Here is a 68,140-nt window from a genome sequence, read left to right as displayed (position 1 = left end):
TGTATCAATGAAAGTGCAATCAGGCGATCAAAAAATATAATGTTTCATGCCAAAAACATAACACACAGATTGATTTCTATTTAGTCAAAGAGTGGAAAGTGGTGTGAAAGCTCCTATTTTAGTCCCAAGCAAAGACCAAGCAGCAAACATATTTACTAAAGGCCTCACAAGTGAGCATCATTTGCATTTATATGACAAATGGCACATATTCAGATACGTAGTTTAGCTTGAGAGAGAGCTTTGAATCTAAATAACAAGTGGCATGGTTTCAATGTAGTCCATACATACTTACGTGATGGTGTATTTCATCGGTAGTGGCAGTCCTATAATTAACTTTATGTCAGTATATAAGTTAGTGATTAGGGCCGTAATCTTATTATGAAAGCACAATAAAAACCTCCCTCTTTATGTCAGTATATAAGTTAGTGATTAGGGCCGTAATCTTATTATGAAAGCACAATCTCGAGCGCGAGCGCATCGAAGAGTTCTTACAATAAGATAACAAAAAAGTAAAAAGATATCCATTAATGAATACTTGGTATATGCGTGCAGTGCTTTACAAGCACTTCACAATGTTTCTTATACACTTTAAAAGCACTTCATACATGCATTAGAGTTATGTTTTCTTTTCGTTTTGGATGTGTTTCCTATATGCATTTTAAATGTCCCACGTGCGCTCCAGGTGCATTCTCCTAGCATTTCTATGTGTTCCCCTCACCACTTTCCTATTGTTTCCAAATGCTTCTAACACGCTTCCCAATAAATCACAGTGTTTCTAACGTGATTTCTTATCACTTCCCGGCTCTCGTTTCCCCTTTTCTCCCCGCATTTCCTTGTTGTAATTAAATGATACAGCTTATGGTATATAAATATTAAAGATAGTCAAAATTGAAAGCATGACCTGTATGTCAGGGTACAAAGAGCCTTGCGGGATGGGCTTTTTACTTATTAGTTCTGACAACTGAAAGACCATATATAATTACAAAACATAAATGAATAGTACATTAGGAAAGGGGGAAAATTGCACATTTAAGTAACTCATTCATACCTGGGCTCCTGCAAGCTTGTTATCCCAACTAAACCATGATGGAATTCCCCACTCAGCAAATGCCTTTCCATTTTTTTCAGTGACATAGCTGAGGTATGACTGGTCCCCAGTTGCATGGTAGAGCCAGGCAGCTGCCCATAGGAGCTCATCTGTATATCCGGTAGAGTTATAGTACAGTTGGACTTGGGGAATGCTGATACTGTAAGAGCCTCTATAGATATCAGCAAACGAAAATAGTTGTTGTGAATGCTGAAGAAGTAAATCCGAGTATGTGGAGTTGATGGTCTTGAACACCAAAGAAGCTGATGCCAGAGCCGCTGCAGTTTCTGCTGCAACCTCTGTTCCCGGAGAAGATGAGTTCACCTGTGTTAGAGGCCTCTCCTCAGCCATGGTTTCAGGCCTTTCCCAACATTTGTGGTCGATATCAGGGTCGCCCACCTGCAAATAGAGCAACCCACTTCAATAATGTCGCACACAGAGGATATCTGAAGAAAAATCATCGAATTTGAAACAAACCAAAAGGGAAAAGGCACAAAATGGATGGAACATGTGATCATGTTGTATAAAATTTTAAAAGAAAAAAGGTAAATCCAAACAAAAAAATGACCAAGGAAAAAAAAAGAAAAGGGGAAAATAGTAAATGGAAAAGATTCTTTTCAAGTTGTTTCCTTATAGTGTTGACAATATCTAATAAATTAACACCAAAAAGAAAAGTGAAGAGGAATTTTGAAGCTAAGCAACCCCAAATTGTACGCATTCACATTCCCACCCCATTCTGCAGCAAGGATTGTCTTCGACATTGGTTGTAATTCATTGAAACAAATACTCAATTTTCCTTCACAGTGATAAAAGATAGCGTGTGATCTTGAGTGAACATTTTCATGTATAAATTTTGAAAGCCAAAATTTTTTGCTTAAATAAAATTTTCAATCATTTAAAGATAGAAAATGATAATAACTCAAAAACAAATGTGGTTATCATCAATTGAATTGCAAAAATTCCTGATAATCCAAGAAAGGATGATAACCTCCACCTGATTATGTTGTTGCTACACTTACAACTCTTGTTCAGCAATCTAAACAGGAATTCAATTAAACAGTACCAATGACTTCTTTTCTTTTCTTTTTTGAAAGGTAGTAGTACCAATGACTTAATAATGCTTGTGAAAATGATAGAAAACAATAACAGCTATAATAGCTGAAATAGACTGCCAACAAGCAGTAACAAAAATTCAAACGTACAACATATAAACCAGTGTTTAAAAACTCCTTGACTCGGCAAGGAACTCGCCCGAGTCGACTCTTTTTTACCTCGGCCGCATTCCGCGTTTCACCACATCCGCGTTCCGCGTTTTGCCTTATAGAGTCAATAAACTCCTTTGACTCTCCCGAGTTATGACCTTGTCAACCGTGTTAACCGCATTCTTGGCCGCGTCCGCGCCGAGTCAACAAGGATTTTTCTTGGCCGCGTTCCGCGTCAAATCCGCGTTTTTAAACACTGATATAAACAACTCCCATACGAAATAGAAGCTGTTCTGGTTTTGTTTTTTTTCCCTTCTCCACTAAACTCAGTCCATGCTGACAACGATGTACCTTGGACAAGAGAGGAGAAGAATGGTACTCAACAATAAACTTCGTAGGATTTTCTGTAGTATGCATATCCTTATATATTGAGAGAAAAAGAGAAATGACATGCAAGAGATTTTGTAAGGTTTTCCACATTTACTAGAAGTGTCAGATATGGCTAGATAGCCTACTATCAAGCATCTAAATACGGAGAGAAAACATACCTCAGTTCAGCAATGCATTGCAGGGAGCATAGAATTATTTGCAGTCTAAGAAAAACATAATCATTAAACTGCCGCCATCAGATTAGTTGGTATGAGTTACCTGAATATACAGCACATTATCGGAGGGATGAGCATTTATCAGATAATCCGTGATCCATTTAAGCGAGTCTAGAGCAGGTTTCAGATTCATTGCTGCCTTCATCTGATCTCCATATTCAAGAATGCTCCATGACAAAACTGTTGCTGTGAAAGCCAGTGGCAAACCAAACTTGACGTGGTCTCCCGCATCATACATTCCTTTAGAAAGATCCAAGTTTCTTTCACTTCCATCATCTAGAGCCGAATCACTTCTCCAAGATAGTTTGTTACCAACCAATTTCCCCGCTGAAGAAAACAAAACAAAAGAAGCATTCACTTCAGTTAAGACCTTGTGGGGGCAATAAAAAATGAAAAGGGAAGACATTAACAATTTGACGATCTTCTATTATTAACTGTAGGCCAAGAGGGATTGATATCAGATACTATATGAAAAATAAGAAAAATCTACCATAGTTAGAAAAAAGGCAAAGATCATGTGCATTCACATTTCGAGCAATCAATTGAGAAACGTATAGAGAAGATCTATATAACAAAAAAACAAAAATGCAGATAATTAAATAACACCATCTCCAATGGCTTAAGCTTTTGGAGCAATTTGGTACTTTCACATGGTATCAGAGCAAAGGTCATGGGTTCAAAACTCCTTGGTATTAAAAATCCAAATGTAATGGACAACCCAAAAGAGGGGCCACACGAATTGTTTTAAATTTCGGCCGAAATCCAAAGTTATTCGGTTGGGTCAGAAATCATATACATTTTGGTTTCGGTTCAATTTCAGGCCGAAATTAGGTCATTTTGACCGAAATTGTAATAATTTCATCCAAAATGGCTGAAATTTGCAAAAAAAAAATCGAAACCGAAATTTAAATCTATGGGCACACGTGAGGGGGAGTGTTAAAGTGTAAAAGATTAAATAATACCATCTCCAGCGGCTTAAGCTTTTGGAGTAATTGGTAGTTTCACATAGAGAAGACCTAAAAAAACTAAAATGCAGATAATTTTAGCCACGTTTCAAGTACGAGCTCCGAATCAATTGAGAAAGGTATAGAAAAGACCTATACAACAACAAAAAACCTGAAATGCAGATAATTTTAGCCATTTCTCTAGTACTAGTTCTCGAATCAATTGATAAAGGTATAGAGAATATCTATACAACAACAACTAAAATGCGGATAATTCTAAACATGTTTCAAGTACTAGTTCTTGACAAAGAAAAGATAATTTTTTATGAACAAACAGAAATCATAGACTCACTCCAAAAGAAGATAAATACATACAGATATAAAATGCAGAAAAATTTTAACAAAATATCAAACGTAAGGGATACGGAATCAAAGTACATTTCTGTACATCAAAGAACTGAAGAGCGAGATTCAGAGCATCGCCATATTTCTTCTCGATGGCACCTGGTGGTCCAGGAACAGGAGCCGCCGCAGAATGATGAGATTTACTCCGAACAGTGATCACCGCGGCCATTAGAACGAGCGCTGCCATCCCTAAAACAAGAATCCACGAGATCCAGCCATTGGACTGCTTCTTAACCGCTTCCATTCTATCAAATAAATGGTTTTTCGGTAATTTCTAGAAAAAATGCCAACAAAATGAGGAGATCTCTACATTCTAGGGGTTCGATCCATGCCAAATTGAAGCAAATGAAGAGATTTCTCAAATTAAACAAGTGATTTTTGCATTCTAGGGAATTGATCTATTCTAAATTGAAGCAATTGAAGAGATTTCTCAAATTAAACTAGAGATTTCTGCATCCTAGAGCTTCGATCCATGCCAAATTGAAGCAGTTGAAGAGATTTCTCTAATTAAACAAGTGATTCTTGCATTCTAGTGCTTCGATCTATTCCAAAATGAAGCAAATGAAGAGATTTCTCAAATTAAACTAGAGATTTCCACAATCTAGAGCTTCGATCCATGCCTAATTGAAGCAATTGAAGATATTTCTCAGATTAAACAAGAGATCTCTGCATTCTAGGGCTTCAGTCCATGCCAAATTGAAGCAATAGAAGAGATTTCTCAAATTAAACAAGATATTTATACAGCTTAAGATCTCTCTAAATCCGCACGCATTCAGCAAAACTTAACAGAAATGGAGTTTCCAGAAGCTAAATCGGAGTGTTTTCTGCCGATTTCTAGGGTTTCGATCTCTTTTCTATTTTTCTAGGGTTTCCAGAGCTCCTACACTACTGGCATTGCAAATGTAAAGAAATTTCTAGGGTTTCTTAAACCCTAATGAGGAGAGAGATCTGTGCTCTATACAGGACCGAGCGAGACGCTTTTCGACTAATGGACAAAGGAAGAATATTAAAGGTACGAATCCGAGAGCAGGGAGATTTGCGATTCCATTTCACTTGTCTTTCGTTACTGAAATTATAATGATACCCTTATGTTTTTGAAAATTTCGGAAAGAGACTGGGCGAAATTATAATAATACACTTGTATTTTTTGAAAACTGTGCCGTTATAAAATGAGGTGTAATGGATGAAAAAGGAGTGGCTATATCATTTTCCATAGGCATAGGTCGCCCCACTTTGAGATGTCTTCTTACATGTGGGAGTCGTTGGACCCATCGTACAGTGGGGCCATGATCCAGTGGGTCCATAAAATCACCCATCACCCTGCAAATGCCACTACAAACAAGTTTTTAGGTGACTCCGTTTCTTTCTATGTAAAATGGGGGTAAAACAGATTTTACGCCAATTTTTACACTTAAAAATGAGCATCAAGTTTGTTTTAAGTTAGTAGAAAGGAACGGAGTAAGAACATTTGGAGATATTCAAAGAAAGCCCATAATCAAAGATCAGGATTATTGAATTAAAAGAATTAGCAGATACTTTAGCTGTTTTCTTTTTGTTTTTTGTGTTATCACTGCATATGAGAGCGACATGATGCTGTATTATGAGATATATTTTGGGAGATGATATTTTCACCCCTGCAGTACGCATTCGCCCCCTTATAACATGAATAGTGGGCAACTTCAATGCAATGCTTTTTGACGTCAAATCATGCTAAAAAGGGGGCGAATGAGTACTGCAGGGAGGGGGGTGAAAATATCTTCGCTGATTTTTTAAGATAAACTATTTTGTTAGGTTTGGCTTCTTCTCGGTCTTGGCAATAGATCATTACTAATTTCAATTGTCGTTGGCTTCTTCTCGGTCTCGATTCTAATGTCAAAGAGGTGGACATTTATGTTAAATCAATCTGATTTGATCAAATCATTATAGTGGAGGGACAACTAGGGGTGGACATGGGTCGGGTCCCAAACCCAGAACCGACACCGGAACCGGAACCGAACCATGGTTCCACATAAACGAACCGAACCGGAACCGAACTCGATCAGTTCGATTCGGTACGGTTTGGCTCGGTTATGGGCTTACCTTTTTTTTAATTTGATTTTTGGGTTTAGTGACTACAATTTTAATGGAATCTCCCAAGACAGAGTAGCACACACAGATAAACCTAGATTTTATAAGCAAAAACATGAACTTTTCAAGCTAAAATTTAGATTCTATAAGCCAAAACCTGGATTTTGTGATCCGGGAATGTAAATCTAGGTTTTAGCACACAAAATCTTGGTTTTAGCTTGTAAAATCCAGGAATTTACAATCCTAGATTATAAAATCCACATATCCAAATGGCTATTCATCTTCTAACCAAGAATTCTGGGCTCACAATCGGCTGTAACAATCTTGAGGCCCTGTTCGTTTGAGATTGTAACAACCGATTCTAAGTCCCAAACCGATTAAAGGACTCCAAATTACGTTCAGGTTTGACTCCATTAATCGGTTTGGGCTCACAATATGCTGTCACAATTCCAAACAAACAAGACCTAAATCAGCGTGGCTCACAATCGGTTGGAATCACATTCGATTCTCAAAATCCAAAACAAACAAGGCCCAAGTAATCACAGAATCACAGGCAAGAAAGAAAGAGAAAAAACAGAGCCCAAGTAATCTACCCCTTCATGTGTTTTCATGAGAAAATCAACCCCTTCACGTTTTTCATGAGAAAAAAGCATAGAAGAAAGAGAAAAAGAGAGATCTAGGGTTTTCTTTTTCTTTTTTTAATCTTTTAGCTATTAGCACTTACACTTTAGCAGACAAAGAGAGATCTAGGGTTTCAACTTTTCTCCCCTTAAGACTTGTTATAACGTAAGTCAAAAGTAACTTAAGAATTAAGGGGAGTGATTTTATCTCACTCAAAAGAAAAAACGTTAAGGGGGGTGATTTTATCCATCAGGGAGAGACCATCAGTGCCCTTTTATATTTATTGTTAAATCATAAATGTTAAGTATTTAAAACTTAGAGAACTGTGAATCGGTTCGGTTCGGTTCGGTTCGGTTCTGGGTCTCAGGACCCCAAACCCATAACCGAACCGGCTAATGTCGGTTCCCAAAAACTGGACCCGAAACCGAACTGAACCAAATAGGCCAGTCCAGTTTGGTTCTTTGGGTTAGATCCGGCCCATGTCAACCCCTAGGGCCAACTTTGACACTTTGTACTGAGAAACTACTTTAGTTGAGAACCAAACACTACTTACCAATACCCTACGAGGAGGCTAGTTCACTGCTCTACAAGAACTAGATGCCTGCTGTGTGAATCAGAAAAAGAAACAATTGATCATATTTTCTTCCGATGTGGATTCTCTAGCTAGATTTGGAGATCTATTCTCTGGAGAGCAAACACCAGGAGAAGACCAGCAAACTCTCTACAAGCCGAAATAGAGTAGCTTGTCATTCATTGGGGAGGTATATCTCAGGCAGCTACAACAGTTAAGTTAGCTTTTGATGGGGTCCGAACTCAGCGATGGGGTCCGAACTCAGCAACCAATTGGCTGTTGACACGTGGCCCTCACAGGGACCACTGCAAAGCCAACACCTGTCCCTGCTAGGTATGACACCTGGACCAATCAGGGACTTCCACCTGCCCCTCCTAGGTATGAGACCTGGTCCATACAGGGGCCACCACCTGTCCTGGATAGGTGGCTCTGAACCACCACCTGTCCTGGACAGGTGGCTCAGGATCACACTATAAATAGCCCTCATTTGTGCTAAGGTGAGGGATCTGAAAATCAAAACCCTAAGCTTTCTACTCTGACATTGCTCTGCACTCCTGCTCATACTGACTTAAGTGTCGAAGCGCCCGTCCGGAGCAACACTACGGGTTGGTCTTCTGACCCTTTGTCTTCTTGTATGTGCCCTTGTGCAGTGCAAGACTCCACCAGCCCTTCAGCTGTGGCTTGTCAGATCAGCCCTTCCGACCCTACCATAACCTGTTACCAATTTTAGACCTAACAGATTTGGCGCCATCCGTGGGACCCCGCAACAAAAAGCTGTTCGGAACCTCACTTAAGCAATGGTAGGGAAAAACGGAAAGCATGTGCCAACCTCCCGGACGACCCGGGCTACAGCCCCCCGCGAAGGAAGAAGCGAGCAACTGGCCTCGCAGATAGAGGTCGGGGCGGTAGGAGAGCGAAGTCCGACTCGCTCGGACCGTTCAGACCCTACCCCGACCCCGACCCCGAGGGAGATGCGGGCCCTTTTCCAGGAAATGACTGATGTGATTGCACAGTTCAGGAATCCGGCCCCCGCACTCCAGCAACACCCAGCCGAGGCCTCTCAGCCCACTCAGAGGAGGGGAAGCTCCCGCAGAGAGCACACGCCCCCGCCCCGAGAGCAGACTCGTCACTCTACAAGACGAGATCACCTCTCCCGGGACAAACATGTGCGCCCCGAGCCTCGCCTACATCACCGGTCGCGATCTCCCTCCGTACAAAGGCATGGCAGCAAGAGAGACGCCACCCAAGGAGAGGGATCGCGGCACCGGCGAAGGAGTCCGGCCAGTCAGTCCGGATCGGCTATGAGTCCGCCAGCAAGAAGAGAGAGGCCCGTCCACCGGACGGAGGAAAGAGAGGACCCGGTGTTGCGAAGGATCCAGCAGATCGACCACCGGATCGAAGAGCTCACTAGAGAGCAGGGCCGGCCTACCTCCCGGATCTTCACAAGCGCTCAACCATTTTCGGACAGAGTGCTCAACGCGGAGGCCCCTGCGGGCTGAAAGATGCCGCAGATTCCGCAGTATGACGGGACCACCGACCCCGTGGACCACTTGGAGACTTTCAGGACCACAATGCTCCTCCACGGGGCGTCGGATGGATTCCTTTGCCGGGCATTCCCCACCACGTTGACCGGAGCAGCGCGGGACTGGTACTCGCGGCTTAAACCCAGGTCCGTGGATAATTTTGATGATTTTGGGGATGACCTGGCCCGCCATTTCATGAGCAGCAGAAGACCCAGGAAGACGACGGCTTCGCTGATGGCTCTCAGGCAGGGAGATGATGAGGCCTTGAAAGTGTTCGTTGGTCGCTTTAATAGGGAAGCTCTTCACGTTCCCAACCTGGATCTCTCCGCGGCCACGAACGCCCTTCTGGCTGGCGCCCGATCAACTGACTTCAGGCTAGCAGTGGCCCGGCGCAACCCGCAGTCCCTCGCAGACCTGATGGCCGGGGCGGAGGAGTACATCTCGGTGGAGGAAACTCTCGCCGCCCTGGACTCTGCTAGCAAGAGAAGGCCCGAGGAGAAGAACCCTACCAAGCAGCGTAGGGATGATAAGTCTCAGAAGAAGGAGAGAAGCCCTTCCCGCAGGGATAGAAGCCCTTCCCGCAGGGATAGAAGCCCTTCTCGAAAGGGGAGAAGCCCCCACCCGAGAGAGCATTACACGCGGCTGACCGCGTCCAGAGCACAGATCCTGGCAGCCATTCGGGAAGAGGACTTCATCCGGTGGCCGGAGAGGCAGAACTCGTCGGCAAAAAGAAACATGTCCCAATACTGCAGGTTCCACAAGGACCACGGCCACGACACCAACGCGTGCCTTCATTTAAAGGAGGAGATCGAGCAGTTGATCAGCAGAGGGTACCTCGGAAGGTACTTGAAAAATGATGACAACAAAAGAGAGCGCAAGGACAAGCCGAAGCCCAGAGGCAGAAGCCCCTGGGGCGCTCAACCTCTAGGCGACCACATTCAAGCTCCGGCCCCGGCCAGACCCCTCCTCAGGTACCTCAACCTCAACCTCATGGTGTTATTGGTACCATTTCAGGAGGGCCGACCGCAGGAGGAACCTCTTCATCAGCCCGCAGGACTTATGCCCGGCAGGTCAACGCCGTCCATACCTGCAGCAAGAAGGCCAGGCTAGAGAACGAGATATCCTTTTCAGATGCAGATCTCGACGGCCTGATCCTCCCGCATGATGATGCCCTGGTCATCACCATGCTGGTGGCGAACTGGGAAATGAAGAAGATCTTGGTCGACAACGGGAGCTCCGCATACATCCTCTATTATCACGCCTTCGAGCGGATGCTGATCGGAACCGACCGTCTGAAGCCGGCCAACTCTGATCTGTTCGGGTTCTCCGGAGAAGTTGTCAAAGTTGAAGGGCAGATCGAGCTTCCAGTTCTTATCGGGGAGCCGCCCTGCCAGTCCGTCGCCATGGTGAACTTTTTGGTGGTAAGGGCCAAGTCCGCCTACAATGCTATCCTGGGTCGCCCCGGCCAGAATCTCCTCCGAGCGGTTCCCTCCGCCTATCATCAGAAGATGAAGTTCAGTACACCAGGGGGCGTAGGGGAAGTCAGAGGGGACCAGCCCCAGTCGAGGCAGTGCTATGCAGCGGCACTGAAAGGGAAGAATGCGTCCGAGTCTCTGCCGATCGAGCTGTTTGATCTAAGGGACGAAGCCCAGATCATAGTAAACGAGACGGCCGAGGACCTTATATCTATCCCGTTGTATAGCGATGACGACCAGAGGGTTGTTCAGATCGGCTCTGCCCTGCCAGAGGCCGCGCAGCAGGATCTTGCTCAGTTCCTCAGAGCCAATGCAGATGTCTTTGCCTGGGCTCCTTCAGACATGCCCGGCATCGACCCTGCAATCAGCACCCATGAGCTCGGGGTTGATCAGACCTGCAAGCCCGTGAAACAGAAGAGGAAGCACTTTGCACCAGAGAGGTGAAGGGCTATTAGAGAAGAGGTGGAAAGGCTTCTGAAGGCCGACTTCATCCGCGAGATCCAGTACCCGGACTGGCTCGCGAATGTTGTGATGGTGAAGAAGTCTAATGGGAAGTGGAGGACCTGCATAGATTTTACAGACCTGAATAAGGCCTGCCCGAAGGACAGCTACCCGCTCCCAAAGATCGATCAGCTCATCGACGCTACTGCAGGTCACGAGCTGCTAAGCTTCATGGACGCCTTCTCAAGATACAATCAGATCAGAATGCATGAGTCCGACATTCCGAAGACATCCTTTGTAACCGATCAATGGACTTATTGCTATCGAGTTATGCCTTTTGGACTGAAGAACGCAGGAGCCACCTACCAGCGGCTCGTCAACAGGCTGTTCAAGGAGCAGATCGGCCGTAATATGGAAGTATATGTGGACGATATGCTGGTCAAGAGCAGAGCTGCCTGCAATCATGTTACCGACCTCAAAGAAGCGTTTCAAGTCTTGAGGGAGCACAACATGAAGCTCAATCCGACCAAGTGTACGTTCGGCGTCGGAGCAGGCAAGTTTCTGAGCTTCATGGTAAGCCAGAGAGGGATAGAGGCAAATCCTGAGAAAATCAAGGCGGTGATGGAGCTGACTCCGCCCAGAACTATCAGAGAAGTACAGCGCCTGACCGGATTAGTAGCTGCCCTGGGGCGGTTCATCTCTAAGTCCGCAGAAAGATGCCTTCCGTTCTTCAATGCAGTCAAAGGTATAAAAACCGCGCCCTGGACTTCGGAGTGTCAAGCGGCATTTGAAGAGCTGAAACAGTACTTGTCCTCTCCGCCGTTGCTGTCGAAGCCAGAGCCAGGAGAAGAGCTGATTCTGTATCTCTCAGCGGGACCTTTGGCAGTTGCAGCAGTACTGATCAGAGAGGAGTACCACCAGCAAAAGCCGATCTACTATGTCAGTAAGGTCCTCCATGATGCAGAGACGAGATATCAGCGAGTCGAGAAGCTCGTATACGCCCTCGTTATGGCGGCCAGAAAATTAAGGCCGTATTTCCAAGCGCATACGATCAAGGTCCTGACGGGAGAGCCCCTCAGGCAGATCCTCCACCGTCCAGACACTTCAGGCCGACTTGTGAAGTGGGCCGTGGAGCTCAGCGAGTTTGACATCAAATATCTGCCCAGGCCAGCAATCAAAGCTCAGGTTCTTGCAGACTTCATAGCTGAATGTACCATCCTAGATTCAGACCCCGGGTCAGAAGCAGCGCTTCCTTCAGAAGCAGAACCGGTTATATCCAAGCAGCAGATCGAAGTCGAAGCGGTTCCGCTTCCCGGGCTTGAGAGTGCAGCTCCTCCGACCAGCCCGCTTTCATGTTCTGAAGAGCCGCTCTGGGAGGTATATGTCGACGGGTCTTCAAATAAAAGTGGCAGCGGTGCCGGACTAGTTCTCACAGGACCAGATGACTTTGTCCTGAATTATGCCCTGAGGTTTGGATTCCGTGCGTCAAACAATGAGGCAGAGTACAAAGCGCTCATCGCCGGAATGAACCTCGCCATTCAGGCCCGCGCTCAGAGACTGAAGGCGTACTGCGATTCACAGTTAGTCGTATGTCAGATCCAAGGAGTATATGAGGCCCGAGAAGAGCGAATGATCAAATACCTGCAAAGGGTCCGTAGTCTGGCCAGTAAGTTCGGAAGTTTTGAGGTCATCAGAGTCCCCCGGACTGAAAATACAAAGGCTGATGTGCTCTCAAAGCTAGCAGCATCAGGCTACACCGCTCTCAAAGAAATCCGTATGGAGTTCCTAAAGACCTCCAGTATTGATGGCCAGCCCGTCGTAGTAATGCAGATCGACGATGAGCCGTGCTGGATGGATGAGATCATCAGATATCTGCGCAGCGGAGAGCTCCTCGGGGAGAAAAAAGAGGCTCGTAAAGTCGTACAGCGGGCAGCAAGGTTTTCACTTGACGGCGAGACTCTGTACAAGAGATCTTACACCCTCCCGTACTTGAAGTGTCTCCGACCAACCGATGCCTTTTATGCCCTGCGAGAGACACATGAAGAGATTTGCGGAGAACATCTTGGGGGCAAGGCCCTTGCCATCAAAGTCCTTCTAAGAGGCCTGTACTGGCCTACATTGAGACAAGATGCACTGAGCCTTGTGAAGAAGTGTCAGAAGTGTCAGAAATTTTCTCCCGCCGTTCACCAGCCTGCCGTGCCAATGGCTCCGATCATCAGCCCTCTCCCTTTTGCTATCTGGGGAATGAACATCTTAGATCCTTTTCCGCCGGCCTCCGGAGGCCGCGAGTTCGTCGTTGTCGCCATCGACTACTTTACTAAGTGGGTAGAAGCTGAACCTCTGGCCAAGATCACCGAGCAGAACGTCCAGAACTTTTTCTGGAAATCAGTGGTGTGCAGATTCGGGATACCCCGGATCCTCATAACAGACAATGGCAAACAGTTCGACTCAAAGAACTTCAGAAAGTTTTGTGCAGATCTGAAGATTGAGCAAAGGTTCACTTCCGTGGCACACCCTCAGACGAATGGACAGACCGAAGTGACGAACAGGACTTTGCTGCAGGGGATAAATAAGAGACTGGATGATAAGGCCGGACGCTGGGCTGACGAGCTGTACCATGTGCTCTGGGCGTATCGGACTACCCCACGCACTGCAATGGGTGAGTCGCCTTTCAATCTCTCCTTCGGAACAGAGGCTGTGATTCCGGTTGACATCGGCATTCCTTCCCCAAGAATTGTTAACTTCAATGAACAGCTGAATGGGGATGGGCTCCGTGTCAACCTCGACTTGCTTGAGGAAGTCCGTGAAGAGTCACAGATCAGAGCCGCAGCGTATAAGCAGAATGTGTCTAGATACCATGACACGAAGATCCGACCAAGGGAGTTCCGCACAGGCGACTTAGTTTTGAGGAAAGCGGCCGTCTCCCAATCAAGAAGGGTGGACAAACTCTCCCCGACTTGGGAAGGGCCGTACCGAGTCAAAGAGGTCATCCGTCCAGGAAGCTACCGCCTAGAGACACTTGACGAGCAGCTGCTGCCGCACGCCTGGAATTCCAGAAATCTTCAAATATACTATCAATAGTCTTTTCCTTTGCCTTTGAAGGCCTGTAAAGAATCTCTGTAATTAAATTTCAAAGAGAAATAAAGTGGAGTTGTCTCTGAACTGTGTCCCTCACTTTTGAGTCACTAGTATATGCCAGCTCCCCCATCAAAAGACTCTAACTGTTTGCAGACTTAGCTCTCATTCTAAGTGTTTGCAGACTTAGAGAACGGCAGTGGAGCACTCCGGCGCGTCCAATTTGGTATGGAGATCAGTTCCAACCACGGACCCGCCCTAGTGGAAGACCACCTCAAAGACCTGCCCGGCCTGGCCGTCCATAGCCTAAGCCGGACAGGATATGACGCAATCGCTAGACGCCAAAAGACTCTAAGTGTTTGCAGACTTAGCTCTCATTCTAAGTGTTTGCAGACTTAGAGAACGGCAGTGGAGCACTCCGGCGCGTCCAATTTAGTGTGGAGATCAGTTCGAACCATGGACCCGCCCTAGTGGAAGACCACCTCAAAGACCTGCCCGCACTGGCCGTCCAGAGCCTTAGCCGGACAGGATATGGCGCAATCGCTAAACGCCAAAAGACATGCCCGGCCTGGCCGTCCACAGCCTAAGCTGGACAGGATATGGCGCAATCGCTAGACGCCAAAAGACTCTGAGTGTTTGCAGACTTAGCTCTCATTCTAAGTGTTTGCAGACTTAGAGAACGGCATCGGTGCACTCCGGCGCGTCCAATTTGGTGTGAAGATCAGTTCTGATCAGTTCTAACCACATGGACCCGCCCTAGTGGAGAACCACCTCAAAGACCTGCCCGGCGTGGCCGCCCAGAAGGCTTAGCCGGACAAGATATGGCGCAATCGCTACGCGGCAAAAGACCTGCCCGGCATGGCCGTCCACAGGCTTAGCCGGACAGGATATGGCGCGTTCGCTAAACGCCAAAAGACCTGCCCGGCATGGCCGTCCACAGGCTTAGTCAGACATGATATGACGCGTTCGCTAAACGCCAAAAGACCTGCCCGGCATGGCCGTCCACAGGCTTAGCCGGACAGGATATGGCGCGTTCGCTAAACGCCAAAAGACCTGCCCGGCATGGCCGTCCACAGGCTTAGCCGGACAGGATATGGTGCAATCGCTACGCGACACAGGGTTAGCCGGACAGGATATGACGCGTTCGCTAAATGCCAAAAGACCTGCCCGGCCTGGCCGCCCAGAAGGCTTAGCCGGATAGGATATGGCGCGTTCGCTACGCGACAAAAGACCTGCCCGGCATGGCCGTCCACAGGCTTAGCCGGACAGGATATGACGCGTTCGCTAAATGCCAAAAGACCTGCCCGGCCTGGCCGCCCAGAAGGCTTAGCCGGACAGGATATGGCGCAGTCACTAAACGACAGCGGATCTGCCCGGCCACGACGCCCAGGAGGTTTGGCCGGACAGACTTCTGGTTCAAATTTCGGCCGGACTGGACAGCCCAGAGGCTCCTGCCCGGCTGTGCTCCCTCAGGCCAAGCTCTAAGGCCGGACCAGGCTACCCAGAGGCCCCTGTCCGGCCGCGGTTTCACCTGGCCCATTCTGAGGCCGGCCTCAGCTGCCCAGAGGCCTTAAGGCCGGCCAGATGTTGTTTTACCCTCTTTTTGCTTCCCCTAGCCGCTGTCACAACTCGGAGAACCAGGGGGCAACTGATGGGGTCCGAACTCAGCGATGGGGTCCGAACTCAGCAACCAATTGGCTGTTGACACGTGGCCCTCACAGGGACCACTGGAAAGCCAACACCTGTCCCTGCTAGGTATGACACCTGGACCAATCAGGGACTTCCACCTGCCCCTCCTAGGTATGAGACCTGGTCCATACAGGGGCCACCACCTGTCCTGGACAGGTGGCTCTGAACCACCACCTGTCCTGGACAGGTGGCTCAGGATCACACTATAAATAGCCCTCATTTGTGCTAAGGTGAGGGATCTGAAAATCAAAACCCTAAGCTTTCTGCTCTGACATTGCTCTGCACTCCTGCTCATATTGACTTGAGTGTCGAAGCGCCCGTCCGGAGCAACACTACGGGTTGGTCTTCTGACCCTTTGTCTTCTTGTCTGTGCCCTTGTGCAGCGCAGGACTCCACCAGCCCTTCAGCTGTGGCTTGTCAGATCAGCCCTTCCGGCCCTACCATAACCTGTTACTAATTTTAGACCTAACAGCTTTCAATGCTTCTATATACAGACTATGCAGAGAAAGAAATGAAAGAGTGTTTCAGCTCAAAAAGAAGCACGAGTCTATGGTTCTTAAAGAGATCCTAAGTGACGTCAATATATGAATGAGTGGTCTTCCGAACGCAAATGAAGACTCTTCCATCAACGTTCATAAAATGTCATATATAGGCACATCCAAATTCAGAAATTGTCTCTCTTTTGCAGCTGGATCAAACCGAACCTGGGGGAGATGAAGCTGAATACTGATGCCTCTCTAGGCACTTCAGGAGGGGGAATTGGATGCATCTTTAGAGACAATGATGGAATGCCTCTATCTATCTTCTCCATCAACACTGAAACTGAAGATATTATTGGTCTCGAGATTTCTGCAATTCACTATGGAGTCCTCCTCTGCACTAGAAACTGGGGAATCAGAAGTCTTTGGGTGGAATTTGACTCTCTTTTTGCTGTAAATATGATTGCTGGAAAAGTGGATCCTCCTTGGAAGAAAGCCCACATTGAGAAATTTTATCAACCATCGGCTCGTTCAGTTCATGGAAACTCACTCACACTTGGGGAGAAGCCATTCTTTTATCTCCTCCAGCTCTCCTTTCAATCCTCTAGGCTGATAGGACTGAGATTTTTTTGAGATTGTAGGGATTTTTATTTTTCTGTTTTTTATATTGTAGTCTTCTGTTTCTCCTTCTTCTTTTTAATATATTCCGGTGGGGTCTGCCTAACCCCAGCTTCCTTACAAAAAATAAATAAATAAGGTTCTAATTCACCACTATTCTGTGAGTCAAATGATAGAACCTGTACATATCTAATCACCAATTTGAGGGAGCCATTTGGAATTGGTGGGGGCTTTTTGGTGTTGGGAGGCGAGGCTGCTTCCACCTGTTGCGGAAAGATTGAAAGCAAAGTTCTTGTTCCGGCATCCGCTGCATTCCCAATCTCCTTCTCCCCTTCCCCCATTTTGATTATTCATTTCTTTGTGTTACGGGCCCGAGCGGGGTCGACCTAGGCATGGGACTAGGTGGGACCTAACCTGGTATTCGGAGTAATGATTCTGTACGTAACATTTTGTATCATAGAAGCTACCACGCCCCAGTGTTCAAGTCGCGGAAGGGGAGACATGTAGAGAGGACTACCTGGAAGGGCTACTTGGTAAAAAGCAAGAATGACATTGTTGCAGAAGGGGTGACCCGTGGAAAAGGCTACCTGGAAAAAGGGCCAGAGACCAGAGTGAAAGTCGTCACATAGTGGGCCGCCGAGGATGGCGGATTCGAAAGCGTGATGGTATGTTACGATCTTAAGTGTAGGCCTGTCTAGGTATGGGACTAGGTGGGACCCAGCATGGTATGGGGCATGTTTAAAGGGTCCAGACTAACACATTCTATCAGCTTTGAAGCCTTTGGCATATTGTCTAGGTACCTAACACTTTGTTATCTTTCAGTAGTGTAATAAAGAAGGGAGAAGAAGAACAATGATTTGGGGAAAACTAGGGCTTGCCTCCAATTCTCATGAAGAAGACCAATGTTGAGGGAATTGAAGAGGGATCAATTCATCGGTCACCAGTCAAAATTGAGAATGAAAGCAAATACTCTCTCAATTTAACTGTCTTGTATCTGTTGCAGCTATCAAAACAGAGCCAATCAGGGACCCACCAACTTAAGGAGCAGTTTGGATGCAAGCTTTTGTCTCCATTCACGAGGTGACTGGTCTGACATGCGACAGACCAGCCACAAAATGCCTTTTGCGATGGACGCTAGCAATTCCCTTTTATAATATAGGCATTGGTAAAATTCTAGGCTTTATAAGCTAAAATCTGGATTCTACATTTTCACAATCGTGAAATCCATGTTTTTGCTTATACAACCTTGGTTTTAGCTTACAAAATACATATTTTAGATTGTATAATCCAGGATTTTACAATCCTGAGTAATAAAATCCATGTATCCAGAAGGTCACAAAAGGTCCCACAGGATCAAATGTCGACACAGTTGAAAAATCATTCATTGGACGGTTAGGATCGTCCAGAATTTCCCATCAAACTCAAAATCATTGATTATAGAAACTAGGAAAGATAGCTATCATCGATATAAATCATGACAATCGTTTTATGGGTCCCACACATGATATCATGTGTAACTGAGACTGTTGATCATGTAGAATATCATGAGGCAACAAATCAATGGTTCAGCTTTTCTCGATGGAACATAAATTAGGCTTTGAAAGATTCAATTGCTGATATCATTCAGTCTAGGTGGAATTACCGACATTGGGTCGGACTTGTGATCGTTGATCTGATAATAGACTCGATCCCTATCACATCGGACTTGGGAGGGCCAGAAAGTGGATTTTAGGAAAGAACTTAATAGAAATGATTTTTTAATTTTTTTTAGGGTTTTTCAACCATGGGACACGCAGAATTGGAAAATTATTTAACGACAGACGCAGTGTAATCAAATTAGAATGATAAACAGAAGGGTGCCCTAGCAAAAAACAGCTATAACGGCGCCTCCATTGGCTCCACATCACCAAGCTCATTGATGATGTGATCCAATGGGGGAGCCCTTACGGCTGTTTTTTCCTAGGGTGTCCTTCGTTTTAGCATTCCTCCCAATAAATTAAGTATGGTTTCGAAAGGATTTATATGGTGCAAACCCCTATAGTGAAGTATTTTATACGGTGTAAGCCCGGATTGTCCAGCATTTTTCAAAAAGTGTTGTATGGCCCACTCCATACGACGATCCAAACTGTATATAGGTTGTGCCCCAAAAATCATTTTCACAGGATGATCCTAACCCTCCGATCTACATAGGTTTTGAAGAGTTGGGATTACCATGTGGAAATGATTTCCGGGGCAAGTTTTTACACGGTGAAAGTCCTTATAGTAATGTAAGGACCACACTATAGGATGATCCAAACCGTCCATGTGATGGGCCACAACGTAAATAGGTTGTGCCCAAAAAATCATTTCTATAGGATTATCAAAACCCTCCGATATATAGTGGAACTGCGTATTATGGAAACCCTTAGAGATCAGAATGCTAGGATCTTATGGAAACAATTTTTGGGGCACAACCTATTTACTCTGTGTTCCATCACGGACGGTTCAGAACATTCTATGATGATGTCCGTACATTATAAAGGACTACAAGGGCTTACACCTTAACGAGTTTTTATATGATGATTGGCCTTATAGTCCATTATTATTTTTCAAAAGGTGCAGTACGGCCACACTATAAGATTCCAAACCGTCTCGTACACAGCCTAAATAAGTTGTGCTCCAAAAATCATTTCCCTACGTTGATCAATCTATAGGAAATGATTTTTGGGGCACAAACTCCATCAAATGGACGGTTTGGATCATCTTATGATGTAGGCTTACACCGTATAAAAAGTCGAAGTCCTCGGTTTGACTCCTGACTGGTATATTGATTGCTCTCAATTTCCCTCAACATCGTCTTTCTTCCTGAAAATTGGAGCGGCAAGCCCTAAGTCCATTTTTCTGTCTTCTTCCTTCCTTACTCTACTGAAAGATAACAAAGAAAAGAGAATTCGAAATGGGGGAAGGGAGAGAAGGAGATTGGGAATGTGGTGGATGCCAGAATAGAAACTATGCATTCAGATCCTTCTGCAACAGGTGCAAGCAGCCTCGTCTTCTCGTCGACACCAAAACCCCTGCAGATTCCAAATGGCTCCCTCGAATCGGTGATTGGATCTGCACAGGTTCTATCTTCTTCTTCTTCTTCTCTCTCTCTCTCTCTCTCTCTCTCTCTCTCGTCTCTCTTCGTTTTCTTCTCTTTCCTGTTAGAGATTTTTCATCAGTCTGTATTGTCTGTTTAGGTTGCTTTACGTTTGATTTGTATATTTCGTTAGTTTTTAATTTTGGGAGTGTTTTTCCATGAATTCGATGGTATTTGGTTCTGTAGTTGTGAAGATTTAGGGTTAGGGCATGTGATGAGTTGAGATTGTTTGTGCCTATTATTTAGTTTGTAGATTGGTGGTGTAAGTAGTCAAGAGGGAGGAGACAAGCATTGGATTTATCGGGAACTTACCTTGTAGAATAGTGGTAAGTAGTGTTTGGTTGTCAACCTCGTAGCGTAGTGGTATGGGTGTGATTACCAATATAGAGAGAGAAGAGAGAGGTAGGGGGGGGGGGGAAGAGAGAGAGAGATAAAAATTATCATTCCCAAGAAATTCAAGCAAAAATGCACCTTTTTTGTGGATTTCATGAGGAGGGGACAGGGGTGACACATAACCAGACATCTAATGATTAACCACAAGACATCCCTTAGGCTCTGTTAGGCTGCAGGTAGTTACCCTGTATAGGCTCTGTTAGGCTGCAGGTAGTTACCCTGTAGATTAGTGATATAAGTAGTCAATAGGGTGGAGACAAACATTTGATTTGCCTAGGATTTATCTTGTAGAATAGTGATAAGTAGTGTTTAGTTGCCAGCCTCATTGAGTTGTGGGAGGGGGTGTCATTACTAATATATATATATATATATATATATATATATATATATATATTTATATATATATATATATATATATAGAGAGAGAGAGAGAGAGAGAGAGAGAGAGAGAGAAGCATCATTCTCCAAACCAAGTTCCTCATTTTTTTGAGGAATTTGGCTTGGAAGGTATCAGGAGGGGACATGGATGCCACGTCACCAAACATGAAATAATTACCTATGAAACTTGTGTAGTAGTCTCCAGGGATTTAGATACTACATCGGCAATCAAACAAGAGATTTTGCTGCCAATGGAATCTTCGCAAAGTCGATCATTACGAGCGTGACTATGAATTCGATTGGCAGGTCCAATCGATTCATAGCCTCTCGTGGTAGCCAAATGCAAAACAAAACCCCTAAACTATCCTGGCTTTTGTGCAACCAAACATACCCTTAGGGTGGGGCACTGCCTTGAACCGTCTAAGGATGCATCTAGGAATACCAAACTATCTCCACAAGAAGTGAGAGAATCATCTACAAATTGGATGAGAAATAGGTGGACTAGAGCTCTGCATCACAAAACATTCAATAAGTCTCCTCTCTTCTTTTATAGAAAATGTTCTACTAACAACTTCTCTTACCATAGAGGAGGAAATGGGATGGAAGCCCCACTTCCTGGCACTTCGATGGTATTCTCACTTCGTTTGTTTTCGTTGAAAATGATTTTTTCTTAAGTTCTATTTTTTTTCTTCGTGATTTTTTGAAGAGGATGTTAACCACAGAAAAGAGCAGGTTGGTTGAAGTGGAAGCTTGCGTCAGGAGTTCTATGCGACCGTAAAATCCCTAACAAGTTGAAGGGAAAGTTTTATAAGATAGCTGTGAGGCCAGCCAAGCTGTACGGCTCAGAATGTTGGGCTACCAAGAAGCAGCATGTGCATAAGATGAGTGTAGCGGAGATGCAAATGCTTATATGGATGTGCGGCCACACAAGGCTAGATAGAATTAAAAATGAAGACATTCTTAAAAAGGTGGGGGTGGCTCCAATTGAGGAGAAGATGAGAGAGCACCGCTTAAGATGGTTTGGACATATCCAACGTAGGCCTTTGGATGCTCCCGTGAAAAGAGGCAACTCGTGCCAAATTGATGGAGTAAAAAGAGGTAGGGACAGACCGAAAACAACTTGAGTAGAAATAGTGAGGAAAGACTTGATAGCTAGGAACATAACAGAGAACATGACCTTGGATAGGATAGAATGGAAGAAAATGATCAACGTAGAAGAACCCAACTAGAACTAGGATTAGAGCAGGGTAGACTCCTTTTACCTTCTTCATGATTTTTTTCTAAAGGATTCATTTAGCCGACCCCAACTAGTTTGGGACAAAGGCTTTGTTGAGTTGAGTTGAGTGGATTACCACACATCATTACTTTCTTTGAAAAGTTGTAGTAATACCTTGGGCAATACAATAAATCTTTTGACACCTTTGTTTGTCCCATATTGTCATTGTTTGCCCTATACTTGGGGTGGATATTTCACATCATTTCTTTAATTGATGCAGAGGAACCCCAGATTTAATTAATTATTTATAATTTAAATTTTCTGTATGCAGTCTTATTTCTGTGGATCCCAGGATCCTGTTAAATCATTATTATTTAAGAATTGATCGCCCTTGGTTGGTGCTCTGACTCCTAATGCTAATCAAGATAATACCTGATCTCTTAATGAGGACCCTGTGAATTGGATTGTTCGATTTACGAAGTCTGTTAATAGTGCATATGGTAAATGATATAATTTGATACATCTCTAGATATTGATGGCAACTAGTTATCTTGAATGCTCATACATCTTACATATTCAGTATTTATTTTGTTTAAGTTGAAATAAGAAACTTAAAATCAGTTGTGTAGAGTGTATGACTGGTGTGAGTGCGTGTGTTTTGTGTGTGTGTTTTGGTTGGCGTGCGTATACGTGGGCCTTGTCTTCGCTGGCTGCACCATTGGTTGGGTATGTGTTGGCAAATGGATGAATAGGTTGCAGTAACAACAATTATGCCTCAAGAGAAAAGTGCAAAAAGTGCGGGCAACCAAAGGAGGTAGCGGCAATGCCGGCAATTGCAATGCCTGGAGCTTCTCTCTCAACTTATGGACATTATTTTGCCAGGGCACAGGGCGGACCTGGATTCAAGATGAATATAGGGACACCAGGAAATTCACTTCCAGCTAATTCTAATTGGTCTTTTGGCGGGGCTGATAGGTTTGGACTTCATTCATCTTCTGGTTGGCCCTTTGTTGGAAGTAATGGTGGTGGATTTCCGTATCCAAACAATGCCAATCAGCTTCTCATGGTTCCGAAAGGCTGGCGCAATGGGGACTGGTTATGCAATTGTGGCTTCCATAACTATTCTTCTCGTGCACAGGTAAGCTTGCTTATCATTGGTTGGACCAATTTACTAGAGATTTTTATTTGTGTGTTCTTTTTTTAATTGCCATAGCCTCTGTCTAACATTGCTTTTAACCAATGTTTAAAATTTCGGTTTCGGTTCGGCCGAAATTTGCTAAAAAAAAACAATTTCGTTAAAATTTGAATTTTTTGCTTAAATTTCGGCAGAAATTGAAATTCCAAAAAAAAATATTAACAAATAGAAAATGCCGAAATTTCTGAATTTCCAAAATTTCGGCCGAAATCTTGGTCGACAACGAAATGTGTACTTTCGGTGTCTGCCCCGGCTGAAATTTAAAACCATGCTTTTAACATAGATTGCAATTTCTAATTGTAAAAATGGGCACATTGTTATCCTTTCCGGATCAGCTTGCATCTACAATTCTACATGCTTTTGAAACGAGTGATTTGATATTCTTTCTGCTTTGGTATCAGGCAAGAGCATTCGGTATAAATGTAGTGAACTTTAACCTTTTTATGCACCTTATTGTGGGAATTAAGAGGTTCATTTTTTTTTTTTGGAGGGGGGGAGGGAGATCTTATTATGGATTTTTAAAGTATGTTATATCTAACCCAGGTGCCTGTTGTGTGTGCAGTGTAAAAAATGCAACGCTTCTATGACATCTGGTGCACCCTCTTCTATGACAAGTTCGGCTGGTACCAATTTCTTCCCGAGTAAGGAGCAGATCGGTTACACATTGTTCATATAATAAGAATGTTTCTTTGGCATATACTTACCCATTGTTTATTTTATTTTTTAATGGTGCCTCTACTTACTCATTGTTTATATAATAAGAATATTTATAGAATACATATATTTACACAATGTTTACATAATAAGAACGTTTCTAGAACACACATACTTTGGTTTTCTGCTTTGATAACACTTGGGAATACTTTGACGCTCCTTATAGGACATGATACTCTAGGACACATTTGTGAAAGTGTCGTGATGATTTAGGGAAAATTGACTCTAGACTGGTAACAGCAGGAAGGTTAATGGGTAAAAGGCTAATATTGTGGTCTAATTGAGTGGTTTTGGTTTGAAGGAATATGGGAAAAATTTCTAAAGGGGTTGGGGATCGATTGGGTGGACTGCTGGGATGGATTGGAATGATTGTTGGGACTGTTGGAGGGAGTGGTTATGATAGTCGATTGGATGGAAAGCAAGTTTATGGTAGCCGATTGGAGTTTATGGTAGCCAATGGGCTGGAAAGTGGGTTTATGGTGGCCGATGGGATAAGGATTGGCCTAGGATTATTAGTAGAGGATTTAGGGCTGTGGGTAAAGGATTTAGGACTGTTTCCTTGGGTTTGTGGACATATCAAGAAAGGTCAAGAAGGGTGATGCAGATAATAGGCCAATAAGTCGCATATTTGCCCATTAGGATTTATTTCCATGTTGTTTAGATTCTAGGTTTCTTATTTTCATGTTATTTAGTTTCTAGGATTTTATTTTCCATGTTATTTAGAATTAGGGAATTTATTTATTTTCCATGGAATTTTAGTTTAGTTGCCTATATAAAGGCCTCATGTATCAGGGATTTTAACTGTTGATGATTATTGAATTGAATTGATTTTTCTTCCCTCTACAGATTTCTTCTTCTCCTCTCTTCCTCTATTCTTCTTCTACTTCTCCCTAAATTCTTCTCTTCTACTTCTAATCTTCTCTTCTTCTTCTTCTTTATCCCCTTTCTTCTATTTCCCTTCCCGATCCTAAATCAAATTTGGTATCAGAGCGAAGGATCCGAGTTTCGAGCAACTCACATCCGAACAAGTAGTACGAGGAAAGTCTGCGACTCTGGAACGACTTCAAGTTTCAGGCTTTGGCGCACAGAACCCTCATGTTTACACGCAAAGCCTCAGCCGGTCAGCCCCAACCTATCTTCCTCCACCGATTTAATAAAGCCCTTACCTGAGACCCCTTCTTCCTTGCAGACCTCAACCAATCATCCTTCTCTTCTCAGCCTCGAAGAGTCACCCAAATCAACCTCTAATAGCCACCTTTTCTTTCACCTGCAAGAACCCATAAAGCCTTGTTTTAACAGCCAATCATCAACCATAATCTTCAGCCCCAAACCTACAAAATCGCTGTGATAATCTACCTCTTTAAATCAACCAGAAGTCCTTCCCTTTGCTGATTATTTTTTGCACCCAGAAATTAAAGCCAACAGTCACAACTTTGGCTCCTCAAAACCCATATCAAAAGAAAACCCCTTGTAGTTTTGGCAGCAAGGAACCCTACCCAACTGCAAAACCCATTCCACTTCAGCCCATTAACCTCAAGAAAACATTCCCAAATCCCCCACTAAACTGCAGTCATTCCTCGCCCCTTCAACCATTTTTTTTTTCTGGCAATAAGAAGCTTGACCCGAGTCGCACCCTTTCTATTTTTAGTGTCCTGTGAAGGAGGGAAACAACAATCGTGAAGAACAAGGAGAGACCTTTCCTTTTTGATAGATGTTAACTTTAGCAAGTCACCTCCCTTAATGTCCTGCATCAAAATTTCTATACGATATCCTCTCGCTGCCTCGTTCTCACGCCACTAAGTTTCCAAGACACTCACGAAGCCTATCTTGAGAAGGAACCTAATAAAGGCTAGCTTTCCTTTTTAGTGACCTCCAGCTGCAGGTCACCCAATAAAAAACAGGTAAGTTTTGTTTTCCTGTCAACTGTCAGATACAATTAATAAAGGCAAGTGCCTTAGTAAAAGTCCATTCCCCTTTTATATTATTTGAGTGAAGTGGGTCACGAGCCACTTAAAAAGACAATAAGTGGTACTCCCTAACCCCCGTTTTCTCCCTGGACCACCCCCTTATGTTAATTCAACGCCTTATGAAATAAGGTAAAAACAGCCCCCCCCAATTTACCTTAGGCACCCTCCACTATTAGTTATGCCATTTTAACCCCCTTCTCCCATTGGGCACCTCTACATATTAACTAAGTAGCTGATTCAACCTCTTCTTTTTACCCTTTGCTCCCCCCCCCCAATAAAAAATAGGAAAAAAAAAAAAAGAAACAAAAAGATAAATTTCCCCTCCCCCTCTACTTTCTCTCTCTTCATTCGAGCAATTTTTGCTCAAAATTTGGTTTCGGCATAAACACGAAAGTTGTTCGTAACAACTTTTCGATTATCTCCAGCCCACTTTCAGCAGTCACTAGCGAGCGTAAGCACTACAACGACCAACTTTGGGCGTCCGTCCGAATCCGTCCGACCACTGATCCGAGCTATCCAAGAGTCAGATCTGAGATCCGCAAAAAGCATTGTGTCCTATTTGACATTAAAAACAAATGAGACGGTTGATTTCAGTTTTGACACCGATCCCAATGGCTCCGCCATATGTTCCATATTTTGACGGGTATGACGATCAATATTTCGAAGGCCATACTCACTATAGTTATTATGAGGCTGCATGTCTGCTGTGGATCAATGCTCTGGATGCATATCATGAGTACTACGGCTATGATCACCGAACGACCATCTACTGAGCCAGAGAAACTGTACGACGACAAGCCCAGAGGTTATGGATACGTCGAGTCATGAACCGTCGTCACGGAGGCAGGTCTCTATTCCGTCGATGGGAGGAGGTCCGTGATGAGTTTATGGGTGTTTATGCCTTAATGGCATATCGGTATGAAAAACAATTGATGCGTGAAGAAGCTGCTCGTCGTGAACGAAAAGCCGCCGCCCGACGTGCACGAGAAGCTGAAATTGAAGCAGAAAATAGATATCACGAGCGTTACATGCATGCGAAGGACTTTGCTAACACTACTGCGGAGCCGCCTAATGATCCAGCTGACATTGTTGATGAGATCATTATAGTTGAGTCCTTTATTATGTCAGATATTAAGTCCATGATGGCAGATACTGAGTTAGAGATGTCCGATATGGAGCTAGAGAGTTCAGTGATTGTTGAGGCCGACGTCGATGAGCATGACGATTCAGAGATTTCCCCAGCACCAGTTGCCCCGAGCATCTGGAGCGACATCTTGACACTTTCACATTCAAGACAGTTATTGTGGCAGAGCCATGTGAGGCTGTTCCTTTGACAAAGTCGACTGAGCACCGTCATGAGTCAGAGCCGAGTGACTTGACTATTGAGGCATTGCTAGATCATGCAGAGCACGAGCAATCCATCGAGGATACCGATTCCATATCATTACATGAGCACCGTGACATCATTACTTCTCCAGTAGATGTCCAGATTGAGTTGATTGTAGAGGATGAGACAGAGGATTTCAGTGCACATGATGATCATCCGAAGGATTGTCAGCCTGACATCACTGAGCCTGATACAGTTCTAGCAGATGGTTTTGTTGTTGATTCCATTGAGTCGGATTTGATACCAGCAGGTGATATCTTTATTGAGGCTGGTCATGGATTGGTATTCCCCATAGCTGTTATGCCCATAGTTGTCAACCCGTGACTCGACTCGTGACTCGATTTCTTAATTTTATGACTCGTGACTCGACTCGACTCGTGACTCGTGACTCGTTTGAGTTTTTGAAAAGAGTAGAACTGTAGTTGAAAAAAATATCATTATATCTTAAAAGATGAAGCATGTAAAAAAAAATAACCCAATTGCACATAGATAAAGCACTAAGCCAAAAATATCCATCTATCCATCCATAATCTATACTAAGCACGTAACTTTGCAAATTTCGTTCACCTTTTCCATAAAAAGTTTTTCCTGGAAAGTATTTTCCCCTACATCATGTTTTGATCTTTTGATTGGGTGGGGTGGGGCCCATATTCTATACCCAAGAATAGCATGGGTAGGGTCCACTATTTTACCCTTGATCTGATGAGCCCACCAACTCTATCCAAACCCATGCATACACCGTGGGACGAACTTTTTTTTTGGAATGGTTTGGATTAATTATTTTACACCCTTATGCTATGATGGGGTGGGGCCCAATATTTAATGACCATGCCTAGGATTGGTGGGCCCATAGTCTCTACCCAAACCAATGTTAAAAGTGGGGTCTACCATTTTACCCTCATGTTATTGACAAGGTGGTGTCCACCGTCCCTATGCATTTGACTGGAGCCCGCCATTTTACGTCTCATGTTTTGATGGCGTGGGGCCCACCATTTACTAGTAAATAACTACATGCTTGTAACGTGCATGAACAAAAATAATTAAGTTTTAAGTTCCTAATTCCAAGTTTTCAACCATCAAAGCAAGAAAGCCCAGGCCCAACGACTCGATTCGACTCGTAAGAGTCATAGTTTTTTTACTCGACTCGGAGCGACTCGTAAGAGTTTTCAACAGAGGCGACTCGCATGGGCGACTCGACTCGAAAGCCCGGCGACTTGACTCGACTCGAGAGTTGACTCGTACGACTCATAAGAGTTTGACAACTATGACTTATGCCGATCCCACCGATCCAGGAAGACTACGTTGCCATTTTTCCAGCTTCATTACTTGTCAGGAGAGGTTCACGTATTTATGATTTTACATGGGCGATTTCTTCACTCTCATTCCATCGGCATTTCAGACTCTTTTCACGGTTATCACGCGTATTATACATGACAGAGTTTGGTGTGTTACTACTGCTATTGTTCGAGTTGCTCATCTACATATTTGATGCAGGTGGATTAGAACTCGAGGTCGAGTTCTTTTTAAGAGGGGGAGAATGATGTAGATAATAGGCCAATAAGTGGCATATTTGCCCATTAGGATTTATTTTCATGTTATTTAGTTTCTAGGTTTCTTATTTTCATGTTATTTAGTTTCGAGGATTTTATTTTCCATGTTATTTAGAATTAGAGAATTTATTTATTTTCCATGGAATTTTAGTTTAATTGCCTATATAAAGGCCTCATGTATTAGGGATTTTAACTTTTGATGATTATTGAATTGAATTGATTTTTCTTCCCTCTACAGATTTCTTCTTCTCCTCTCTTCCTCTATTCTTCTTCTACTTCTCCCTAAATTCTTCTCTTCTACTTCTAATCTTCTCTTCTTCTTCTTCTTCTTCTTCTTCTTTATCCCCTTTCTTCTATTTCCCTTCCTGATCCTATATCAAAGGGGTTGGGGTTGGGGTTGGGGGCTTTGGTAAGGCTGGAAAAATAGGTTGGGCAAGGTGGTCATCGGCTGTGTTGATGGTGATGGGAGGCTAGTTTCTTGAATAGAAAACAAAGATTCAAGGTATAAGAAATCAAGAAACCGAATTAATGAAGAAGAATAATGAAGAGAGGGATAGAAAAAACCTAGAATCTCTCTAGGGTTTGTAGGAATCATTCTTAGGGCTGAGCATCACTCTCCAAGAGCACATAGGGGATGCAAGTCTGAAATCTTATGCAACATATCTCATAAAAGTGGCCAGAGGCCTATATCTATAAGTAAATCAAACCCCACGTCCAGGTGGGTGTGGGGTAGTAGGATTCCACTTCTACTCCAACTTTAAGACATAAAAACCAATCCTATTTGCCACTTGGACAAAGACTGACTAGGACTCTTGGTAGACTAAAACTTGGACCCTTATTTCACTCACACATGGACTCTTAATTAACTTAAGACGTGGACTCTTAATGAATTCTCCGTGTAACATTAGGACCTTATATCCTTTCCCTCTTGGTCACAAGGCAAAAGACCCAATTATGTCTCATAATTAGTAAAAGGACAAATGCTCCATGGCTAGGGAATCTCTCACATGGGTGCACACCCAGTTTAAGTTTCTATAGTCCAAACTATTTCACCTTTCAAATTCTCCACCTTGAGCTTCCCCTTCAAAATCTTCATCGCCATGGCAAAAAAACCGTGATCGCCGAACCTATGGTCTGATACCAATTCATTGTGCAACCCATGAAATTCTACATGGAAAACGAGAACACCCAGGATCTATGTGGCTTGTCATTGTCTATGACTACATCCATGGGCGGAGTGATGAAAAATTCCATTGTGCAAATAAAGGAGATTACATCCACAAAGAGATATAAGAGAGGAAATGATGTAATGCAAGAGGAGAAACCCATAAAAAGAACTCTCTTCTTGTGATCCCACAAACTTCTCGCAACACCCTGACTCCCTGAGAATGCACACTTCATCTCTCTGTTTCCTGTTTCGTTCTCCCTCCCCCTTTTTCTCATCTCCCCTCACCTACAAGGCTTAAATAAGACATCACCTCATGAAATCTAAAGCACCCTCACATGAAGCTCTCTTCTCTCTCTTTCTTTGTTAGGTAAGATGGCTTTGACCCACAATCTCGTGGTTTCAAGAAGCTCTCTTCTCCCTTGCATACATCCCAAGGCCGTCTCAAGTCGTAATATTCATCTCTACCTTTCACTTTCCAAAATCCCACCTTTATAAAGGTTCTGGAGGTTGTTGTCTAATGTCTTATACATGACTTGGAATCCAAGTCAAAGTTAAAAACTTTCAAGAGAAGGAATTGTAAGGGTCAAGACAAACTCTAACATAAAACCTTCTTAGTTGATAATTTCAAAAAAAAAAAAAAAAAAAAAAACCCTTCTTAGTTGAGAGCCTACTAGTGAGGCTATAACTAATTTAATGCGATGGGCTAGGACTTTATACAAGCTATTCTGAAACCCGTCCACTCCCCACCCACTAAGTTGATGGGCTTGAATCCTATGATAGCAAAGGCGTTTCTATGTTGTTGGGATCAGCACATAATGGAAGCATTAAAAGCATTAGTAGACCTATAACTATGGTTTTAGACTTCCACTGACGCGTGTCTTCTTCTTTAAGGAATGAAGTTGATGTCTAGACTGGAGTCCGAAGTTTGATTCCTTGCAGTGTACCTAGATAACCAAAAAAACCACATGTCTCGAAAATATTATTGTTATTCAATGGCATTCTATTTTTTTATCGTTCAAAAATAAGAAAAGTCGGAAAGTAAAAGAAATGACAAGTTCAAGTTTCAAGACATGTGAAATATCTATTTTTAGAATGAACCTTACTGTTCCATACACACACGACAATGCATGTCTCTTGGTGTTTGATTTGTTAAACCATTAGGAATGGTTGTCTTGCTTATGTGATAGTTTCTATGTGTGTATTTATGCTTTATTCTAGCATTTCCGGAAATTTCATTTTAAATTTCCATCGCTTCCATAGACTTCCATAAATTTCCATGATTCTTACTAGATTTACATGGTGTACCATGTACTTCTATGAAGTACTTCCACTTCCGTGAGGATCGAAGTCATATACCCAAATCAGCATTTGAAACCTTGCCTGTAACAATAGTTAAATTTGTCCATTATTGGATATATTTTCCTTCTGTCTTAATTATTGCAGTATCCCATACATTCTGGGATATTCCCTCCATCTAACAGCTAAAAAAGCCTGGATGTGTACTGTACTTAATTTCTACAAACCAACTTCTTTGGATGACCTCAGAATTCTCTTCTCCTTGTCTCCAAGTTAATAGGCTGGTTAGCAGTTCATCGATTACTAGGTGGAGAACTCCTGATCCTTTTTGCACATAGTTTGACCTTTTGTTCTGTATCTTTCAGGGTTGGTCTCATCCATTAGGAGTTACGAATTCTGCACCTTGTCTATTTTGTTTTCTCTCCTTGTAGATGTCTGCCGTTCTTGATATCTGTACCTATTTGGTGTATATATTCTTTAAGGATGTTCCACATGTAATGTATTACAGAAAATCAGATATCGATAATTGGAAAGACTTTATTTGCAGAGAGTCCAACTCAAATCAGATATATTTGGTTTGTCATTCTGTTATATTTCTAATAGACGGACCTGGTGTAGTTCATTGAAGTCAGAATTTCAGTTGAGCAGTTGAAACTAATGCAAAATCCAAGAGAGCCAAGTGTGGTTTCTTGGTTTTCAAAAAAAAAAAAAAACTTTTCTGGTTTTCTTTTGATAAGAATGTGACAGTTGGCTCTAAATTTTATCGTATTTGCTTACAGAATGCAGTCTTATTAATAAAGGAAGAAGCTCTCCACACACATTTTCTAACTTTATCATTTCCTTTATTTTCTTGGTTACTTTGATCACTAACTAGAACACTTGATAGCTTTATTATGGTTTCCATCCTTGCTATCTCATTTTTTGAACATATATACAATTTGATTTTCTTTTGCATAGTTTGTGTACAATGAACTAGCTATGTGGTGCTTGCTACACATTTCGAATATGTCATGAATCTGAGAGGTATCAATTTGTTGGTATTAAGCCCTGGGAACAAAACGACTGGCATCAGAGGAATTTGTTAATGAGTGGGACAACAAGCGGCTAAATGCCGGAGCTGTACACAACCACTTTCTGGTATGTGATATATATATATATATATATATATATATATATATTATTGCTGTTGAGTAGGACAATTTATCCGAGACATCTTATTTCTGGAAATTTCAGACAAATGGGCGGCAACACTCATATCAGGGCTTTCAGCAAATGGAAGGATCCCATAATGATGAAACACCTGGATTGTATCTCACATATCCTAGTGGAAGCTCTGCAACACCACCAAATTTTCCAATGCACATGCAATCGCCACAAATGACAACAATGCCGACTCTTCTAGGAAAAGGGTAATGCCTTTTTCCTTTCTTTATTCCAGACATTGTTTCTGCTGATATTTTTGATGGATTTAATGTTGCTTATCTGATCAACAAACAAAAACCTTTTTGTATTACAGCTTTCATTTGTACTATTCCTATTAATTCTTTATTTTTGAGTTTAGAGAGTAATTCCATGCCCTTCTTTCTGTGGCTTGTGGATTTGTCTTGAAGTGGAATAAGACATCTTATATTGTTATCAGTGCCATGTATGACCTAGAAGACTCTTTGCATCATATTATTGTAGTGTTATTGTGAGTGTTAGAAATTTAGAATTGCCTAGGATAGACAAGCATACGATTGAAAGTAGATTATGCCCATCAACTTCATAATGAACTTTGTTCCATTAATAGGTTTTGTTGAGCTGGTCATTAAGTGGAGTTTTTTTTTTTCATTAAAGGGTTAGGGCAGCTTTTCCTTCTATGCGAAGCTTCTTTTATTGTGGTATTTAAGCAGTAGAACTCCAAGAGAAGTTTGATGGTAAATTTGTTGCATCTTTCGGTCGTGCATTCAAGATTCATGATGTAATTATTTTTTGGAATGGCAGGAAAGGTTTTTTTACACCTCCTCAGTGAGGTCCCCATGCAAAAAGGCATTCTTAACATCGAGCTGATATAAGGGCCATCCCCGGTTGATGGCCAGGGAAATCAATACTCAAATCGAGGGAATTTTGGCGAATGGAGAGAAGGTCTCAGCGTAGTCAACCCCGAATGTCTGTGTATAACTCTTGGAAACCAAGCGCGCCTTAAGGCTCTCAACGATCCCGTCTGGCAAGGATTTGATGGCAAAGACCCAACGACAGCCCACGGACTGAGCACCATGAGGTAGAGGGATCAAATCCCAAGTATGATTGGCTTGAAGAGCAGCCATCTCAAGATCCATAGTAGCACGCCAACCTGGATGAGCAAGGGCCTCTGGCACATACTGCGGCGTATAGACAGAAGGCAAGGAAGAAATAAAACTAAGAAACAAAGGGGCGAGATTATCATATGACATGAAATGAGAAATGGGATGAGCAGTGGTACGGGAATGAGTGCGAGAAGCAATAGGAGAATCGACATGAGCATCAGGAGAGGGAAGGAGAGGTACCTGAGAAAGAGGAGCCAGTATCTCCGGCTGAGAAGATGATGGTTCGGGCGTAGGGTGATTGACACCTGCCCTCGGACGTCACTTATAGACCTTCAGAGGAGCTGTAGGAGGAGCTGGAGTCACCTGCAATGGGGAGGAAGTGGACTCAATACGGTCAAGGAGAACAGAAAGAGGAAGAGGGACCTGAGAGTCTGACTCATCTTTATTACTCTCAGTGGAAGTAGTAAAGGAGACAGACTCAAAGAAGTGACGTCGGCGGGAACAAATAACTTGCGCAACCAAGGACTGTAACATCGATAACCCTTATGGGTACGAGAGTAGCCTAGAAAGACACATCTCTCTGCCCAAGGATCCAATTTATCCAGGCCAGGAGAGTGGTTGTGGACAAAACAAACACAACCAAAGACCCGTGGACTAATGGGAAAGGGATCATGCTGAGGATGTATGACTGAGAAAGGAGATTGACCATCTAAGACGGAGGATGGGAGCCGATTAACTAAGAAACATGATGTAAGGATGGCACGCTCTAGTAGGCTTTAGGAACCTGCATTTGAAACAGAAGAGTGCGGGCCACATTAAATAAATATCGTACTTTCCTCTTGGCTAAGTGTATGCACAAGAGGACTGATGCACGGTGCCATGAGTAGGTAAGAAAACCTGAAAGCCATTAGTTGCAGAAAAGTATTCCCTAGCATTATCAGTGCGCAAACATTTAAGAGCAATTATATTGGTTAGTAATCTCAGCATGAAATGTGCGAAAAGAATGAAAGACCTCAGAGTGGTCTTTAAGTAGAAATAACCATGTCATACATGAAAAATCATAAATAAAAAAATGATAAAGTATCTATATCCAAAAAGAGACATAATCCGCGAGGGCCCCATACATCAGAATGTACCAAATCAAATGGACTCGAGACTCGACTAACAACCCTAGAAGGAAAAGACACTTGGTGGTTCTTTTCCAGTTCACTGGACTCGCAATGAAACGACTGAACAAGACAAGAAGTAATAGATGGCTGCCGAAGTTTCTGAATGGAGGGGTGGCCAAGACAGCAATGCCGCAGATAAGGATCGACGGGGCTATGCAAAACGGCATGAGGATAATCATAGTCAAGACAATAGTGTCCATCCATCTCACTACCCGGACCACTTGTCCTTCCAGTCGAGAGATCCTGAAAAACATAGTAAGAAGAAAAAAAAAGAAACAGAGCAGTTAAGACTATTAGTGATTTGGCTAACAGATTTTAAATTAAAAGGAGACTTAGGAACACAAAGAACTGATGACAGAGTAATGCCAGAATGGGGAGAAATAACACCAATACCAGAAATGGGAGCAGTAGTCCCATCAACAAGAATGATAGTATGAGATGCAGAGTGAAAGGGCTTAAACAAACTAAGGGAGGTAGAATTACTTGTCGTGTGGTTTGAGGCCCTGGAGTCAATAATCCAAGAGCCGGAGGTAGCGAGAAGAGAAGCAGGTGAACTACCTTGTTGTGCAAAACCCGCAGTAGGTGGTTGGCTACTCGCACGCAGACGCAAAGCTCATCATAGTCGGCTTTAGAGATGAGGAGAGAGTCATCATGTGCCACTAGGCCGATGGAGGACGATGGAGAGTCATCGGGAAGGCCGGCTGATGTGATGTTAGCAGAGCGGAGTGGACGAAGCTCTGGATGTAAGGCGTAGCAAGTATCCACAGTATGCCCTGCCTCTTGACAATGAGTGCAATAAGGGTGGGCCATCCACCTGACAATGAGTGCAATAAGGGGTGCCCACTTCCACCGGTGCCACGACCGCCTCTAGTAGCACGGCAACCACCACGGCCTCGACGGCCCCAATCACAGCCAAAGCTACCACCGCCTCGGCCAGAACTGTCGCCACCAACATATGCGGCAAGCATAGAACTCTCGACAGACGGGTCATGAGAGGAACCACTCCCGATACATTGCTGTGCACGAGAGTAGACCTTCGTGAGGGATGGAATGGAACCGGGGCCAATAATCTGTTGTTGGAGGGAAAAAAATTAGGGCCCAAGGCGTCAAGAAAGCGAATAACATGGAGCTCCTGCTGATGTCTGGCAAGAACTGCCGGATCAACTGTGAAAGGTAGAAATACGTCCAACTGCTGACAAAACATATTGACTGTAGAAGGCAACTAGAATCATATCGTCGTGCTTTAGGCACATCCACTATGCATAGGTATCTCAGATACATGAGGTTATCAACCCTAGAATAGAGAACAACGGCATGCTCCCAGATTTCCTTGTATGTCTTGAGGCACATCATGCCAACGACGTGAGGGGCCATGCTCTGCCAGAGGAGAGTGCGGATCGGGGCATCATCCTGCCACCATCGAGCATATGAGAGATCAATGGAAAAGGGAGGATTACGCTTAACAAAACTAACCTTACCTCGAGCAAGGAGATAGGTCTCAACTGTCATACGCCAATTCAGATAATTGGACCCGCCGAGTTTGACTCTAGTCATCTGTGGGAAAGAAGCCTCCACAGAAAGGGAATAACTAGAAGAGGGGGCCGAAGGTGGAGGAGTCGTGCTGACAAGAGGATCCATGAGGACATAAATAATATGAAACTCACAAACACGACGACGGCAGTCGAACAAAAGAGGGAAAAATCAGAAGACGGGCCCAAACACCATACCGCGGCGCCAAAGAAGAAACATAGCAAAAGTAAACATAGGGCTACGAGTCAGAGGGGGTGTGGAGGCTAACTGATGAGATTGGACCCGCAGAGAACAAATAAGAAAGGTGACAAAGAGGATTTAGTGCATGATGGAGAAGACTTGAGTGAAAGAAAATACTAGCGTTTCTTGGAAAGAAGTTTAGATAGGCCCGCTAGTGTTGCTTGAGAGATTAGAGAGGAAGATGATAGAAGAGAATGAGATTAGGGTTTGGTGGTTTGGGTTTTGAGGGGTTAGGGCTTGAGAGATTAGAGAGGAAGATGATAGAAGAGAATGGGATTAGGGTTTGGAGGACTTAGGATTTAGAGGATGAGGGTCTGGTTGGGTGGCGAGGGAGGGGAGGTCTGGTGAGGGTCGGTTCGGGGTGGGTTGGGTGGCGAGGGAGGAGGGAGGTCTGGTGAGGGTCGGGTTGGGTTGGGATGGGAGGAAAGAGAGGGGTGAGGGAGGTATGGTGAGGGTCGGGTCGAGATGGGATGTGAGTGGTGAGGGAGGTCTGGTGAGGGTCGGGTTGGGAAGGGAGGAAAGAGAGTGGCGAGGGGGTCTGGAAGGTGAGAGGCAAGGGAGAGAGATGAGAGGTGAGTGGCGAGAGGTGAGAGAGGAGGACCGATGGTGGTCCCTAGGGGATCAAAACCCTAGGGCTCTGATACCATTTTGAGAGAAGAAAGAAGAGAGGAAAGGTGAGTTGGAGATATGCTCCCCCTCACTACTGTATATATATATAAACAGAGAAGAAGTACAGTGACCAAAATGCCCTTAGGCACATATACACCTTCTAACGGCATCCACTCACATTCGGGGCTTTTAGTTAACCAGATATTTTCCCCAAAGGGTTGGCTAGGAGAGTGGATCTTTTGTCTACCACACAGGTCAAGGCAACTTCTTCTTTACAATAGAAGAAATTGGTGCCTCGTCGATTCTTAGCGGGGACCCTTGAGTGAATGAGGGAAAAGGAGAGCCGTCTTGAGGTTCCTAGAGTTGATTGAAGGATGTCAGAATTGCTGTGTAATGGGTGTAAGGAGGTTTATTTGAAGTTGATTGTATCTGTGCAAGAGGGCTTTTGTGGTGGGCGGCGGTGGGCTGTTTATGGGAAGAAGGAATCCAGTAACCTGGTTGACCTCCACGATAGTATCTCGGTATTAGTGTTTCCATAGTCGATGCCCTTAAGTCAATGGGTTGTTGGATTCTCCAAATGAAACTGTCAGTGATACTAAGATATCGATGGAGTGATTTCAGAAGAGGGAGGTGATGCTCAACGTTGACCACTTCTAATTAGCTGCTAAAGGATGCCCTTAAGTCGATGGGTTGCTGGATTCTCCAAATGAAACTGTCAGTCATATTAAGATATCGATGGCGTGATTTCAGAACAGGGAGGTGATGCTCAACGTTGATCACTTCTAATTAGCTGCTAAAGGCTATTATGTTTCCCAAAAAATTATGATCATCCAATCACATAAGTGTTTAATATAGTGAGTTCCATTATAGAAACAATGAAGTGTGGATAACTGGATATCATTCAACCATTTGATTTTTTTAATTGTATATTCTGCGGTTTGATCCATTGATATATGGATATAAGTATATAACTTATAAGAAAATATTAGAAACAGAAATAAGAGATCGTACTTTGTTGGGGATGAATATGATCCGGTTATCATATTTCTGTTGGACCCATTACATATGCGGGCATGATTTTTTGCTAATGGATTAGAACTTGCTTTAATTTGTTGGCAACATTATGTAGTACCGAATCCCTTATTTGAATTTCGTTCAATGACCTAGTTCCATTCTTCTCTGCAGAGCAAAGCAATGGCGTGATGGAGATTGGATGTGCACAAATTGCAATAATCATAATTTCGCATCTCGATTGCATTGCAATAGGTCTGTTTTATTGTTCTTTTTTATTTTCCTTTACATTTAAATTGTTAGGATTTAAATATGCAAATGAATCCCTGGATTTAATTGGTAGGATTATGATTTAATTGGTATCCAATGTTTCTGCTACCAAATCATATGGATATAGTTTAAAAATTAAAACATGTTGATGAGGTTGCTAGGTCGTCTGTCCATAATTATTACGTATTTGAATTTGTTGACTTTTTATTCTTTATTTTTTTACATCCTAAGTTCTAACTTTAAGTGAAGCAGTGTGCTGTTAGACCCCAATTCATATATTTAGCTTGTCATACTCAAATTTTTTCTATTGAAGAACATATCATGAGTATCTCACGTTATTTTCTTACTGGAGTACTAGTGATATATGCTGGAGCCAAGTAGCCATGCTATGTGAAAAGGTCCAAAGAATGGCACTGGAAAATACCAGAGTATGGAATTGAGTTTTTCTGCTTTGTGGTAGTTATCTCAGATGGGGGCAGAAATTAAATTTAATTATGCTACTGAAATGAGATTTTCCATGATTAAAGGTTATCATAGGAACTAGGGATTTGCTAGCGTCCATCACAGAAGGCATTTCGCGGGCTGTCTGTTGCATGAGAGAGCAGCCACATCATGAATAAGACAAAATCTGTTGAAAAGTGAGCCTATTTGGCTTCTCTCTCATGCAACAGACGGCCCACGAAATGCCTCCTGCGATGGACGCTAGCAAATCCCTAGGAACTATGTTATTCTAGAGTATCTTAAGTTACTCCAATGCTGGTTTTTCCTGGATATGTCATCTAGGTTACTATGTTGACACATTTTCAAGAACAATTTGGACCTTGCCCTGCATTACAAGAGCATGTATGGAGAAGGGCAGATGGCCAAAATATCATAAAGGATATCAATTACACAAAAGGATAGGAGATAGAGTACCTAAAATACACGTACGGTCAAAATGGCTGACTAGTTTTTTAGCTCCACAATATAACGTTCTATGTTCTAAGGACATGTAAAGTACTGCCACTTTCTGTGGACTCAAAACAAAACAGACCAGTAATGACTTATATCTGATGTACTGCCCATGGGATAAATTGGATTCATAGAAGTGCTGGATATCTTGTTGCCTAAGAATCTTAGGAAAATGTTTCTATTCCAATCCTTAATACCAAGTAGGAAAAATGTTAGGAGATTCGCCAATGAGGAAGCTGATAGGTTAGCAAGGGAAGGGGTCTCAAAGGAGAGCTTGGACCTTTCTGATTACCTTCCTCTTTGAGATTTTCTCTTCCCCTATTGGGAGAGTTGTTTTGCTTTCCGTGTATTTTTTCTTCTTGCTCCTTTTGCCCCTTTGTATTGACCATCTCAGTCTTTTTCTTCTTTTTTCAATAAAGTTTGCCGCCATTCAAAAAAAAGGGATACAAAGGATTATAACAACTGTGACGACATTTTGGTGATGTGTACATGAATAAGTGTATGGTGCAAGAGCTTCCGTTAAGAAGAAAAAAGGGGTGTAGTTTCAATTCGTGTTAAATTTTAGGGTTTGAGAGGCAATCTCTGCCACCTGTATAGTTTTCTGCTGTTTTTTCTTTTTTGTTATCAAAGGTTGAATTGCAATTTAAAAAGGGGGAATTTGATCGTTTCTATTTATAGGGAAATTTTGCATTTTTATGTGTTATTTTAAGATGCTTACACTTTTTTATCCTGAAGAGAATATCAATAAATGTAGTTTTTGCGTCACTATGGTCAAGCCCAAGGTGGTTTTTGAGTTAGATGAATCTAGGGAAATATGTCATACTTCTCTTTCTGGTTTTTTAGATTTATGAATGTAGAGTCCCATTTATCTTTACTATTTTGTTATCCACTCTTTTTACTCCGTTTTCAATAATCTCTTTTCCTTTTGGTATATTGTGAATCCTTGCATCAATTTTGGCACAGAACAAGCTATCAATTCATCAAGCTGAGCCCAATTTCTATAAAAAAAATTCCAGAACTTATTGCTGAGTTAGAGTTATGGAGAACTACTTTGGAATCCAAAGGTTTTAGACTGAGCAGGACTAAGACAGAGTATATGGAGTTCAACTTTAGTAATGTAAGGAGGCTGGACGAGGATGTAGTAAATATGACTGGACATGAGGTACCTAAGAGGGATATCTTTCGCTATCTTGGTTCAATCCTACATAAGGAAGGAGAGACTGAAGAGGATGTTAACCACATAATAAGAGCAGGTTGGTTGAAGTGGAAGCATGCTCCAGGAGTTCTGTGCGATCGTAAAATACCTCCCAAGTTGAAGGGAAAGTTTTATAAGACAGCTGTGAGGCCAGCCTTGTTGTACGGCTTAGAATGTTTGGGCCACCAAGAAGCAGAATGTGCATAAGATGAGTGTAGCGGAGATGCGAATGCTTAGATGGATGTGCGGCCACACAAGGTTAGATCGAATTAAAAATGAAGACATCCGTAAAAAGGTGGGGGTGGCACCAATTGAGGAGAAAATGAGAGAGCACCGCTTAAGATGGTTTGGGCATATCCAATGTAGGCCTTTGGATGCTCCAGTGAGAAGAAGTGACTCGTGCCAAGTTGATGGAGTAAAAAGAGGTAGGGGCAGACCGAAAACAACTTGGGTAGAAACAGTGAGGAAAGACTTGAGGGCTAGGAACATAAAATAGAACATGACCTTGGATAGGATAAAATGGAAGAAAATGATCCATATAGATGAACCCAACTAGTGTCAGGAGGATTAGACTTAGTCATTTTGAGCCGGTTAGATCCTTTCACCTTCTTCATGAAAATTTTCTAAAGGATTTATTAGCCGACCCCAACTAGTTTGGGACACAGGCTTAGTTGAGTTGAGTTGAGATTGATGATCATGATTTGCGTGAATTTTGCACCATCTCAGCCAGAAGTAGAAATGGATATTCCATGAAGATGACTTAAATCCCTACTGAATGATGATATTTGAGATTGCACAACTATTTGGGTAGATTTATGCAAGTTATTGATGACTTTTCAAAGTACAGCTCACAAAGGTTGAGGTGTGATTGCAACCCAACCAAGCACTTAACAAAACTAGTCAGGAGGCAGTGGTGATGCCAAAATTAAATCCTTAGGAAAATGATCTCAGTGAAAGATCCTCTTACAAGAGTGATTCTTTCCAGGATCATGCATGTCATGGGGAACATTAGCATGGAGGAAAGTTGAAAGAGGACAAAGATGCCTACTATGATGATTATGCTGTAAAAGCTGATGAATATACCAACGAGGGGCAGTATTCAAATTGGGTCTTGCTGGTTACCATCATCCTGTAGCATATTCAAGAAGAAAGCCAACATTTTCAGACTTTTGAGAAGAATATTTAGAATAAGTAGACATGGTGTAAACTTTATAGATTTTTTGTTTCTTTAATTCTGGAAGATTATGACAAGTGCAATCATGATGATAACATTGAAGCATATAAAGAGGACAAAGATGCCTACTTCTATGATGATTATGCCATAAAAGATGTCGAATATACCAAGGAGGGATAATATTCAAAGGCTATTGATATTGACACTACCACCTTTCGATAATTGCCTAAACTCATCTTATCTTTTATTATTTAACCAGCTGTCAAAAGTTAGTACAATTCCCAAAAAGCTCTCAAAACATGGTAGTGCCAATGTCAATTGATTATTCAAATTGGGCCTTACTTTTTTCTTTTTTGAAAGATGACGTCTTTCATTAATATTAAAGTAACATTCGGGACCAAGAGTCCCATCCTGCAATACATGAGATCAAAAAGCACTGGCACGGGCATACCCGAAACCAGAAAGAAACAAATTGGGCCTTACTGGTTACCATCATTTTGTAGTATATTCAAGAAGAGATCTAACATTTTCAGATTTTCGGGAAGAATATTGAGAATAAGTAGACATGTTGACCTGTATAGATTTTTTCATTTATTTAATTCTCGATTGAAATTCCATGAAAATTTTGAATAACAGGTCCCTTTTCCAGATAGTTTGAAGGGATTCCTTCAATTTGCTTTGAAGAAAGCTACTCAATGGAAGATGTTCTTCTAAAATAACATAACCCAGGCAGCTACTTCAAGCACATCAAGTAGAAAAAAGTTCTAGATGGCTTTGTTTGGTCTGAAATTTGGGGGTTCTGTTGTTTTTATTTATAAATTATTGTGGTTGTTAACATATTTCTAGGATTAGTTTAAATGGGGTTTTGACTTTTGAGTTGGGTCAAAGTAGGAAATTGTTAGTGTTATTCTCTCCTAATTTGAGTTGCAAGAGATTTTGTTCGGTCCTGAAAATGGAGGGTGGTGCCTTTATGTTTTTTAGAGATTTTTGTGTCTTTAATTGAATTTTGGCTCATGATTAATTATGTTTATGGGGGGCCATTCAAGAAAATATGTGAATAATAGAATTGAGGCTGCAACTTTTTTCCTGCCAGAATTGAAAAGTTGGGGGTTTCTTCCTGTGTTGAGTTAAGAATTATATAAATGGATGATCTATGTAAGATTAATCAGGGTACTTGGGATTTAGAAATTGATTTTTAAGTTTCGTTATGCTGAAATATTAGATAGATTTTGAAACTTATGAACTTGGGAAAGCTATTGAAGCCCTAGGATTGACTAGATCGAAGTCTTTTGTTCTCCTTTCTTATTGCTAATTTCAGTTATTTCTCTACCGACTTTGGTTCTCTTGTGAAACAACCAGTTACTCTTGGAGAAAGGCATTATTTAATCTTTTATACTTTAACACTCCCCCTCATGTGTGGCCCCTCTTTCTTTGGGTTGGCCTACACGTGGCACATGTGGCCCCACTTTCTTAACAATCTATTCATTCTACAGTTCTATATTTCCTGTCTTAATTTAGTTGATTGGTCAATATTTGTTTCTGTTGAGTTGAATTGTGATGATTACTTCTTATTAGATTGGTTGATTACACCAGAGGCCACTGATATTTGCAGTACCATGTTTTGATAATTGCACTACCAGGCATTGTCTTCTATTCAACAGCTATCCAGGGTTATCACAATTTTCTTAAATACTCTCAAAAGCAAATTAAGAAAGAAAAGACAAGGTGGGTTAGTTCAAATATCAAAACATGGTAGTGCTAGTATCAGTAGCCTTTACAAAATCTCAGCTAGAAAACAAGAATGTACCTCCAGGAGATTTAGTTTGTCATGTTTGCAGGTTGTCCTAACCACACTGCTAGATTGAATTCAAATCCCCTTCTGAAATCCCACAAATGCTTAGTGATTAGACTTGACTTACTTTCCTCTTAACAATATTAGTATTATGGATTAGATGAACATGTTATTTGTCAGATTTTTAGGCAAATGAGCTTCTGCAGTAACCAGTATCGCCAAACTCTTAACAATATTTTCTGTAACATTTATCAAAATGCATTACTCCATTTGAAGTAGTGTTATTACTATGGATGAATGTTTGGAAGCTTTTTCTTATACAGGTGTAAAACTCAAAAAGACGCCCCCAATCAACCTGTAAGTGTTGCCTAGCCAGCATCGAAAGAGGTTTCGTGATTGCCGAGACTTGGTTTTGGTTGAGTGAAGTTTGATGCTGTTGAGTGTAAAGCAGCTTAGTTTTTGAGATTGTGTAAACCTATTTGTGAGTGAGATGAGGCAACGCTGCTTGTTCAAATATTTTGAATTTTTTTTTCTAATTTTCTGGTTGCTTTCATGGCGTGAGGTATGTGAATTGGAAAGTTAGTTATTTTAAGCTCTGTTTGGATTACCAGAAATTTCTAGAAAAGTTTGGAAAGGAATTTTTTCCCAAAATTTCTTACTATTAAGTTGTTTGTTTACAAGTGAAAAAAAGTAACTTGGAACTACAGCAGTTCAAGTTTTATTCTGAGAGGCCTTCCATTTACAATGACATCTCTCTAAATAAGCCATAGCTCTATCAATTCCCTCTAAATTATGGAGACAATAATTTTCCTAGGGAAAATATTTCCATGGGTCCTTAGTTTTAGGAGAACTACTAGAAACCCCCTGAATAAAATCGTATCTACAAGAATCACCCCAAAATTTTCTTAATTACTAATAGGGCCATAAATAGCTTTTAATTGTCTTTTACCCATTTTGCCCTTTCTTATATTATCCTTACAAATCCCTAAAATCTCGCCATCTATAAAGTAGCATTAATCTCTCTCTCTCTCTCTCTCTCTCTCTCTCTCTCTCACCATTACTGAAGTAAGGTTAATCGTTTGAACTCTCACTCAATCCATCTCTCCCTCCAACGGTCCCACTATAGGAACATTGGTTTCTCTATAACACCCACCGTATGAATATCCTCTATTTTTTGTCTCTCTCAACTAAATCGGGGATTTTATATGGTGTAAGCCTGTTTTGTCCATTATTTTTCAAAAAATATTGTACGGCTTACACCATAGATGTCCAAATCGTCTATTTGATGGACCACAACTTAAATAGGTTGTGTCCGAAAAATCATTTCCATAGGATGATCCCAATCCTTCTCTCTATAGAGGTTTCCATACTATAGTTCCTCTATAGATTGGAGGGCTAGAATCATCCTATGGAAATGATTTGCAATTAAAAGAGAGAAGTAGAGGTTCCAAAAAAAAAAAAAAAAAAAAAAAAGCAAGCTGTGAATCTTTTAGTGTAGAAAAAGAGTGATTTTGTTGATGGAGAGGGATTTTAGGAATTAGTACATTATTTATAGGGAAATGATATTTACGCCCCTTTTATCACCAGGGACACCCATTTGCAAGTGTACTTTGCAATCAAAGCCTCTGTGTTTTTCTGACATAAAGTACATGAGCCCCTTTTTGCCATTGATACACTGACGCTGGTTGTCCCTGGTGATGAAAAGGGGCATAAATATACTTCCCTATTTATAACCAAGGTGATATAACAAAGGGTAAAATGGGTAAAGAAAAAAATTAAAGGATATTTATGGCGGTGATTATTGTGTAGATAAGTTTTAATCTAGGGGGGTTTATGGTAGTTTTCCCTTGTTTTTTTCCCCTCAGATTGCCAGGTTTTCTTATGCTTGTATTTCTTCCATGCATAAAAGAATTTAAGACATTCAATTCTAGACACTTTACTATTCTTTGTTAAAGTGGCTTTGATAGGTGTTAGTTTCTAGTATCGATCCATCTATGATTTAGATCGTGTGCATTGGGTACCGATCAAAAGACATGCCCTTAGTTTCTATTTGTCACCACATTGCTCGGGCTACTGAAGAAAATGATTTTTGGAAATAGTGAAAATATTTTCCCAGAATTTTCTTCCTTAGAAAATGATATTTACAATGCACTTTTGATGGAAAAAATGCATGCTGCATAATAGTAATTGGCACTCCCTTGTTTTGATAATGACACTCCTTTCTTTGGTTTACACTTTTCTAATCTGCTTTTAAGTTAATCAACATTCCAAGCCAGACCCACTTTGGATGGATACTACTAGCTCAAAATTCATTGGAAATACATTAATTAGCTCGTAAATTTTGTATAGGTGCTGTTGGATCAGAGCCATTCATCTGCTAGGACCCACTTCTGATTAATAATCTCTATCAGTATTCTGACTTGTGGACTATTGAAGGGCAAAGATGGGAGGATTTTCAGGTTATTGGCCCATTATCATCAATTGCTGGAGATATTAAAGTTATTCACCTCGCCTTTACTAATCTAATCACTTTGGAAGATCATTAGAGAGATGGGTTTATTGAAACAAAGAAGCTAGATATTCTAATCACTTTGTAAATGTTTGCCAGATAAGCTTTGTTTAATTTGATGGGCAATGGCGAGAAAAAGAAAGGTTTAATACAACATACTTTTACATATTGTTGCAGTGGGGTAAATAGAGGATAAAATATTCATTTACCCCACCTCTTCTCTCATTTCAATGATCTAAACCGTTCATTTAGTGGTCCTCCCATGGCCTAAAAAATTCTATAGAAAATAATCCTAGCCCTCTGATCTACTTGATGTTGATGTAGAATGGATGACTCAGAAAAGTATTACATTTACACATTACAACATGTGGTCACAGGAACATTGGAAATCAAATACCTCTCTTAGTTTACGCTGCTGCAAATTTGAACAGCGAAACTTAAGTTTTTTTTTTTTTTTTTTGACGACGTAGGATGTCCCCACCCCCTTCGGGAGTAGGACTAGTCCCTACGGATACGCGCAACGACCCACTCGCCACATGTATCAGGTAACTCGAGGGGGATTCGAACACTCGTCACCAGGGAGCATACCAGTGACTTATGCTGAAGAGCCAACACCAACAGTGAAAAATATTTTATAGCGGATTTGGGCGCTCTAGCCAAAACGAATCCTATTTCGGCTATGACCTTCTCCATTACGGGCAAACCAATGTAGGGAAAGTAAATTCCTCCGAAATGATTTGCCCCAAAATGGGTTACCACAGAGAGAACAGTAGTCCAGCCAAACCACCGAATATTAGTTGGTTGCTCTGCACACCCATTGGTGTAAATGATGTGATCCGCCCATGAGGTTTGAACTGAACTGGGGTGTTTCCTTGATCTCCAAATAAATAAAAGGAAAGAAGGGATAAAATGGAACTGTAGTACTTGATAAACTTGCAAAAAACGTTTTTTTCCCTTTTCTTTTGGGATTGACATTGTTGTGCTAGTATACATTCATGCAATCACTTTGGATGAACTTGGTTAGGAAGAGTGTTTCCTGTGGCATGTATGTTTTTAAATTAAAAACAGGTTTTAAGTTCTACAAGTTGTCCTTGGATATTCATAGCTTGCTAGGCTAAGTGAGGAAAAAGAATAAGAAGAGCAGAAATTAGTAATTAAAACTGACCTGTAAATAGTGGGGCCATGTTTCTATAGTGGTCAGTGTAAAGCCAAGATCATGCGGTCACGTTCTGTTTTGGCTCCACAGTTTTGAGTCTTGATAGTGTAGAATTCCAACATCTCTTCTTCCACAGGATGGGTCTTACCTACTATGACAAGGCAGTGGAGAGGTGCACCAAAATCAACAGCCATTAGCTCTCTCATCGAACCAGAAAACAGCTTCTGATCTTCACTTCCCAAACGGGCAAAACCAACACATGTTGACTCCTCACCATAAGCTGCGGAGCAATGTAATAAAAGGGACACACCAGTTATATTACTTGTTTTCTTCACGCTTTTAAGTTGTTCAAATTTATAACAGAAACGAATAGTGCAGAAAGGAATGTTAATAACTTAATATTTAAAAAGGTCTGTATCCATTACATGAGAGATCTGCTGTAAAAAACAGAATATAATATACCAACCTAATGAGAGTACCCACATAATTTTGGCCTAGCTCAACAGAGATCATGGTAAATTATAGCAATGATGGAATTTGAAAACTTACTCAACAAAAGGAAATTCAAAAACAAGAAAAAAGAATGAATGCATCCAATGTTAAAAAGTCAATCACTGCCTCGTCCCAGCTGGCTGAGTTTCAAGTTTCAACCCTACTGAGTCAGTCAAAAACTCCTTTGACTCACCTAAGTCAACAAAAAACTAGCTGCATTAATGAATGACTTGTTCGAGTCTGAGTATGAAATTTTAAACACAAAAGGCATCTATTGTCACTTCAAAGATATTCAAAAGTCTCTTTTCAATAGTTCACAATTAACTTTTTGGAATATACTTAGCTCTCAGCGATACCTCATTGAACTGTAATCCACCGCTTCTTTCTGTACTTTTTTTTTCAAATAGTAATAAACTTCTTTTTTTTTTCCAATGATAAGAAACAAAGTTTTATTAAAAGACATGAAACATAATACACACGGATTACAATAGGGGCAGATATTTAACCATTAAAACATTATCAATAATCAAACCCATTTCCAGAAAATGTCATATTGGATTGCAACGGATCAAGACTGGGGGTTAATCATTAAGTCTGCAAAGAAATGGTGTCCTAGCATCAAGCGACTATTCATCTGCTTAAAATCTCATAACTAATTGGAACCAATCAGTACTGAGGGTTTTGACAGTTTTTAGGAAAATAAATGGGACTTAGTGTTACCATGGTCACGGTCACTTTTGTGATGTGAACAAGACCTGCTCAGATAAGGACTTTGCCCTTGTCTAAGTGTTAGCCTCATTATTGACGCTAGAAACAATATCAAAAATCAAACGGGAATATCCACCTAGGTTTTAGCTTCAAAACATTAGCGGGTATCTACTCTTTTCTTGTGTGTAACTGCCGACTGTAAATGTACAGTTCACCCTCATCAGAAACTTAGCATAACGTTTAGGAATCTTACCAGACTCTCCATGCATTTGCTCAACCTCCAAGAGCTGTTCGATCGCAGTTTGGATTGTCATATATTTTGGTGGTTCATAGCATTTTCTTCCTCTAGTAACATTCAAGTGGCAGAAATTAAACAACGCATTAGTCTAATTGTTATACAAGTAGTTAAAGAGAAAACTAAAGAGACCATTCAAAAAAAAAAAAAAAAACTAAGGACCTATGATTACAAGGCAAATCAATTCTTTTGAGAATACCTGCACAATGATTCTAATGATGGCTCCTTCACACGTATATCTGCAGTGTTAAAACACTTAAGAGTGAGATCCTTAAGAGACAAAGGGACAATAAGACAAAGGAACAGCTCCAGTGTATCCAGAAAGTAGCCTACATGATATTTGAAAAGAAACAAAAAAAAGTTGCAATATAGTGGATAAAGACAATTGGGCATGAGTGGAAATCAGATCCTAGAGCTAGCACTGAATGTGATATGGATTTGTACTTTTCGAGGTAGATTTTTTAATCAATACAGGGTGCCCTTGATGATTTACGTGCACTTTGAATTTTTAAAGTGATAAGCCAATAACGGAATTTGCCATGATATAGAATATGGTGAATTTAATTATTCCATAATTAGAAACTCACAAATTTAAACCATGGAATTCCATATTATTCGACATGTATCCGATGTTAGCCATGATACACGCGTTTCAGTTCCATTTTCAATTATAGCATATCTTCCAATATGGAGACCGTATTGTCCAATATGTGACGACATGCCACATGACTATCACATGTCTTGGGACGTAAAATGATGAGAATGGGTTTTCTAGTACTCCAATTCTTTTCACTTGTCTTTCATTCCAAGCCTTGGGGAAGGCCTCGAGGGACTTTGGGGACTCTTATCTCAAATCTTTGAGAAAAAAAAAAAACATGGCTTGATCCTCTGATTGATTAAATGAAGCATCGGACCATACATTTTGGGTGCTTTTCATTTTTCCTTTTTTGCAGATTGTAACTTTACACTTCATACATAATATATATACATTATACTTTGTTTCTACTTTGTAATCTGGGTCTTGCATTTTGATGAATATCGTATCCGTGTTGCCATACTGACTCAACATCCAAAATTGACACTGATTACAGCGTCAATTGAACTATAGATGAGTCACAACTGTCGGAGAAGTATAGAACCCACAGAAATAGAACGATGTAAGCGTCTTGACTATTGACTCTTAATACATAATAGTTAATACAATGAAAAAAATTAAAAACTACACAAAATGGACAGCTACAGAATTCAACAGGATATCAGGCAGTCAAGACTTAATTATACTCAACTCAACTCAACAAAGCCTTTGTCCCAAACTAGTTGGGGTCGGCTAAATGAATCCTTTAGAAAAAAATCATGAAGAAGGTAAAAGGAATCTACCCAGCTCTAATCCTGGTTCTAGTTGGGTTCTTCTACGTGTATCATTTTCTTCCATTCTATCCTATCCAAGGTCATGTTCTTTTTACTCCATCAATTTGGCACGAGTCGCCTCTTCTCACCGGAGCATCCAAAGGCCTACGTTGGATATGTCCAAACCATCTTAAGCGGTGGTCTCTCATCTTCTCCTCAATTGGAGCCACCCCCACCTTTTTACGAAGCAGTCAAGACTTAATTATATGCCAACAAAATGAAATATACATTAATTAAACTTATATAAAGCTATTAACGGTTAAAAATATTGAATATTGAAAAGTATACAAAATGGACTTCTACAGAATCATTTCAAAAAAAAGGAGTGCTACAGAATTCAACAGGTTATCAGGCAGTCGACTTAATTATATGCCAACAAAATGAAATGTGATAATTAAACTAATACAAAGCTATTACCAGTTAAATTGAGTTTTTAACAAAAAAAAATCAGATTTTTGGGAATTTTCTAGGCATACTGGCTGTATCAGGGATAAGCATTGGTTTTGATGAGTGCCCAAGACACTTATGATACCTGGGACAAAATACTCTGATTTAAACAGAAATAACCACTCTTTAAGGCATAAAAAGCCATTCGATAATTATCATCTAGGGAAAGACAGGTCTAGATGGTGTATGGTACACATAAATGGAAAAAGCTCGTAAAAGTGATATATTGCCATAACCAGCAAAGAACCAGAGACTGTTGTCAACTGGAGAAATAATAAGTGTCACGAGAACCACACCTAACAGGCAGAGTGTGTGGAGTCCAAGCTGGCGGTTTCTCAGAATCTTTTCATAGAAGCTATCAGGTCTCCATGTCTCAGTAAAGAATGGTATGGAAACTGTCTCCCCATAACGATAAAGTTGCAAACCACATACTCCAATTGCATTCATTACTGATGCATTGTGGATCACATTGACTTTAATGCCCAATTTCTTTGCTCTTACGACAAGATCAGTATGTGTTGTTGCTCTGCAATTCATGGTATTTAGTCAGAAAGCAGAATAAGAAGAAGAAAGAAAAGGGAGGGCGTTCATAATAGTCCTTAATAAACAAGACTCACATTGATATGCAAATGACCAACCAAAAGCAATACAAAACGACCAAAATGTTTCCGTTTCAATTCTTACCGAAACCGAAACGATTCATTTCCGTTTCAATTCTCACCGAAACCGAAACGATTGAAATGCATAAACCAAAATCGTATGTGTATTGTGTACTAGTGGAATACTATATAGTATGTTTTACTTAATTATATTTATATGAATTGCATGCGAAATGTGGTGCATGTATTATATGTAAATAGTTAAATGAAGGCCGATGGTATTTTCACCCCTCCCCCCCCCCCCCTATTTTAACGTGATTTGACGTCAAAAAGCATTAAAGTTGCCCATTGTTCACGTTATAAGGGGGGTGCATGCGTATTGCGTATTGCTGGAAGGGGGGGGGGGGGGGGGGGGAAATATCATCTCCCTTAATGAATTACATGTGAAGTTTGCTACGTACTATGATACCATTCGGATTGACGAAACGCAATCCTTTGGGTTGTGGAGGAAGAACAAGAAGTAGAATTCTTCCCAAAATACTCGGAAACTTTTCTTTTTCAATAAACTTCCCATTACAGCAGTTTCTACCCTTTTTAATGGAGGAGGACTACATGAGAAAAAATGTCCAAGCATCTCCACTACTAGCTTAGGGACTCAAATACATCATTAATAGCTTAGGAACTCACAACACTTTGACTAGCCTAGGAAGTAACAGACGTAGTCCACTAAAACAGCTATAACTCGCTAACCACTTGCCAAATGAAGAATGTAAATATTCGTTGGAAACATCTCAAAAAGGGCTACAACTTCCTCGTTTACCATTTTTCCAGAACCTTCCATCTAATGGTCCAAAAATCATCTTGAAAATCGGGCAGCAGTATTGTAGAGGGAATGCACCTGTATCATACTAAATTACTAAACATGGGCGACATATGGATGTCCGTCTTGCTTATGCGATGGTTTCTAAGTGTGTATTTGTGTTTATTCTAGCATTTCCTGAAGTTTTATCTTTAGATTCTATCAATTGTATATGCTTCTATTTGTTTCCGTGATTTTACAGTATTTTCATCGAAATTTGCAACCGAAACCGAAACGTTTCCGTTTCCATGGCGACCAAGACCGAATTTTAAAACCCTGATTATTAATCCATCAAAAGCTTCCTATGTGGTAGATTCGGATGTCACACATCACCCTTATTATTATTCAACTACTTCATATTGTCCTTGGAGATTCACCTATCGCCGATTTTTTTTTTATGTGTACGCCCATGTTGGTTGTCACTCACTACTTCAAAGTCATCTATTGTCACTTCTGGCTGAGATAATGCAAAGAAGTATTTATGTTGTAAGCTTCTTTCAAAAAAAAATTATGTTGTATGCTCGGAAAACAGTCGGAAACTCTGTTTAATTCCTATAACAATATCAATACTTCTGAAGTAATGCATTATGATGTATGCGGTCCTGTCTCAGTTGCTTCTCAACATGAAGCTCGATTTTATGTGATCAGTGTTGATGATTTTACACGTTATACATGGAATTTCTTCATGAAACACAAATAAAATGTCTTAACTCTCTTTCCTCATTTCTATCCATATATTATTGGGCATCAAGGAATTTGAAACAAACCCTACAAAGAAATAAAAATAGCATACCCAAAAGGGTCCCCAACGACCAAGAAAGCTACATCAGATCTGTGAGCTTCTGATAGTATATCATCCGTCCTTTCCTCCACCATCTCTCTATCTGCGAGGGTAACCGGCCTCCCATATAGTTCCTCCTACAAAACCAGACTCCAGAATCAAGCACCTTGATATCTTTGCATTATCTTAAAACTTTCCAAAAAACATGAGGGTGTGCCAAAGACATGACAAATCATATCAATAGCAGTCTTCATGGCCTAACAAATCAAACAAGTACAGAAATGACAAATAATCTAGTAAAGCATAAAACATAAAACCCACTCAAATTATGAAGTTAAAAAAGGACTTATCACCATCTAACCTTATTTCAGCAGAAGCTTACCAATGTAGAGAGACCAGCTGAAGAGACACCAAAAGATAGAAGTGAAGTGTAGGCTTCGACGTATACTTTTACGCATTTCTTTATGGCTTCGAGGCCTCTCAAGGTTATGTCTTTCTCATCGGCCAAGCCAAGACCGATTACATACAGCATTTTGGTCAGCTTTACTGACACAAATCACCTAAACCAATGGATCATTATTCAGAAATGGAATCATGAAAGCACCCATTAACTATTAGAAACCAAAACGTACATTTAAATATAAGTTAGTAAAACCCACAAGCAAAATGACTTAATTTCATTAAAAAACAAGTGAAGAAACAGTTCTTATGTTCGCGAAAGAAAAGGCAGAAGACAAGATCCCAAACAGTCAAAAAATAATTGAATCTAACAACCTAACGCCCTTGTTATATGCACTTTGTGGCTGCGAAAGAAACCCTTGTAATAGGCGTTCTTCCAACAGCTTAAATTACCCTATTGAGAGAGAGAGAGAGAGAGAGAGAGAGAGAGAGAGAGAGAGAGAGAGAGAGAGAGAGAGAGAGAGAGAGAGGCAATTACTTCAAAATTTTCTTTTACCCCACCCTTTCATCTTCTTTTTTTTCTTGAAACATGACAAATTTTAGTAATATTAAGATCGCAAACGGGACCAGGAGTCCCCCATCCTGCCTTACAGAATATTAACAAGTAACGACCCAGGCATACCCGAGCCAATTCGAAATACAGAGATTGAAATAACCTAACCTACTACTCTCTTCCTTTCCACCACCTTTCGTCTTTACAACTGCCATAACGATTTTGTACCGTTACATCTATATCTTTTTAAGGCTTACCGGTAAAACAACTTTTCTAACATGGACCAAAGTTGTACCCTAAACTTCTAAATTTCTAGATCTAGTGCAACCCTCCAGGAGGGACTAGCAACTAGAATATCCAGACGAGAAAGTCTAAGCGAAAGACAGAATCTCTCAAGCCATGACCATTGAATATTGTTCTGGGAATAAGCAGATAATTCTCCATACTATTAGGCATATTAGCTAACTGGGGTGTTCCTTAACAGGATTCGCCATCTACAAATTTTATTAGTGACCTTCCATGCTTAGGATCTTTCGACGGATTCTACCCCCTCCCCTATATTCCTCCTTTGAATCCTAACTGATCAAAACAACAGTAATCAGCCCTGTAAACCTGAGCCCTCCTCATACGAGAGCTACTACTCATGCTTCTTCTCTAACTTTCTTCCCCGCCTCTTTTTCTCTAATCTCCTTTTCTTCCTTATCTCTTTCCGCCAATGCAAACATATCTTTGGTTGCTTCCAAGTTCTCATTATAATTAATCCCAAAAACATCTCCCATTGATAAGAAATTAACAAATTCATTTGGGATTGGTGCTTCACTCAATAATTCTTCTGGATTACCATCAACCCGCTTTTCCTTACCTTTGGAGACCCCACCAAGCCTTTGAGGTTCCTCCGAGAGCTGATCTTCTTCCTGCCCTACAAAGTCTGGGATAGGCTTCGCTTGAGACCGCCTGATCTCCAAGTCCCTGATCACAGAACTTCTCCCTCCTCCCACAGGCGCCGACGAGTGCACATTTCCTTTTCTAGTACTTTGCTAAACATGAGGAGCTCAAGGAGAGGTAGGTCCAATTCCATATCACTTGTCGATTCAGAGTGATTAAGGTCGATCCTGGCAGAACTGGAAGAAGTTCTCCTTAGCTTAGCCCAACGCTTCTTTAGCGGACTAAGTGAAGCCTCGCAGGGGGTGGGAGATTCCTTCCCGGATAGCTTTTCACTATAACGTGGATCCTTCAAAAGCTCAATATCTCCGGCCTCAAAAGAGAATTCCTGGGCACTAGGGGTATCTCCACCCCGACTCGGACCCTTTGCTGACATGGCAGGCGAAGAGATGTTATCAAAATTTCTGAGAATCTTCTGTGAGTCTTCGAAGTGTCTCCTCTTTCTGTGATCCTCTTTTCTAAAAATGCCTCTCAATTTTCTTGTGAACACAGATAGACCACCTCGAATAGCCAGCACCCGAGCTTTTGAAATAGTATTTTTACGTGATAGGTTACCTTTTCCTATACGCAAGCGTTGTTCCTTAGAATTTTTACTTCCAAAATTAAATCTGTTTTTTATTTTTAGGGCTCTTTTCTCCTTAGCTGTATACTAAATTCAGCTGTCAGCGATATCTTTCCAAAGGGTCTTTCCTTTCACGCCTTGAGCTGCAGCATTTAATGTTTTCGGAGCTGATTTGCCTTCAGATTGATCCCACCTTCCGGACGCAACAACCACTCTGCTTTCTGACATTCTAAGCGACATGATTGCAGGGCCAGGCAGGGATTTTTCAAAATTCAAACTTGGGCCCACTAGCAGCACCCTGGCCGTATCGCCACCCTCGGGATTAGCGTTCAACACCATTTCCGGTGGGACTGCCCTCGCCGGCGACCGAATAACAGAACTCTGCTCAGGGCCCTCACAAACAGCCAAATTATCCTTACTGCTGGACTCCCCCATTACTAACATCGCCTGACTATTAATACTATCCTCAATAATCACCATAACTCCCACGGAGTAAATGCTGAATTCAACTCTTAGGTTAATGGATGAGGGGATAGACTTCCAAAGTGAAGTTAAGATCAGAGCTGAGGCGTAGGTCATACAATGATCATGATTACCCGAAAGTTGATACTGAATCACCTGGCCCAGGTGCTGTCAAAGGGTCTCCACAGTTGTCAAAGACCATGCGTGAAGAGGGATATCATAAAATCTGGCCCTAATGGTTCTAGCACCCGTGTTATATGCCAGAAACCAGGGTTGAAGGGCGGAAAGATACCCCCAAAGCATCACCTCCATGCCTAAAAATGGCGGACGCCTGCAACTCTGTCTCAAAGCAAAAGAGGATATCCATTGAGTTGATAGAGTAAGGCTTTGGCAGATCCTGAATACCCCAACATTTTTTAGCCCACTCCCATACATCTTCTAACAACCATGATCCATTTTTCAAACTCCCAATAAGACATCTCTTGAGACTCTTCTTTCTCTCCTCCACCAGGGTAATCGGGACCTCAAGTGCCAGAGGTTCTGCATGAATATCTGCCTGAGAGGAGCCGGCTTTAGGTTTCCAGTCCATGGTAGGAGCCAGTTTGGTCTTAGGCTCCGAGCATTTTCTACGGACATCCCGCGAACTGAAGTTTTTGTATTGACATTTCAGGCGCATCCAATCGCTGCCATTGGAATGCAGGCGTCTGTCAGATTCAATAGGGCGACGACCAGGGATTCTTCTAGCCCCTAACTCCAACCGTCTTGCTCTAGTGTCCCTATCCTCGATACTTCCCAGGGACCCTGAGTGGGATATGGGGGAAGCCGATTGGGGCCGACCCAAGTTATCTCCTTGCCCAACCAAACTTAAAGTCCTTCGACGGCAAATGTTGAGTATCCCCAGAGATTCAAAGGCTTCTAATGTGGGATATCCTGACTCTATGAAGTTAAAAAAAAATGAACTACTGTATGATCAAGGTTGGAACCACACGAGCAAATAATAAGGTCCCCCAGAAATCCAAAGCCAGCAGTCGCCGGAGGAAGAATCCGACGGCCTCTAAAAACATCTCTAATAGTCATCTTTTTCACACCCTTTCATCTTCTCCTTCCTCCTTTCTTCTACCCTTTTTCTTTCCCATTTTTTTTTTCAGTTCTTTCCCTTTCATCACAAACGCAATCACCACTAGCGACTCACATTACCCCTTGTCCACGTGACTTTCAGCCGAAAGTTTTGAAACACCCATAGATTAGAAACAACAACTAAACAACCATGTCATTCTATGTATGCATATTAAGACGAAATGGACATGCTTTATACACCCATCCTTTCTTTTATAAGGTACCATTCTTCTTCTTCTTCTTCTTTGATAAACCCCTCATAAATCTCTCTCATAAGTATGACGACTCTTTTCACTCCTAAAACCCCTATTCTTGCTACTCTCTAATGTATCCCTCCATCTCTATCTCCAAGGCCATAAACATTCAAGACTGCCTATAGTTCAAAGGGTTCCCAACGGACTACAATGCAACTTTTTAGAGATTTTTTAGAAGACTATTTTCTATTTTTCTCTGTAACTTTCTAGATATTCTATTTTTTTTTTCAAAAGCCCAACCCTCCTTTTAACATCCATAGAGTCGCCACCTAGAATTTTATATGGGATCTAAGATCCACTGACTAAATGGCAGTGAACCAAGCTTATGTTCCCAAATGGATCTACTCTCTGGTTACAGGATTTGGAAGGTATTAGGCACCAAACTCGCCTGGCAAAACTGGTCTCCCCTCATATACATGGTGCACATATAGATGTATTTAGGTGTAAATCTAAGCTAGAGTACACTATCATGCAAAATTCAAAAACACCCTAGCCAGTTAGTTGAGCAAGAAGAAGAACTCATGGGAAATGGCATCCTCAGCTTATATCTAGATTAACTATAGTTATCTAGTCTTACTAAGCATGAAAACTAAGCAAACTAAGGATTAGATATAGAAATTGAAAGAAAGTGAAAGATGTTATACCAAAAGAAAGGTCAGGGGGAATCCACAGTGCTTTAAAACTCTAGAATTTCAGAACGTCAAAACTTTGGAACTTCGGAACTTAAGAATTCAAGAACTCCAGAGATCCAGAACTTCAGAACTTTAGAACTGTTTCAGGGCTTCCTAGAGGAGAACTCTGATCTAATGAACTAGGAGGTGAGGCCCTCTATATATATTTCAGGCAGCGGTAGGTTAAAATTACTAAAAGGGGATTTTTGTACTAAGGTCTAGGTTAAATCTATGGATTTTGGAGGGTCAAGATCAAATTTAAGGGCTTCAAGAGGATTAAGGGCGTACCAGGGGTAAATCCTAGTTAAGACCAAAATTGACTTTTGGACTTATCCTAACGACCGATAGCTTAGGTGACCGATCAATTTGTTGTGCCCTAGCCGATCGGTCAATTCCAAAAGATACTAATCCTAGGGTTTTAGAACTTTTTGGGTGAATCTTGGAGGGTATTTTGGTAATTTTGAGTGGTTCTTAGGTATAAATCATTGAATTAATGAAAATATAAAGGACAAACTGCTACTCAAATTTGGATATCACAACTGTAGTTTTCTAATACGAAAAATGTGACCAAGATCAAGAGGATCTGATCATTTTTCACCACACCAAATTCTTTCCTCACAAGATCACTTGGCTGTTTATATTTTTGTGAAGGATATTCATTTTGTTTTCAAGTACATAGTTTTTGCCCTATACCTAGACTTTCGGCAATTTCGTTGTGCAAAATGACGGGCTTTTATCTATCACCCCAAAATGATGCTATATACTGTTTCCAAGTCCATCCATTAGGCATTGTTTTTTTTGGAATGGTATCCATTAGGCATTGTTTTCTGAGTAAAATATCCACTTTAAGTCCGTTTTAGAATGTTGTTTCTCAGAATAAAAAGGGATACCTCCTTGACAAATAAATTGTTATTAAAAAGCTGATTTAAAAAAAAAAAAATTGATCAACCAGTTGTATTTCATCATTTAACCTTCTGGTTATGGAATGATTAGTTTTTTTAAGTTAACATTCTGAGTGGGAGGAGGATTAATTTAGTTTTAAATGCTAAAAATACATGATTTTGATGACAATGCATACTAATTTTCAAGAAACGATATCATGCTTTATATGTTTTTATGGACTGTTTTATATGTGTGCTGAAATTTCAACAGGCACATAAAATTCTGTTTTATCACACCTACATATAAATATTAATTTTATGAAGATCCTGATGAGGTGTTTTATGTGGAGTCGATAAGTGATTTCTTCAATTGTGACTCAAATTCCACTGCTAGGAAGAAAAGTTGAACCAAGAGGATTTGGGAGTGATATTTTGGGAATTGTATTTAATATTGATCAAATTTGTGGATTTTCTATTTGGGTTTTGAATGACACGGATGATGTCTGAATGAAACAACCAAGTTCGGTAAAAGGTTAAATATCAAGAGAGGGATATGAGTCTTCTTTGAATGTGAATGGTTTTAGCTCAAAATTAAGAGAAACAAACAAAATAGAAGAGCATGTAGGAGCAAAAAATACATTTTCATCAATTCTACACATGAATAAAATAGATCGTAAAGTATAGGATCTTGGTGAATTTGAACCACCATCCTCTTGAGAAACATTGGAGTCAATCCCAAGTGCTCTAACAAATTTGAGCTAAAGACCCATAGAATGACAAGAAGAAAATGATTTGTGAGAAACACAACTAGAACAAAAGAAAATTTCTTAGTGATTAAAATTAAATAAAGGAAAATAGAATGGCCATATATTATACTTATATGATAATTATTTTTACATTCACTTAAACAGTTAATGGATCCAAAGAAATAGATAAATGATCTTCATTTAACAAGGTTACATGAACTAATAAGCCACAAAAATCATATCCCTCTGGACAACCGTCACACATGATTGAAGGAAGGATCATCCTCACCTTGGGATATCAAACTATCGACTGCTCTTTTGAAACAGATAGGAGATTTATTGAAGCACAGATAAAATTCTAAACAGAATTTACAAATGGGGAAGAGGTTGTCCCACGTGCATAGACTCTCTAGACCAAAGTTACTGGAAACACCCCCAAGAAGTGGGGAGTGCGCTTCTGGGGAAATACCGTGCTTCTCAAAAATTGGGGAAGCATGTTTCACCATTTTGGGAAGCGCATTGCCCCAATCTTTGCTCAGTATCATTTACAGAATTTCAAGGAAACAGAATGATAGGAAAATACAGGGAACAAGATATTTGCATGCTTAGGGATGAGGATGGAGTGGTTAGGTGGGCCTTTGCGGGTCCTTTGGGAGTCACGGACTCTAGTGAGGTAGAAGTTTGAGCGGTTCATCATGGTGTTAAGCTATTGGAGGGGGGTGATCTCAATCGTGTTGCGGTGGAAGGCGACTCTCTCAATGTTATTCGATGGTTCTTTGGATCCCATATTTTTCCTTGGCATTTTGTGGACTTATTGAGATTAATGACATTGTCTGCCCTCTTCGATTTCATTTCGCCATATTAGAAGATCGGCAAAGGGGTGGCGGACAAGTTAGCCAAAAGTGGAGTTCACTTGGAATCTTTACAGGAATACGATTTCCTTCCTCCTTTATTCCTTGTGTGGTTGATTGTTTTTTTTTTTTTTTTTTTCATTTCTTGTATTCTTTGTTCTTTTGAACATCTTAGTCCATTCTATGAAATTTTACCATTAAAAAAAAGATATTTACATGCAAAGTCTGCTTAAGATTTACATGTCAATTGGGAAATACCCCCATTTGGATTTATTAAAAATAGTTTCAAGACTCAAATCTAAAAAGATAAAAAGTCAACTTTGCAGTTCTAGTACAAGATCGGACATTTTTCAGTCATTCCGAGCCGAGTCAAAATCTTAACGATGATGAATTTTGCCAATTTTAAAAACTCATAAATTTTATCATGTCCAAACATTATCAAACCACAAAAGTCCGATAAAAAAATCTGATAATTTGGTCTCTAAAAAATTTTCATCTACTCAAACAGTCATGACACATGCATTTTAGCTGACAGTGATTTTCCAATTTATGATGGTTGGATTCAAATTGCTTATGTTGGCTTGATACTGAAATTTACTTTTTAAAATTTTGTCATTTTTTCAATTATATCGAAAAAAAGCTCCCTCCCTAGGGCTTCCGCCTAGGGAGGGAGGCGGTTTCTCCCTCTCGTCTCCCTCTCTCTCTCTCTCTCTCTCTCTCTCTCTCTCTCTCTCTCTCTCTCTTTTGGAATCTCGCCATCTTGTCTCTCCCCATTGCAGCTTTCTTGAGTCTCGCCCTCTTTTTCTAGTCTCTCATTGTTGGCAAAAGATGAGCCGCAGAGGCCTAATTGGGAGGCCAAATTTGGAGCATGGCTCTTCAGTGGTGGCTAGATCTGGGCCATGGAGGCTAGATTAGGAGTCGTGGAGGCCGGATCTGAAGCCATGGAGGCCGTGAAGCTAGATCTGGAGCCGAGGAAAACCGTGGAGGTAGCCGGAAGCTGTGAAAGGCCGTGGGGTGCTGAACCAGGAGCCGTTAAAGGCCAGCTATAGGTGGTGCGAGGCCGTAGAGGCAGTGGATTATCGGATCTGGAGGCCATGGTTTGCTGGGTTTGACCGTAGGAGGTTGTGGTCTTCGGAATCAAGATCGTGGGTGGCATGAGGACGGGTGTGATGGCCAGTGGAGGCCGACTCGGGAACCATGGAGGCAAGATCTGGAGCATGGCTCTTCCGTGGTGGCTAGATTTAGGGTTGTGGAGGCAGGATCTAGGGGCGTGGAGGCCGGATTGGGAGCCGTGGAGGCTGGATCTGAAGCCATGGAGGCTTTGAAGCTGGATTTGGAGCCGAGAAAAACCGTGGAGGTTGCCGAAGGCCGTGAAAGGCCGTGGGGTGCTGGACCTGGAGTCGTGGAAGGCCAGCTATAGCTTGATGACGATGGTGGTGGTTGTGACTCCCCCAGCGGAGTTGACTATTTTGGAGGAGACGTAGAAGGGATTGGTGGATGACCCGCCGGAATTTGGTGGTGGTATGAGGTAGGGGTGTTCATTATTTGGTTATAACCGAATAACCGAACCGAACCGAATTGGTTTGGTCGGTTCGGTTTTTTTTCTTTTCGGTTCGGTTTCGGTAATTTTTTTTTGAAATTCGATTATTCGAGTTCGGTTTTGGTTATCTGAAAAAAAAAAATCGGTTAACCAAATAACCGAAATTATGGATAAAAACCATTATTTTTCCAAAAAAAGTGCTATATGGTCACTCCGTAGGATGATTAAAACTGTCCATTTGATTTATCACAACTTAATTAGGTTGTGCTCAAAAAATCATTTCGATAGGATGATCCTAGCCCTCTGATCCAAATCAAGATTTTATTTTTTTTCCTCTTTTTCTCTCACTATTCAGTTATAACCGAATAATCAAAATTTTAATCGGTTCGGTTTCAGTTTGGTTTTTGGAAATTTCGGTTCGGTTTTGGTTATCGAAATTTGATAAACAAAATTATTTCGCTTATCAAATTTCGGTCTATTCAGTTCGGTTATAACCGAACGAACACCCCCCTAGTATGAGGTGGAGGCCGGTCGGAGATCCGACGATGTTGTTGGGTGGCCGGCTATCGTGCATGGTTAGGGGCGCACAATAGCTCTTAGCCTTCGAGCGGGATTTTTAAAAATCGAATTCGGATTGTGGTGGAGAAGTTTGTGTGATGTGGCAGGTCATGATCTTGACTTGGTGGGCCCCACAACATGGCATTTTTTATTGGATTCATTACAATGGAGGCTATTGGGTAATGTAAGGGGTCGTATGAGGGGTAATAAGCTTTTCTTTTGGGCCAAGGAGACTGCTCCTGGGCAATTCATACTAAGTAATCTAGTGGGACTACTATCCCCATTGTAAATTTTACTAGTATGAATATATTTGTCAATTTTTTTTAAAAAAAATCACGCTTTCCCGTCGCTTCCCTTCACACATCCTTAACACTTTCCCTTTATGCCTCCCTGACCCTTCACGCTTCTTGCTTCCCACCTTCTCGAGAGCCTTTGCTTCCCGCACTGGCAACTATACTCTAGACGCTCCCCTTCTACTAATGAATCGGCCATCTAGATGGTGTGGGAGTTGTGTGGTGAAAAGCAAGGTTAAAAATTTCAGTTTCGGTCATCAGTGAAATGAAAACATTTCGGGCGGTACGAAATTTCGCCCGAAATCTTGTAAAATTACAGAAACATTTCAGTACGAAATCACAACTCAAATTCACGTAATACTCTTCGCCACTGGTTTTACTTTTTATTTGATCTTTGTTTTTTCAGAAATATCTTAAAGGAATCTAATTGTTCTTCTCTTTTTTGCAAGTGGGGTTGATTTTTGCCAGGGTTTCTATCGAAATATCCACATATCAACATAAATTTTGCTGTTTTTATCCGAAAAGTTGCATGTTTCACACAATTCGATGAAACACACACATTTCGATGAAACAGTAACGAAATGCTGAAATTTCGGCCGAAATATGATACTTTCCGAAATCAAGTGAATTTTGTCTCGGTGTTAGCCGAATTCAAAATATTTCAGTCCAAACGAAATGTTTTGGCCAAGATTTAAAAACATGGCCAAAAAAAAAAAATCATGACTTGAAATCCAAATACATCAAACTTATATACAGAGTGCAGACAAGTTAGATTATAGTAATTGTATCTTGGGGCGTATATAGAAACATGAAAAGACTAAGGGGCCGTTTGGATACGCAGATTTTAGAATTCAGGTTTTTAGTTTGAAAACAGTGTAAAAGATGGTTCATGATCAAGCTGCTGCTGCTGTCCTCGCAGTGTTCCTTAGATTTTAAGTAAGAAAACCAGGTTTTAGAAACCTCTCCCCCATCATGAGATTTATAAAACCTGGGTTTCTTACTTAAAACCCAATAAATGCTGCCAGGACAGCAGCAGCAGCTTGATCATGAACCCTCTTTTACACTGTTTTCAAACTAAAAACCTGGATTCTAAAATCCGCATATCCAAACGGCCCCTCTTTGAGTAATTTCATCAAACATTATGTGTGCACAAACATGAGACTGGTCCAATCTGTTGAATAAAGCTCATTAGTCCATATAAGACTGAGTGCAGAAAATTGCTTTAGAAACTAAAGGTGGCGTGGTGTAATTAGACAAGGGTTTGTAACCTTACCTTCGTTATTGCCTCTACTTCGTCTTTTTTCGCAGCAGCGCAATTTGGACCGGACGTAACCCGAACGTATTATACGGACTTAACCCAATTTTGGGTAGAAGTTCCAATTTTAGGTCGAGCAGGGGTTGGCATTTCCTCGGATTTAGGGTGGATTAGGGTTAACTTTTTTCGGATTAGTAGACGAACCCAACTAGTGTCAGGAGTAGACTTAGTTAATTTGATTCGGCAGATCCTTTCACCTTCTTCATTAAAGGATTCATTAGGCTTGGTTGAGTTGAGGTTGGATTAGGGTTGGGAAAAGCTAACCCGAATTAATTTTGGGTTGGGTTTCGGGTTGATGCTTTGGGCAACTTCACCCAACCCGTCCCTCAGTTTTATTGTAATTACAAAAGGGTGGGACATATTTGCCCCCTTTTTTACATGAGACAACCCCCACTAGTGTAAAAGAGTAGTCATAAATACACTATAAGGGGCTGTTCCAAGTACAAAATGGGGTGAATTTGGTTTGTTTACGCTATGAGCAAATCCAATCCGATCTGACTCAACCTGGCCCGTTTGGAAAATCGGGTTAGGATTGAAAGATCTAAGGGCAGGGTTGGGTTAAAGGTGACCCTCCTCAACATAAAGTTCCAATTTGTTCGGATTAGGGTGTTACGAACTTGAATCGGTTCATAGCAGATTTGATCTTCTTAGAGGAAAGATTAGCCTCTTGATCCACTTCGATGGAAGGATCAGTCATCCTTTGTGCACAAGACACACTTTCTCAAACAAGTTTTCTTCATTCCTTTAATAAAAGATTGCATACATGTTATTTAAGGAAAAAAACCCTAATCTGGATAACCCCTGTCTCTAAAACTCCTAACCAAACTAAACAACTGGAAAGCAAATCTAAAAATAAGATATATCTCAACTAATTTATTTCAGCCAAGTGGAACCACATAAGCACGTAACATAGGATTGCAGTTTTTGGGCCTCTGGGTTTAGCTAGGGTTAGCCACGCCCCGACGGCCCGACCCCACCCCAAGTTTTACCGATTTACCCTGACTTTTCCCCCTTATTTTGGGAGCCCGGGCTTTGATACAGAAACGAGGTCATTATAAGAGAGAAATTATATGGTGCTCCAACCATCAAGTCCCATGTGGGCAGCAAGTTAAAATTATGGCCCTTGATATTTGATCCATCAGCAGACTCTAAAAAAGTGGGCTGCTGTTGGATCAAATATCAAGGGTGGTACCGCCCACACTGGAATTGATGGTTGGGTGCACCGTATAAAAACTCATTATAAGATTACATCAACAATTTTGTGATTTTACAAGGTGTGTGGCCGTATAGTCCAATATTTTTCAAGAAGTATTAGTATCCTCGGCCCACTCCATAGATTATCCAAATCATCCATTTGTTGGGCCACAATTCTCTAGAAAGGGACTCCACATTATGGAAACCTCTATAGATCGAAGGGTTTGGATCAACCTATGGAAATTACATTTTGAGGGGAACAACCGAGTTTCTATATGGTGTGAGCCCTTATAGTCCCTTATTTTTGAAAAAGTAGTGTATAAACCACACCATAAGATGATCCAAACCGTCCATAAGATGGGACAAAACCTAAATAGGTTGTTCCCCAAAAATCATTTTCATAGGATGATCCCAACCATCCCATCTACAGTGGAAATGCATATTATGAAAACCTCTATAGATAGAGGGATAGGATTAACCTATGGAAATGATATTTGGCGTAGAGCTACGTGTTCCATATAAAAACTCCCATATAAAAACCCGTTTAAAACAACGGGGAAAAGAGAAGATAAGGAAACCCCAGCCAAGAGCTGTTGCTTCCAACCACTAAAAAACCAGAAATGAGAGCCAACATCATCCCTTCCCTCACCCCAAACCCTTCCCCATTCCTCCTCAACAAAAAACCCTCCTCAACCCAAATATCCCTTCATTCCCCCACCTTCCCTCGCCACCCACAAGCCCTCAATGGCTCCACCGATGGCGAAAACTCACCACCACCACAAACACCACGACCGATCGAAATCCGATTCCGACGCCCCTCAAGAAATCAAGCGCGGAAACAGAAAGAGAACAAAGAAGCCACCACCACCTTACCCCCACCTCCTTCCCCACCAAAGGAATGGGAATCCATGACCATTTCTGAGAAAGCCATAGAGCTCTATATGGGAGAGAAGGGTCTCCTTTTCTGGCTCAACAAGTTTGCCTATGCCTCCATCTTTATTATTATTGGGGCTTGGATTCTTTTCCGCTTTGTTGGTCCTTCCCTTGGACTCTACCAGCTTGATGCTCCCCCTCTTTCCCCCTCTGATGTTTTAAAAGGATAGCTATTCAAATCTACAAAGATCTTTAATCTCACCCATGAGATAGGCTAGTTTCCATGGCCCTTCACAAATCCCTTGCCCATGAAATTGTATTCAAATTACCCAATTTCATTAGCTTGGTTTGGAGTGGGAAGCTCAATGGTTAATCTTGAATCTGTAATGTAATGTAATGCCTGTTTCTTCATCTCAAATGCTAAATTTTGTGATGTCCCAATTTCATTAGCTTGCTTTGGAGTTGGAAGCTCTCAATGGAAAATCTTGAATATGTGATGTAATGCCTTTTTTATCATCTCAAATGCTAAATTATGTGATGGCCCAATTTCATTTGCTTGCTTTGGAGTGGGAAGCTCAATGCTAATCTTTAATCTGTGATGGGGTGCAACAGCGCAGCAGCCTGTTAGCTTCCAACACGTGGCTAGAGGAGGGCCCACCGCAGGACCCTCACCAGCGGGGGTAGTTTGGTAATTACACAGAGTAGGCGAGCTTGAGCCTATAGCTGGTCGACACCTGTCTGGGAGCATTAACTCCCCAACTACCCCAATTTCTCCCTATAAAAGGGCCTTCAAAGCTCATAAATCAGGGTATTGAAAATCTCACCCACCACTCTTACAAACACCCTCTTCACTCCGGCTCATACTGACTTGAGTGTCGAAGGGCCTGTCCGGAGTACACTCCGGGTCGGTCATTCTGACCTCGTTTGCTTCTGTGCAGCACACAGCTCATCTGGACTCTACATCCCTCCAGCTCGGCTCTTACGTCACTGCCATATCTGTTAACCGATTTTGGGCCTAACAGATTGGCGCCATCCGTGGGACCCCAGAACTAAAGGCTGTTCCAACCACTTCACAAAAATGGCAGGACGCAAGAGTGCGCGGGTGCCAACCGCACGTACCACCCGAGCCGTGCTACCCGGCAGGACTCGGAGTGAGCGACTCGCCTCGCTGGTAGTGGCAGCCTCCGCCACGGCTGAACAAAACCAGCCTCGCTCCGTAAATCTTAACTCCATGCCGACTCCAGAGCAAGTCCAAGCTCTCTTCCACCAGATGACCGCTCTCATTGGCCAGTATCAGCAGCTGCTCCAGGCACCTCCCCAACCTCCTCCGGAAGCTCCACAACCTGTCCTCGAAAGGTCAGAAATTCACAGGGGAGGGTCGTCGCGTCGTAGTGAAGACCGGACTCGCCATTCCCCCGGACAAGTCCGTCACCCCATAGCCAGGCATGCTCAGACAGAGCCGCACCGCCGTAGGAGGTCTAGGTCTCGCTCTGCGCAAAGGCGCCGAGCTCATGAGGAGCGCGCGCCACGGGCGAAATCAGGGTCCCGTCGTCGGAGCCCGGAGAGCCACTCCGGCTCTGCCGCAGGCCAATCCGTGGGGAGAAACAGGTCGCCAGAACATAAAGACGACCCGGTGATGCGAAGGATAGAAGAGATGGGTCACAGAATCGAAGAGCTGGCTAAGGATCAAGGCCGGCCTGTGTCCAGGGCGTTCTCGAGCAGAACGCCGTTCACCGACGATGTGATGAGTGCTCCAGCACCAATGGGGTTTAAAATGCCAGCTATCCCGCAGTATGATGGGACCACTGACCCCGTCGACCATTTGGAGACGTTCCGGACGTTGATGCTCCTCCACGGTGCGTCAGACGGTTTCCTCTGTAGAGCATTCCCGACAACCCTCACAGGTGCAGCTAGGGATTGGTACTCAAGGATCCGACCGAACTCCATCAATAACTTTGAGGACTTCGGAGAAGACCTAGTTCGTCACTTCATGAGCAGCCGCAGGCCAAGGAAAACAGCAGCATCCCTGATGACCTTGCGGCAGGAGGATAATGAACCTCTCAAAGCCTTCGTCAGCCGCTTCAACAGGGAGGCGCTCCAAGTGCCAGATTTGGACCCCTCGGCCGCTACGAACGCGCTTCTCACGGGCGCTAAATCGAATGATTTCCGCCGAGCAGTGGCCCGCCGGAATCCTCATTCCCTGGCAGACCTAATGTCCGGGGCAGAGGAGTACATATCAGTAGAAGAGACACTGGCAGCTCTGGACT

General features: G+C 41.9%; 3 protein-coding genes across 4 annotated transcripts in view; 1 reads left to right on the top strand and 2 right to left on the bottom strand.

The window, feature by feature from the left end:
* Positions 1-5,264, bottom strand: part of LOC143855073 (endoglucanase 24-like) — a 24,091-nt gene extending 18,827 nt beyond the window's left edge. The window contains exons 1-3 of the mRNA XM_077365236.1: positions 4,277-5,264; positions 2,938-3,221; positions 1,049-1,486 (exon numbers count right to left, since the gene is read on the bottom strand). Coding sequence (XP_077221351.1) covers positions 1,049-1,486; positions 2,938-3,221; positions 4,277-4,487 — 933 coding nt within the window. The 5' untranslated portion in view covers positions 4,488-5,264. The remainder of the gene's footprint in view (positions 1-1,048; positions 1,487-2,937; positions 3,222-4,276) is intronic.
* Positions 5,265-19,584: 14,320 nt separating this feature from the next.
* On the top strand, positions 19,585-43,963 carry LOC143853712 (zinc finger (Ran-binding) family protein). Of its 2 annotated transcripts, none has more exons than XM_077363434.1 (7): positions 19,585-19,903; positions 22,660-23,045; positions 23,665-23,725; positions 32,230-32,321; positions 32,418-32,593; positions 38,203-38,283; positions 43,734-43,963. In XM_077363434.1, exons 1-7 carry the CDS (start codon positions 19,738-19,740, stop codon positions 43,780-43,782), a joined length of 1,011 nt encoding a protein of 336 aa, XP_077219549.1. In that variant the 5' UTR covers positions 19,585-19,737; the 3' UTR covers positions 43,783-43,963. The 2 variants fall into 2 exon arrangements, with proteins under 2 accessions (XP_077219549.1, XP_077219548.1); XM_077363433.1 differs by having other exon boundaries at positions 23,665-23,743.
* Positions 43,964-46,807: 2,844 nt separating this feature from the next.
* On the bottom strand, positions 46,808-64,117 carry LOC143854485 (putative diphthine methyl ester synthase). The gene is made up of 7 exons (XM_077364485.1): positions 63,765-64,117; positions 53,046-53,223; positions 52,676-52,800; positions 50,721-50,950; positions 48,770-48,809; positions 48,529-48,620; positions 46,808-47,355 (listed from the first exon to the last, which is right to left on the bottom strand). Exons 2-7 carry the CDS (start codon positions 53,193-53,195, stop codon positions 47,117-47,119), a joined length of 876 nt encoding a protein of 291 aa, XP_077220600.1. The 5' UTR covers positions 53,196-53,223; positions 63,765-64,117; the 3' UTR covers positions 46,808-47,116.
* Between the last annotated feature and the right edge of the window lie 4,023 nt (positions 64,118-68,140).

Source organism: Tasmannia lanceolata, unplaced genomic scaffold, assembly GCF_043159265.1.
Source record: "Tasmannia lanceolata isolate RefF3 unplaced genomic scaffold, GAP_Taslan_0.1 ptg000020l, whole genome shotgun sequence".
Lineage (NCBI taxonomy): Eukaryota > Viridiplantae > Streptophyta > Magnoliopsida > Canellales > Winteraceae > Tasmannia > Tasmannia lanceolata.
This window is presented reverse-complemented; position numbering and strand designations above follow the sequence as displayed.

What these genes read in the sequence shown, in the direction of transcription:
- LOC143853712 (XM_077363433.1), top strand. Translation starts at nt 19,738, where the DNA reads ATGGGGGAAGGGAGAGAAGGAGATTGGGAATGTGGTGGATGCCAGAAT. An exon ending in ACTATTCTTCTCGTGCACAG is followed by an intron (nt 23,046 to 23,664) that starts GTAAGCTTGCTT and finishes TTGTGTGTGCAG; the next exon opens with TGTAAAAAATGCAACGCTTC. An exon ending in TCTCGATTGCATTGCAATAG is followed by an intron (nt 38,284 to 43,733) that starts GTCTGTTTTATT and finishes TTTCTTATACAG; the next exon opens with GTGTAAAACTCAAAAAGACG.
- LOC143854485 (XM_077364485.1), bottom strand. Translation starts at nt 53,195, where the DNA reads ATGCTGTATGTAATCGGTCTTGGCTTGGCCGATGAGAAAGACATAACC. An exon ending in TCATTAGAATCATTGTGCAG is followed by an intron (nt 48,621 to 48,769) that starts GTATTCTCAAAA and finishes GAATGTTACTAG; the next exon opens with AGGAAGAAAATGCTATGAAC. An exon ending in GCAAATGCATGGAGAGTCTG is followed by an intron (nt 47,356 to 48,528) that starts GTAAGATTCCTA and finishes ATTGCTCCGCAG; the next exon opens with CTTATGGTGAGGAGTCAACA.